Source organism: Pleurodeles waltl, chromosome 1_2 (genome assembly GCF_031143425.1).
Source record: "Pleurodeles waltl isolate 20211129_DDA chromosome 1_2, aPleWal1.hap1.20221129, whole genome shotgun sequence".
NCBI classification, from domain to species: Eukaryota; Metazoa; Chordata; class Amphibia; order Caudata; family Salamandridae; genus Pleurodeles; species Pleurodeles waltl.
The window spans coordinates 636,285,603-636,357,691 of NC_090437.1; positions in this window are offsets into that span (position 1 = coordinate 636,285,603).

The window sequence follows — 72,089 nt, forward strand, 5'->3', positions numbered from 1 at the left end:
TGGAGGCAAGGACACAGGTCACATGACAAAGGCCAGAGGGGGCCGTCACAAGAAAGAACCCAATGAGCCCCCTCCACCACCTGAGGACAAGGAACCCTCTCTACCACCTGAAAGCAAGGAGCCCCCTCCATCATCTGAAAGCAAGGACCCTCCTCTAGCACAGAGGACAAGGAGCCCCTTTCACCACCTGTGGGCAACAAGCCCCCATACCACCTGAGGGCAAGGAGCCCCCTCCACCACCTGAAAGCAAGGAGCCCACCACCACCTAAAAGGAAGGAGCCACCTCAGGGTATGTAGTCCACCCACCAGAGACTGTGGCCTAACACTACCCTCCAGAGACTATTGGGCAAGGAGCCCCCTCCAGAACCCGTGGGCATGATACCCACTTCAGAGACTTTGGCCTAAGACTCCCCTCCAGAAACTATTGGGCAAGTCCCCTTCCAGAGCCAGTGGGCAGGATACCCACTCCAGAGATTGTGGCCTTACATTCCCCTCTAGAGACTACTGGGCAAGGAGCCCTCTCCAGAACCAGTGAGCATGATACCCACTCTACCTGAGGTGCCCCCCTTATCCCCATTCCCCTGAGGTGCCTGCCAATTTCCAACATGATGCCCCTGAACAGTGGAGTCTGGAGGATCTCAGGAGTCAAGTTGGGGCTTGGACGATGCCCTGTGGCCATGTGGCCCTTTGGTACTTTGGACTGGCCATTGACCCAATCTGTACATTGACGTCTATATTTTATATTTAATTATTCATTATGGTGGCTGTTGGCAGCAAATTACAGCGTTCGTACTTCAGATTTTTGTCCTTTCATTATCTGATCGTGGGTCCTGTAACAGTTGATTTACTCTGCAGCTGGTTATGTGATGTGTGTATGGTGTGTGCTGTGTGTGTGTGTGTGTCACTCTCTTTTTCCTCCCTCCCTCCCTTGTGTGCTAGGCAGCTGTACTCACCGTTGTCGTCTTCATTGGCGTGGGTGCTCCAGGACGGCCATGGAGTGGATGAGCATTGGGAAGACTTGGAGTTCCGGTTCCATGGCTGCTGTGGAGTCCTCTGTGTCCCTGACGGTGGGTCTTTCGTTTTCTGTGATGTATTTCTGCCAGGCTTTTGATGTTGTTCCTACCACCCCGGAAATCCTGGCGGTTTGCTATATCATAACATGGTGGGCGGTACCTTTACCTCCGCCTGGCTGTAGGTGGCGGTTGGTGTGGTAAATTGGCTGTCTATGGGAGGTCTAATCACCATGGTCATAATATGCGCGTCATTACCGCCAGCCTGTTGGTGGTATTACCGCCACCTTAACAGTGTCAGTCAGTACACCACCTATGTCGTAATGACCACCTATATTTTTAAATGACAGCATGCAACAGACACCTTGCCTTCGGTCAGCAAAAATAAAAGAATTGAATACGCCCAGTGTTCCCTCTTTTGCTAAATTTAACCATTCCCTAAAATTTTTGAATGTCACTAAAAAACAGCTCATTGGTCGGCTTCAGAATGGTACCTTTAATTAATCTCTTTCAGGTCTGAGTGTATGGCTATTGTGGCCAGTGGACACAAATGGTTGTCATGCATGTTTCTTTAACTCCACACAAGATTTTAGAGCTATCAGACCTGACCCTTATTATGTCATCTCAAAACACATCACCACATATAGCGTGGGCAAGCTTTGTCAGCAATGGTTACTACTTTCTACATTAACTGCTGTAAAACAACACCTTAGCCTCCTTTCAGAATATGTAGACTTACAACATTTCTTGCTATGTCCCAGAGAACACCAATTAAAATGTCTCTCACATGCAATATATAATGAAATATGGTAGTTTTCACAAAAGGAAGCTGCTGTTCATTTAAGCAAAAAGATGAGGACAATTTTGAGAAAGCTGTTGCTGATAATGGTATGAACAAATTGTCTAACCATACTTTCTGTAAAAAATATTGGGGCAGATGTATTAAAGTGTTTTGCGATCGCATATGGCCCTCGCAAAAACTGCATTTGGGGATGCGCCTAGAGGCCCCAGGAGGTGGCCATCTTTGCATCACCTGCTCCCACTATCAATCCAACGAGATCTATAAAGCGCAGGGGGCAAAACCGCAGCGCTGGACGCGCTCACCGGAATCGAAGGGGACTACATATCCCAGACTGCCTAGAGGCCCCAGGAGGCGGGCATCTTTGCATCACCTGCTCCCACTATCAATCCAACGAGCGATATAAAGCGCAGGGGGCCAAACCGCAGCGCGGGACGCGCTCACCGGAATTGTAAGGGGACTACATATCCCAGACTGCCTAGAGGCCCCAGGAGGCGGCCATCTTTGCATAACCTGCTCCCATTATCAATCCAACGAGCGCTATAAAGCGCAGGGGGCCAAACCGTAGCGCGGGATGCGCTCACCGGAATCGAAGGGGACTACATATCCCAGACTACCTAGAGGCCCCAGGAGGCGGCCATCTTTGCATCATCTGCTCCCACTATCAATCCAACGAGCGCTATAAAGCGCAGGGGGCCAAACCTCACCACGGGATGCGCTCACCGGAATTGAAGGGGACTACATATCCCAGACTGCCCATAGGCCCCAGGAGGCGGCCAACTTTGCATCACCTGCTCCCACTATCAATCCAACGAGCGCTATAAAGCGCATGGGGCCAAACCGCAGCATGGGACGCGCTCACCGGAATCGAAGGGGACTACATATCCCAGACTGCCTAGAGGCCCCACGAGGCGGCCATCTTTGCATCACCTGCTCCCACTATCAATCCAACGAGCGGTATAAAGCGCAGAGGGCCAAACCGCAGCGCAGGATGCCATCACCGGTATTGAAAGGGACTAAATATCCCAGACTGCCTAGAGGCCACAGGAGGCGGCCATCTTTGCATCATCTGCTCCCACTATCAATCCAATGAGCGCTATAAAGCGCAGGGGGCCAAACCGCAGCACGGGACGCGCTCACCGGAATCGAAGGGGACTACATATCCAAGACTGCCTAGAGGCCCCAGGAGGCGGCCATCTTTGCATCACCTGCTCCCACTATCAATCCAACGAGCGCTATAAAGCGTAGGGGGCCAAACCGCAGCGCGGGACATGCTCACCGGAATCGAAGGGGACTACATATCTCAGACTGCCTAGAGGCCCCAGGAGGCGGCCATCTTTGCATCACCTGCTCCCACTATCAATCCAATGAGCGCTATAAAGCGCAGGGGGCCAAACCGCAGCGCGGGATGCCATCACCGGTATTGAAAGTGACTAAATATCCCAGACTGCCTAGAGGCCACAGGAGGCGGCCATCTTTGCATCACCTGCTCCCACTATCAATCCAACGAGTGCTATAAAGCGCAGGGGGCCAAACCGCAGCACGGGACGCGCTCACCGGAATCGAAGGGGACTACATATCCCAGACTACCTAGAGGCCCCAGGAGGCGGCCATCTCTGCATCACCTTCTCCCACTATCAATCCAACGAGCGCTATAAAGCGCAGGGGGCCAAACCGCAGTGCGGGACGCGCTCACCGGAATCGAAGGGGCCTACATATCCCAGACTGCCTAGAGGCCACAGGAGGCGGCCATCTTTGCATCACCTGCTCCCACTATCAATCCAACGAGCGCTATAAAGCGCAGGGGCTCAAACCGCAGCGCGGGGCACGCTCACCGGAATCGAAGGGGACTACATATCTCAGACTGCCTAGAGGCCCCAGGAGGCAGCCATCTTTGCATCACCTGCTCCCACTATCAATCCAAAGAGTGCTATAAAGCGCAAGGGGCCAAACCTCAGTGCGGGATGCCATCACCCGTATCGAAAGGGACTACATATCCCAGACTGCCTAGAGGCCACAGGAGGCGGCCATCTTTGCATCACCTGCTCCCACTATCAATCCAACAAGCGCTATAAAGCGCAGGGGGCCAAACCGCAGTGCGGGATGAGCTCACCGGAATCGAAGGGGCCTACATATCCAAGACTGCCTAGAGGCCCCAGGAGGCAGCCATCTTTGCATCACCTGCTCCCACTATCAATCCAACGAGCGCTAAAAAGCGCAGGGGGCCAAACCGCAGCGCGCGACACGCTCACCGGAATCGAAGGGGACTACATATCTCAGACTGCCTAGAGACCCCAGGAGGCGGCCATCTTTTCATCACCTGCTCCTACTATCAATACAAAGAGCGCTATAAAGCGCAGGGGGCCAAACCGCAGCGCGGGACGCGCTCACCGGAATCGAAGGGGACTACATATCCCAGACTGCCTAGAGGCCCCAGGAGGCGGCCATCTTTGCATCACCTGCTCCCACTATCAATCCAACGAGAGCTATAAAGCACAGGGGGCCAAACCGCAGGGCGGGACGCGCTTACCGGAATCGAAGGGGACTACATATCCCAGACTGCCTAGAGACCCCAGGAGGCGGCCATCTTTGCATCACCTGCTCCCACTATCAATCCAAAGAGCGCTAGAAAGCGCAGGGGGCCAAACCGCAGCGCGGGACGTGCTCACCGGAAATGAAGGGGACTACATATCCCAGACTGCCTAGAGGCCCCAGGAGGCAGCCATCTTTTCATCACCTGCTCCCACTATCAATCCAATGAGCGCTATAAAGCGCAGGGGGCCAAACCGCAGCGCGGGTTGCACTCACCGGAATCGAAGGGGACTACATATCCCAGACTGCCTAGAGACCCCAGGAGGCGGCCATCTTTGCATCATCTGCTCTCACTATCAATCCAACGAGCGCTATAAAGCGCAGGGGGCCAAACCGCAGCGCGGGACGCGCTCACCGGAATCGAAGGGGACTACCTATCCCAGACTGCCTAGAGGCCCCAGGAGGTGGCCATCTTTGCATCACCTGCTCCCACTATCAATCCAATGAGCGCTATAAAGCGCAGGGAGCCAAACTGCAGCGCGGGACGCGCTCACCGGAATCGAAGGGGACTACATATCCCAGACTGCCTAGAGGCCCCAGGAGGTGGCCATCTTTGCATCACCTGCTCCCACTATCAATCCAACGAGCGCTATAAAGTGCAGGGGGCCAAACCGCAGCGCGGGACGCGCTCACCGGAATCGAAGGGGACTACATATCCCAGACTGCCTAGAGGCCTCAGGAGGCGGTCATCTTTGCATCACCTGCTCCCACTATCAATCCAAAGAGCGCTATAAAGCGCAGGGGGCCAAACCGCAGCGCGGGATGCCATCACCGGTATCGAAAGGGACTACATATCCCAGACTGCCTAGAGGCCCCAGGAGACGGCCATCTTTGCATCACCTGCTCCCACTATCAATCCAACGAGCGAGATAAAGCGCAGGGGGCCAAACCGCAGCGTGGGACGCGCTCACCAGAATCGAAAGGGACTACATATCCCAGACTGCCTAGAGGCCCCAGGAGGCGGCCATCTTTGCATCACCTGCTCCTACTATCAATCCAAAGAGCGCTATAAAGCGCAGGGGGCCAAACCACAGCGTGGGACGCACTCACCGGAATCAAGGGGGACTACATATCCCAGACTGCCTAGAGGCCCCAGGAGGCGGCCATCTTTGCATCACCTGCTCCCACTATTAATCCAACGAGTGCTATAAAGCGCAGGGGGACAAACCGCAGCGCGGGACGCGTGCGGACTGCCCGCGGGCGAAGCCCCGGCCAAGGGCGGGCCCGTCCGCCCCCGTCAGAGCCTGGAAGAGGCTGGGCTGGGCCATGTCTCTTTAATCTTTGATCTGGCACTCCAGATCGACCTAGATAGTACCATCAGATAAGAGCCCAGGGCGTTAGGCTCTAAGAGCAATCCTGAGCAGGAAAGAAAGCCCTTGTATTAGACCTAGTGGAGGAGAAGGATTAAGCAGTTAGATAAATAGGTATGGGGAAACGAAAGGCATCAGAACCCCAACGGGGAAAGGAGAAAATCACAAAGAAACTTAGGAATGCAGGTGAAAACTGTACAATATCTGTAATTGACGACCTAATAGAGGAGCTAGAATCCTTACTAAGTAATAGAACCAACTGTCGGGTGGGTTCTGATAAAAAGTTAACTTCCTATTATGCAAAGAAACCAGATTTAGGGAAAGGGAAATCAATTGATAGGAAAGAGAGCGACGGCCAGCAAGAGGAAAACCCACGCCCTGATACTAGTTTAGTCAGGCACAAAGATGACACAATACGGACCTTATGCCATCCCCCAACTCCAGCAGAAAGTACTAGGAGGAAGGGCTATGTGCAGAGGAGCGATATTGTGTGCTCCAATAAATATGCTGCCCTGGTAGATCCTGCTATGAATAAAGTGCAGAAGGACGGGGAGGGGAAACCCATGGGCAAGCACGACCAAACCACTCCTTTAGTACAGACAGTCATAGAGAAGATACTATCGGCTAACCAAGACCCAGATGACTGCATAAAATGCAAAACTAGGAGTTTAACAGATCTCTAAGATTTAATGGTTAGACTGGCATGAAGTCAGGGAGCTAAAACTTGAAGTGGGAACTTTATCAGCTCTTGTAGAAAAGAGGGTGGTATGGGAACCCGTAGAGACCAGCATGCAGAGGAGGTTCCACCTGTATCACTACACTTACAAGGAAGACCCATATCCCCCCAGAGGCCGAACGCCCAGCCCAACCCTACTTTAAATAAAGCCAGTGTTCCCTGTGCACCGCAACAATGCGCGAAAGGGGACAATGATTGCAACATTGGGTCAAATAATCACCTAGTAGTTAAGGTAGGAGAGTTACGACAAGAATCTGAGAATTCTCTATGGGAGACCCGTCCGAAACCATGGTCACAAGGAGGAAAGGTGGGACGTACACTTAAACCTTATACCCTATCATATAATGACAGCGCGCCCACTATTTTAAGGGGTAGACACCTCGAAGAAAATCTAAGGTCTTCTAGGACCGATACTATTTATTTGTTAATTGTCCCGAAATTGGCCCATAATAATATTGAGGATGAGGACTCCCTAAAGAATAAACTTATATACTGGATCAGATACAAACGTCATTGCCTGTCCCTAATCCGCTCAGATATCATGAGCGTGGAAAGATTTCCGGAAGAGGCTGGGAAAGAAGATGTTGTTGCTGTGACACTAAGAGATGAAAGACTAATTGAAGGCTTGATTACTATAGAGCAGAGAGCCACTGCTCCCCAAAATATTGCCATGAGATTTAGTCTGGATCTGTTTACCTGTAAGTTTATAGCTCAGAGGAGCAACCATAGAAATGAGGGAGTGCAAACGAGAAAGGGAGATTCAGACCTTGAAGCAGTTGATTGACTAACTCAACCAGACCAAGTATACTTGGGACTGATTAGAGATCCAATAGTAGTAGAGATCCAGGAAGAAATTAATCACCAAGTTGCAGGGGTAGGGAGTGTTGAGGGGCATTTGCCTAGTAGAAAGGAGCTGATTATATCTCAGAGTCCTACTATTAATGCTATGACCTCAACGGGAAGGGGACCAGTCACTATGGTCTCCTGGAATGTAGCAGGCCTAAAATGTAAGCTTATAGACCCTGACTGGCATGATTACATTGAACTGTTCCACGTCTGTCTTTTCCAAGATGACTTGGTTAAAGGACCCACCACATAAACTGGGTTACAAAACCTTTTTTATTAGTGCCACCTCAGTAGCAAGAGGGAGGCCGTCTGGGGGGTTGATTGCATGGGTAAAAATTCCCCTTAACATTGAGATAAGCAAGCATAATTCAGGATCTGCTGACATTCTGTGGCTGGAACTAGGGGGCAAAAACAAGGCGTTATTTCATTTATTCAATGTGTATATAAGGCCCAGAAAACCAAATCAGGAGTCACATGAAATAGAAATGTTAGATGGTATGCTTAAGAAAATCCTGATAGGAGAAACAATCTTGATAGGGGGAGATTTTAATTGCAACTACGAACCCATAATTGGTCTTGAACATCTAGTAGAAGATGAAGATTTAGCAAGAACAGTCCCCCTCCTATCTACTGAAGAGGCAGTCCCCGGTATGGTTGCTGCCCTGCAACTTATGGGCCTTACACTAAAGTAGGGATTGAGGGCCTGTAATGGCAGAGAGGGTCAAAGTGGCCTTAATATGGACACTTTCCAGAGAGGCAACGCAGGTTCAAAATTGATGGAACCCCATGCCCATAAAAATCGTATTGACATTACCATTATAGATATTCATCAATCATTGAGCACTGCTTTGAGACCCTATCTTACTAAACAGATACAACAAAAGCACATACAGGGCAAGAATCAAATTATTTCATCTAATCCCTGGTACACCACTGAATGTAGAGAGGGAAAAACATTACTGGTAGAGGCTCTAACAGAGAAAAATCCAATAGCTGTGCAACAGGCAAGGGCCGGTTATAGGAAAACCCTGGCTACAGCAGAGAAAAACTGGGAAGTCCAAAAATGGCATGACCTCTTAGAGGCAGCCAAATGCAATGATGTAGTAGCCTTTTAGAAGATAGTTACCCACGGTAGAAAAAGAGGGGATATATTACACCGAACATCATATTGATCCCAGTGCGTGCGTTAATCATTTTACGTATCTCTATTCAGATTCCTTTGAGCATGATTTACATCTTTCCCTGAATATAGAATTACCCTCTTGGGGCACTTTACCCGACATACAATTTAGCCTGGAAGAAACGGTGACTGCCATAAAAGCGATCAAAATAGGCAAAGCCCGGGTCTGGATAAAATCCCTGGGGCTCTGTTTAAACATAATATAGAAGTTTGGGCACCCTACATAAATCTACTTAGCAATTCTATAGCACGGGGAGAGCTAGTTGCTGAGACATGGAAAGGAGCGGAAATAATTCAGTCTATAAAAAAGGATCTAGGGAGGACCCTGGGAATTACAGGCCAATTAGCCTTATTGATGTTCTGCAAAAAATATAGGCTAGGCAGCTGCTGAATAGATTATTTAGCTGGATAGAGGAAAATAATACTTTGACAATATACCAGGCAGGTTTCAGGCAGCAGACAAGTACAATTGACCAGGCCTTCAGGCTACTATCCATAATGTGGAAATACTCAAAACTAATGAAGGGTCATCTCTACATTGCGTTTGTGGATTTTCGTGCGGCCTTCGATTTGGTCCCAAGAGATACTCTATGGGCTGCGTTAGGAAATCAGGGTATGCTGGGGAATCTCTGGTACCAGATAAAGAGGCTGCACAAAAATACTTACGCAAAGGTACGGTGGGCCCAAATGGAGAGCTGACAGACCTGATACCCATTAAGAGGGGAGTAAGGCAGGGTTGTGTGCTCGCCCCAACCCTTTTTTCACTATACATCAATGATTTGGTTGAGTACCTTAAACGGAGCAATCATGACTCACCAAGATTGAATGGAGATCCAGTTCCTGCTCTCCTTTTCACAGATGAAACAATCTTACTATCTCAAACTCCCATGGGCCTACAGACTCTTTTGGGAATGTTTAGTAAATATTGCATACCGAAGGGGCTAGAAATAAACACAAACAAGACAAAATATTTGATTGTTAAACCTCACAGAGCACTTAAAAGAAGCATCCTGATCAATGGGCATGAATTGGAATGAGTTAAAAGCTTTAATTACCTAGGGATGTTGCTGGATGCCAAGTTGCCTTGGATGCCGCATGTTAACAAAGCTGTAACATCCTTGGTTCACAGCTCCACGGCGATAAGTAATAATTATAAAAGCTCAAGAACCGAAATTGTCTCACCGGTGTTCGAGGTCTATAGATATAAAGCGCAGGCCGCTGCTTTATATGGCGCCGAACTCTGGGGAATTGCAAATCTAACCTCATTAGCATTCCAAGAAAACAGTTTTATCAGGGGGGTACTGGGACTGCCACCATCTACTCCATTGGTCCCTCTTTCTTATGACTTAAATATGAAGCAAATAGGTAACTTGGCAGTTTTGAGGCCATTGCTTTATTGGTGTAGGCTCTGGTCAACTACAGAACTGACCCACTACAGGCTTGCACTAATTGAGATAATGGACCTTGATAAATCAGTTTCCCTTCCTTGGCTTCATCATATAAGGTCCTGGTTTTATAACCTAGGGCTTAAATCCTTTTGGGACGAACCCCATACCCTTACCATACAATCCAAGACTCGGTTAAAGCAAGTTTACTGGGATTATCTTTCGATTAGTCTTTTCCATAGTAAGGATCTGGGTAGACTGACTTCGAAATTTTTGGATATCAAACCAACACCAAGATCTGAGGAATGGCTACATATAATTCAGCCTAGGCGTGCAGAAGCACTATTCATGAAATTTCGATATGGAATCCTTCAGATCAAGGCATTCACCACAAAATGGGGCCCCCAGAGCGAGAATATTCATGATTCGAAGTGCGGATTATGTAAAATGGAGACTATTGAAACGGTGGAACAATGTTCTATTAATTTGTAAAGCCTATGATAAGCCAAGGAGAAAATGGAACCGACCTATTTGTAGGAATTTAGGAATTAGAAATTACAATGAAGCGGCTAGACTATTAAGGTCTAGTATTATTCCTTTTATTATTTTTGGAATAAGCTGCTTTCTCCTAGCAACATCATACATTAGGGACAAGGAGGGCTTGAGGTTCTAGTAAATTTAGATTTATTAAACACCCATAGACAAACTTAATGGTGTTATAAATGGCTAATGGGCTTTCCATCCTGTAAGATAATAAATCCCTGGTAGTTAATTTGCTTAAGATGTAATTTTTGAACTTTTTAAATATAAGGGAAGAATATAGTTATTTCCCAATTTTAGGAATATTATTCCACACCATGTAATTGATTTTATCAAATGGTCAAATGTCTTTCCATTTGAAAGCTAATAGAACAGTGGCATTCCATTGGGTTTGGACTTAATTTTAGAAATGTTTAACTTTTCTAGTATAAGAAATGATTACAATTGATTACTGCTTACTGATTTTAGGAGTATTACCTGTTATTTATGTAACTGATTTTAGTATTTGTATGATTATTTGATATTTTATGATGCCTTGATTGTATTAGCCTTTTATGGCTAATAGCCGAATAAAGGTTTGTTTGATGATGTAACAAATCCAATTTGCGATTCAGTAACTTGTTACTGAATCGCAAATTGGATTTGCGACTACGTAACGATTCGGTATTAGGAAGGGACGTGTCAAGGGCGTCCCTTCCTCATACCGAATCACAGAGGTATGGATGATTGTTTTGTGACCGTGAATGCGGTCGCAAAACAATTGCAAATGGGTTACCACCAATTCAAATTGGTGGTAACCCATTCGCAGACCCCTTCCCCTTTGTGAATGCATGAGAAAACATTTTTTAACAGTAGGCAGTGGTCCCACTACCTACTCTTAAAAAATTAAAAGAAAACTTCTCATTTTTCATTTTTAAAGGAATCCCATTTTCCTTTATGGAAAACTGGCTGCATTAAAAAAAATAAAGATTGCTTTATTGAAAAGCAATCACAGACATGGTGGTCTGCTGAGTCAAGCAGGCCATCATCCATGTGATTGTAACCATTCGCAATGGCTCGCAAATTGCAACCTACCTGATGAATATTAATGAGGTAGATCCATTTGCGAGCCCTTGCAAATCACAGTATGAAACACCTAGAGTTTCATACATTCTAATAGCGATTACTTAATTGCGATTTGCTAAACATCGCAATTAGGTAATCGCTATTGGATATAATGATACATCCGGCCCATTATGTCTTCTGTAACTGATATTATTCAACATGTCATGTCACTTCTACACCATAGACAGAGTCAGCTCAGGTCCCTTATGCAGTTAAGTTTGACAGTACAAGTTCTTGAAAATGGCTGCTTGCCTTGGAAGCATGCTAACTCTAACAGCTGATTATGGCTAAGAAGGAAGCTAGTTAGATCATGCTTAGTACTGAAAAGTTAGAAAAGTTGCCTTTTACTATGGATGAAATGCCATTGTCAGTGTAGTTAATACATAGAGTGATCAGTGTGCTGATATAAACATTTCAGTTCACTTCTTGTTGAAAACATTTTCCCATAGGCAGATTCGAGCATTAAGGAGACAGTTGCATCCATGAGCTCTTTGATTACAAATATTTTAAGGGCAAGAAAGAGGTCTTTCTAAGTGGGAGCGAATGAGAGACTTCTGTTAGCCATTCTCTGATTTGTAAACAGGTGAACTTGCACGGCACATGCAAAGCATCCTTCGTGAACTTGACTTGCTCTCTGAAGGGTATTGCCATCCCTTTAATTCAGCCAATGTTTCAGTTGCTTTAGAACAGGAGTTGCTTAATGCTGAGTGATCAAAGTTACTTTGAGATAAGACCAGGTGTCGCTTATGTGATTTCAGTCCCCCAAATTGTAACTTGTTGCTGTAATGTGTTATTTCCTCCCATGCATGAGATAAAAGTTGCAGAATTATGTCCTCACATCTATACTTATAATGTTAATTTTGACAAGCTGAGCAGACTGAAGGAGTTTTCTTTCAAAAACATGGTTCTCACATCAGCCTGTGAAATCTATGACCTGCAAGTAGCAAGATCATCCGCAGAGATACAGTCCCTTCTAAATACCAACTTCCCAAAACATTTTGGTGAATTGCTCAGTCCCATTTTTAATGCATCCAACACCGCTGGGATTGTTCACTTTATCAACGCTGTTGATTCTAGATTTGTCAGCACCTTCCAAACTGTGTTTGGAGTAATACCTTCAGCCATCCATTCACTTGTGTTTTTGGAGGACCTCCAATAACATTGTCATTAATTGATAGTATCCTGCGGTTGCTACTTTTGATTCGCAATGGCTGCCCCATCTCAACAAAGAAACATGATGGCACTCCCATCAGCCCAACTGTGTTGTGACTGCATGAGAAAGTATTTCAGAGCTTCGCTGTTAAGGGAACTAGAAAAGAAGTGGTCATTGTCATTAGACTGGTTCTCATCTGCTGCAGCTAGTGGACAAGAGGCCCTGCTACAGGACCCACAGGCCACCAGCACTCCTCCTCTGCAGAAGGTGAACCACTCCGCAAGCATTCCCTGTGACCCAGATAGACACCAGAGACACTTGCCAAGACCAAGACCACCACCAGGAAATGAGCCCCTCTTGAATGTCCCCTTTGTGTTCCACTCTGTCACCTTGTCCACTTTGAACTGCAATTGTTCTCCTACCTATGAACCCTTAGACACTGGACCTGTGCTACAGACTTGACCACTACCCTTGACTTTCCTCTAACATCACCCCATTCCCTTGCACTATTCCTTAATAATTTACACTTCAAAAAATACCCTTGAACACAACTTGAGTAATAGTGCTTTATCTGACAGAAATGTGCAATGTTTTGAACTGTATCATCATGTGCAATTGTCTAGAACTTTGTGATTCCATCGAAAAACTGGCTTGTAGCAGTTTGTAGTCAGCATATCAGTACACAGTTGTAACCACACCAACATCTGCAAAATGGGAAGGCATAGGTGACAGTCAGTTGGGATGCTAAGGAAGTAACTGCCATCACAGAAAAATAATTTATTAGAGGAATGGTCAGTTCTCCTGTCTTATCTGTGTGCCATTGGAAGTATTGCTGTATAAATGATGTTCTGTTGGCCACATCCTCATCTTCTTCCTCCTCATCCTCATCCTCACTGTCCTCAGGGTCCACTGCTGCCACAGGAGCATTTTCACCCTCCTCCTCCTGCAGATAAGGCACAGGTCGTCTGATGGCCAGGTTGTGCAAAAGCAGCATACAACAACTATCTGGCAGACCTCCTCAGGGGAGTAGCAGAGGGATCCACCTGTCAGATGGAGTCATCTGAACCTGGCCTTCAGGAGACCAAAGGTCCTTTCAATAATTCTCCTGGTACACCCATGGGTATCATTATACCTATTCTCAGCACCTGTCCTCGGTTTCTTTACAGGGGTCAAGAGCCAGGACAGGTTTGGGTAGCCAGAGTCACCTGCAAGAAGTGAGGGACAAACATTAGCATTGCACAATGGCATGGGGATGACTCCTGAAGGCATACACTGACATGCATTGAGTGGGGACTCAGGCTCACCTATAAGCCACACCCTGTGCCTCTGTAGTTCTGCCATCACATGTGGGATGCTGTTATTCCTCAAGACGAAGGCGTCAGGCACGGACCCAGGATACTTGGCAGTGATGTGGGAGATGTACTGGTCAGCCAGGCACAACATTTGGACATTAAGGCCCTCATTACGACCCTGGCGGTTTGTAACCGCCAGGGCCGCGGGACGCGGTGGCACCGCCGACAGGCCGGCGGTGCCCCGCGGGGCATTCTGACCGCGGCGGCTTAGCCGCGGTCAGAGAAGGGAAACCGGCGGTCTCCCGCCGGTTTCCCGCTGCCCCCAAGGAATTCTCCAAGCCGGCGCAGCTTGCTGCGCCGGCTTGGGGATTCCGACTCCCCCTCCCGCCATCCAGTTCCTGGCGGTTCTCCCGCCGGGAACCGGATGGCGGGAGGGGGAGTCGCGGGGCCCCTGGGGGCCCCTGCAGTGCCCATGCCAATGGCATGGGCACTGCAGGGGCCCCCGTAAGAGGGCCCGCTTGTATTTCACTGTCTGCATAGCAGACAGTGAAATACGCGACGGGTGCAGTAGCACCCGTCGCACCTTCCCACTCCGCCGGCTCGATTACGAGCCGGCTTCATAGTGGGAAGGTCGTTTTCCCCTGGGCTGGCGGGCGGCCTTTCGGCGGCCGCCCGCCAGCCCAGGGGAAAACTTGGAATGCCGGCCGCGGTCTTCAGACCGCGGTGCGGTATTCCTGCGGCGCAACTTTGGCGGGCGGCCTCCGCCTCCCGTCAAAGTTGTAATGAGGGCCTAAGTGAGTTGTAACTCTTCTAATTCCTGAACACCAGTACATAGGCCCTGGGGGAGGGACAAATGCTATATGTTTTCCATCAATGACCCCAATAACATTAGGAATATGTCCCATTGCAAAAAATCCTGCCTTCACAGTGGCTAAATCCTCCACCGGGGGGAAAGCGATGTAGCTGCACATGTGTTTGAGCATAGCAGACAAAACCCTTGCCAGCACTATTGAGAACATTGGCTGTGACATTCCTGCAGCCAAGCCCACTGTCACTTGGAAAAAGCCAGTTGCCAGGAAATGGAGCACTGATAGGACCTCCACAAGAGGGAGGATCCCAGTCGGATGACGGATAGCAGATATCAGATCAGGCTCCAATTGAGCACACAGCTCTGTGATTGTGGTCCTGTTCAGTCTATAGGTGAGTATTATGTGCCTGTCCTCCAGTTTAGCCAAGTCCACAAGGGGTCTGAACACAGGGGATTGCCTCCTCCTCCTATTCCTCCACAGAGGCAGCTTCCTAGGGCACACAAGAGTGAGAAGGGAGTAACAAACTGAACAATGGAACCACCACTTCAGTGTACATTGAGCATGTATGTAACTGGACTATGTAAATGACAATATATGTACAATTGACAGTAATGACGCAGTTTTCAATTTAAGTGTACAAGCACTATAATATGGTGACCACCTGTCCTGTATGTAGGGACAAGTGGAAGTGATGTAACTCCGCCATCATTGGACGTCATGGCGGAAGGTGGTCTTAAACCACCGTGCTATTCCTCATTGGCTAAAATTGGGCTCTATGGAATACAGTATCCAATGAGGATCACCGGCGGTGGTGATGGTGTACACCGCTGTGGACATGACTGCCATTTTCTGACTATAACCTCACTTGATTCCTGACTTTCCACAGGACAACACCTCCACTGCGTGTGCTGCTGTGACCTGTGTCTGGAACCTTCCATGGTCCGTGTGACAGGGGAAAGGGCCCCTGCCTTCACTTCTGAAGAGTTAGAGCGCCTGGTGGATGAGGTCCTACCCTTGTATGGACAGCTGTATGGGCCTCCAGACCAACAGGTGAGAACACCATGGGCACGTTGCATGTGACAAGGCTGCATGGAGATGTGTCTGTGTGTGGTGGCAGTGTGTTTTTTGGGTGGGGGGTATGGCTGGTGGTAGTGTACATGCAGGGCTCCGGGTGATGTGTGTGCCTAATGAGGGGAAATGGTTTTTGTGGGCCATATGTGTGACAGGCTGGATAGTATGGTAATGGTGTCCTCCTGTCTGTGTTTCCTCTGCAGGTCAGCTGCCATCAGAAGAAGGGATTGTGGCGTGCCATTGTCAAGGATGTGCAGACCGTGGGGGTCTTTAGCAGGCAGAGCACCCACTACAGGAAACAGTGGGAGGACCTGAGACGCTGGGCCCAGAAGATCATAGAGGCCAAGCTGGAGATGACCTCCCAACGAGGGAGGGGTATCTGTCGGAACCTGACCCCCATGATTGCCCACATACTGATGGTGGCCTACCCAGAGCTTGATGGGTGCTTGAGGCAGCACAGCAGCCACAACGGGGTAAGTCTAGTGTTTGTGACATCCATCTTAGTTGTCTTGCATGGGATCCTGGTGGTGGGTTTAAGTCAGTGGGTGCCCCATAATGCCAGCTCATACATTGCTGTGTGGTCCAGCTCAGGGTAAATGGGTGAATAGCAAAGTCTAGATAGCTAGCCAGGTGGCATTCCAGGTCAGACAGGGCTTAGTAGGTCCCAGGAGGGGTGCAGATTGCAGTGTTTGGCACTCATCCTCCTGTGCTACCTAGCCAATGGTATGCCAGTGCAGTGCATACCGCTCAATCTTGGTCCCTGTATGTGATGGTGATGTGTATTCCATCTGTGATGTTGGTGCTGTAATTGACCCAGTGCTCTCTTTCTTTCTCCCCCTATTCTCCCGTCATCCTGTCCATGTGTGCATTAGCACAATTTGGCGGAGGAGCCGGGGCCCCGGCGAGTGAGGGAGCTGCAGCCCACAGGACCCAGGAAGCAGAGTCCACAGACGCTGAGGGGACCAGTGGGACGGAGGGCGAGCGAAGCACCATGGCGGAGACAGGAGGTGACAACACTGTTTCTGAAACCTCCTCTGATGTGAGCTCCATGGTAGTGGCGGACACCTCTAGACCCACCCCAGCTATAGGTACAGCTACAACTCCTGTACCAGCACTGGCCCCCTAGTAGCCTTCCACTGAGTTGCCTGTGCCCGCTCACCCAGGTGGGTGGGCATCTATTTTGCCCTATGCACCTCAGGCCCTGCCACAGGGAGCCCTCAGTGAGGAGGCTATTGACCTCCTGAGAGCCATCTCTGTGGGGCAGTCAACCATAGTGAATTCCATCCATGGGCTGGAATCCCAAATGCAGCAATGCAATGCCTTCCTGGAGGGCATTCACTGTGGCCTGGGGCCCTACAGAGATCGTTTTAGGCTCTGGCCTTCTCTCTGATGGCAACAAGTATCCCTGGTCTTACCATCTCTCCTCCAACTACTACTTCCCAGTCCCAGTCTCCTTAACCACAACCCATCCCATGCACACATACAGACAAGCATGCACACAAAACATTACACAAGAGTGGCACAGACATACACAGGCACCAAACTTCAATCCACAAGCTCTTACACAAACAACAGATAGTTGCACACACAACAACACCCACTGCCTCCACTGTCTCCTTCTCCTCCTACTCCTCCCTCACAGTCAAATCCGCACTCACACCTGCATGCACTGCATCAACAGGCCCCACCACCCTCACCACCTCATGAAGTGCACCCACCACACTTGCAGACACCTCCACAACATCCATCCACATGTCCTGTTTGTCCTCTTCCACCCTGCCTGTCACCCATAAGACACCCAACAGCTATCTACCTCACACACACACACACACACATAGGTGGTCATTACAACCCTGGCGGTCGGTGTTAAAGCGGCAGTAAGGCCGCCAACAGGCTGGCGGTAAAAAAATTGCAATTACGACCGTGGCAGAAACCACCAACAAAGACAGCCACTTTAAACCTCCGACCTCCACGGTGGTACAAACAAACAGCGCAGTGGTCACCGCCAACAGAAAGGCGGAGGACAAAGTACCGCCCACAGTATCACAACCTACCAATCCGCCACCTTTTCCGGGGAGGATACACTGTGGATAAAGACACAGCAGAAACAGGATTCTGAAGGGAAAACGCTCACCTCTAGACACCCAACGAGGAACTAGGACACCATGGACCAAGAACTCAAAATTCTCAGTGCGATAGTCTTCCTGCTACTCTACCAGGACCACGGTGAGTACTGCACCTACGACACAGGGGAGGGGGGAGGGAAAAACAGGGACACACAAACGCAACACGCAACACCCCACCCTCACCCACGACAACACACACACTAATCCATATTGATACATCACAGTTACACCCTCTAACCCCCCCGGAAGAATGCAAAGACAATAGAAAGTGAGTGTAACCATTGTAATATATGAAAATCAAGTAGGCAAAAATATATATATATATATACACCATTTACAAAATATATACCAAGCATAGTAGTCCAGGTAGTGCTCCAATTCAGTCTGTGGAACACTGGGCCCACACAGTATGTGCGAGGCCCACACAAGATCCCTGAACATGACGGAGAGAACACTGCAGGGGCATCAGAGAGCAAGAAAACAGGCACCTCAGGGGGAAGGAAAGGGGGGCACCTCAGCCGGTTGAGTGCACGATGCCAAATGCACGAGAGGGCCACATGCCCACTGTTCAATCCTGGGGAGTGCAAAGCCACAGTCTCTCAAGTCTCTACAGTGGGTGGGTTGCCCTCAGCCATATCCTGGGGAGTGCAAAGCCACCATCTCTCAAGTCTTTCCAGTGGGTGGGTTGCCCTCTGCCATATCCTGGGGAGTGCAAAGCCACAGTCTCCCAAGTCTTTCCAGTGGGTGGGTTGCCCACTGCCATATCCTAGGGAGTGCAAAGCCACAGTCTCTCAAGTCTTTCCAGTGGGTGGGTTGCCCACTACCGTATCCTGGGGAGTGCAAAGCCACAGTCTCTCAAGTCTTTCCAGTGGGTGGGTTGCTCACTGCCATATCCTGGGGAGTACAAAGCCACAGTCTCTCAAGTATCTACAGTGGGTGGGTTGCCCACTGTTCCATCCTGGGGAGTGTAAAGCCACAGTCTCTCAAGTCTCTACATTGGGTTGGTTGCCCACTGCCATATCCTGGGGAGTGCAAAGCCAAAGTCTCTCAAGTGGATAACAGTCTCCACTGGTTCTAGAGGGGGCATGGTGCCCAGAGTGCTTCATCATGCTAAGGACAGAGGTAGTGGATGGATCTCTCCACTGGTTCTGGAGGGGGCATGGTGCCCAGAGTGCTTCATCCTGCTAAGGACAGAGGTATTGGATGGATCTCTCCACTGGTTCTGGAGGGGGCTTTGTGCCCAGAGTGCTTCATCCTGCTAAGGACATAGGTAGTGGATGGATCTCTCCACTGGTTCTGGAGGGGGCATGGTGCCCAGAGTGCTTCATCCTGCTAAGGACAGAGGTAGTGGATGGATCTCTCCACTGGTTCTGGAGGGGGCATGGTGCCCAGAGTGCATAATCCTGCTAAGGACAGAGGTAGTGGATGGATCTCTCCACTAGTTCTGGAGGGGGCTTTGTGCCCAGAGTGCTTCGTCCTGCTAAGGACAGAGGTAGTGGATGGATCTCTCCACTGGTTCTGGAGGGGGCATGGTGTCCAGAGTGCTTCATTCTGCCCGTGACGGACTCAGTAGCGTCAGTGCCCTTGGCGCTCATGGGCAAGCGTTGCTTTAGACGGCGGTGCCCTGTTCAGCGGTGCTTGAGACGGCGGTGCCCTGTTCAGCGGTGCTTGAGATGGCGGTGCCCTGTTCTGCGGTGCTTGAGATGGCAGTGCCCTGTTCAGCGGTGCTTGAGACGGCGGTGCCCTGTTCAGCGGTGCTTGAGACGGCGGTGCCCTGTTCAGCGGTGCTTGGAGCGGCGGGCTCCTTTGCAGTGACTCAGCTGCTGGCGGTCCTCTGTATCCCAGCGGGGCTTGTGCTGGCGGTCCTCTCTGTCCCAGCGGGGCTTGTGCTGACGGTCCTTCATGGCCCAGCAGGGCTTGTGCTGGCGGTCCTTCATGGCCCAGCGGGGCTTGTGCTGGCGGTCCTTCATGGCCCAGTGGGGCTTGTGCTGGCGGTCCTCTCTGTCCCAGCGGGGATGATGGCTGTGGCCTCCTAGGCAGCAGGGCTGGTGGCGGTGGCCTCCTGGGCAGCCAGGCTGGTGGCAGTGGCCTCCTTGGCAGCAGGGCTGGTGGCGGTGGCCTCCTGGGCAGCTGGGCTGGTGCTGGCGGTGGCCTCCTGGGCTGATGCTGGTGGTGGCCTCCTGGGCAGCTGGGCTGGTGGTGCTGGCCTCCTGGGCAGCTGGGCTGGTGCTGGCGGTGGCCTCCTGGGCAGCTGGGCTGGTGGCGGTGGCCTCCTGGGCAGCTGGGCTGGGGCAGGCGGTGGGCTCCTGGGCAGCAGGGCTGGTGGCGGTGGCCTCCTGGGCACCTGGGCTGGTGGCGGTGGCCTCCTGGGCAGCTGGGCCGGTGCTGGCGGTGGCCTCCTGGGCAGCTGGGCTGGTGGTGCTGGCCTCCTGGGCAGCTGGGCTGGTGCTGGCCTCCTGGGCAGCTGGGCTGGTGGCGGTGGCCTCCTGGGCAGCTGGGCTGGGGCTGGCGGTGGCCTCCTGGGCAGCAGGGCTGGTGGCCTCCTGGGCAGCTGGGCTGGTTCTGGCGGTGGCCTCCTGGGCAGCTGGGATGGTGGTGGTGGCCTCCTGGGCAGCTGGGCTGGTGCTGGTGGTGGCCTCCTGGGCAGCAGGGCTGGTGGCGGTGGCCTCCTGGGCAGCTGGGCTGGTGCTGGCGGTGGCCTCCTGGGCAGCTGGGCTTGTGGCTGTGGCCTCCTGGGCAGCTGGACTGGTTCTGGCCTCCTGGGTAGCTGGGCTGGTGGCCTCCTGGACAGCGGGGATGATGGTGGTCTTCTACGCTGTGGTGCTCTTCCCAGACTTGCTGAGTTTCTTGTGCTCCTTCCCCACCTTGGAAGGTGTCGTAGCTGACTCCACACTCCCACCTGTACCCCTGGGAGCGGCTTTGGTGGCTGGAGTCTTCCCCCTATCCCGCCAGGCACTGGCCAACTTCTGATGCTTGACAGGTGGAGGACTGTCTGTGCTGTGGCTCCTTGCCACACTGGCTGCCCTGGTGGCCGGTGCACTCCAGATTCTGGTGACTACAGGCACCACTGGTCCCGGAGATGTTGTGGCTGAGGTGCTAGTTCAGTACCTAGGAGACGGACGGGGTGGGGGAGGTGTGGGAAAAAGGTCAAGGTTGGACATGAAAAGTTTTTGGGAGACACTGGGACGGGTAGCTGGAGGGGGTTTGGGAGTGGAGGAAAGGGTTGTGGTTGTAGGAGGTGTTCGTTTGCTGACTTTGGGTGAAGGTGCATGCGCTGGAGGCTGTCGTGAGGTGGATGGCTGTTGGGTGGGTGTGTGCCTGCATTTGTGTATCTTGGGAGGGGGCGTCACAGACACACTGGGAGAGGACACAGGGGACGTGTGAATGGTAGTGGGTTAGTGACTGCACGTGAACGGGATGTGGTGCTGGGTGTGCTGGTGATGGGAGTAGTGGCTGTAAAGGTAGTGCATGCAGGTATGAGTGTAGACGAGACTGGGAGGGAGGAGGTAGACGAGGAGGAGGGGGATACAGTGGAGGCAGTGGATTTTGGTGTGTCTGCATGTGTGTGATGTTTGCGTGAGTGCCTCTGGGAAGTGTGGTGCTTATGTTTGCCTGAGCTTCCCTTGTGTGTTGACGTGTGTGCATGCTGGTCTAGGGGTGTGCTTGGAATAGGCTGGGGTACAGGGGATTGGGTCTGGGTGGGGGAAGTTGGAGGGGAAAGGCTAGAGACAGGGACAATGGCTGCCATCAGTGCTGAGGCCAGAGTATGAAAAGCTCGCTCAAGGGCTGCCTGACCAGAACAAATGCCCTCCAGGAATCCATGTGTTTGTTGCAACTGCATTTCACACCCTGGATGGCATTCAAAATGGTAGACTGCCCAACAGTGAAGGACCTGAGGAGGTCAATGGCCTCCTCACTGAGGGCAGCAGGGGTGACTGGGGCAGGGCCTGAGGTGCCTGGGGCGAAGGTGATGCCCACCCTCCCAGGTGAGCGGGCACGGGGCAAAGGCTGAGGGGCTGCTGGGAGGGCGGTGCTGGAAAGGGGGTGGCGGCTGGACCTGTAGATGGGGGGGCACAGATGTTGCCACCATCACAAGGGAGCTCCCATCAGAGGACGAGTCCGTATTACTGGTCTCAGCTCCTGTCCCCGCCGTGGAGCTCCCCTCGCCCTCCGTGCCACTGGTGAAGTCCGATTCCATAGTGTGGCCCTCCATGGCCATGTGGGATGCAGCCCCTCGTGCTCCGGTGCCGCTGCTCCTCCGCCTGATGATGCTAATGCACACAAGAACAGGGAGATCACAAAAAGGGGGGGATGACAGAAGAAAGACCTGTTGAGTGCATGCATTACCGCTACCGTTGGCGGACACAACAGACACAGAAGCCCCCTGCACTATGCTGCGCTCTTGGGCTCTACTGTTCAATACCTGGGAAATGGCCTACTAGGCTATGGACGACATCTGCACACATGGATGACACAGGGGCATGACTATGTGTATTTGGCACTCTACAGAGGTGCGGTGGGGTGCCACATGGCCTGCCCTATGGAGGGACCTTGCCTACGGAACTCGCCCTGGCCTAGGGAAACCCACAGCCCACCTCCCCCACCCAGACACCTCCACTTCGCGCAAAATCAGCAGAATGAGAGTGTACTCACCACCTTGTGGCTGCTGTGATGCCCTCAAGTGCCCATCGAACTCAGGGTACGCCACTGCCAGGATCCTGAACATCAGGGGGGTCATGGAGCGACGGGCACCCTCCCACGTTGGGAGGCCATCCCCAGCTGAGCCTCTGCCGTCTTCTTGCTCCAGCGGCGAATGTCCTCCCATCTTTTCCGGCAGTAGGTGCTCCATCTGTGGTAGACCCCCAGGGTCTGGACGTCCTTGGCGATGGCACGCCAAATATATTTTTTCTGGTAGGCGCTGACTTACATGATTTGTACAGGGGGAAGCAAAACTTATTAGCAACTGCACCGTCAAAGTGATTGGCCCCCATCCCTACCCTTGCCATGTGGCACAGGCACTCACTGTTGTTTCATGCACGCTGCACTCTCCCCCCTTCCTTCTTACATCCACCCCTCTCCTCACAGGCATAGGCCATACAGCATGCTCCCAGTGTACTTACCTGTTTGTCTGGAGGACCGTAGAGTAGCGTGTACTGGGGGAGGATCCCATCCACTAGTTTCTCCAACTCCTCCGATGTGAAGGCAGAGGCCCTTTCCCCAGACACTCGAGCCATTGTCTCTTCCAGACCGAGGTCACAGCAGCACTTGCAGTGCATGTCCTCTCCTGTCGAAGATCAGATATCGAGTGACGGAAGTGATAGAAAATGGCGGTCACGTCCGCAGCGGTGCGTACTGTCACCGCCGGCGTACATCGTCATTGGATCCTGGGACCCATAGGGTCCAATTTTAAGTAATGCAGCATTGTGCCACAGTCTTCGACCGCCTACCGCGACGGTGTACAACGCCAGCGTAGTTACCTCACGTCCCATTATCCCCCTTTACAGGTCAGGCAGCCGCCATTTCAGGGGTCCACATGGCTTGATTTTCAACTGTGTCACACATACCTAGGCCTAGACTAAACACACATACAGGCCACTTTTTAGATTATGATTGGCGTTCTGTGTAAGGTGTGGGTCCATACCTCTGAGTTGTTTGACTCTGTGCTCGCTGTTGTCCTTCATAGGCACCGTCCGCTGGGACATGTGAGGAGATGGCGGCCGGTGTACCGACCGTTGGTGGACCTGTCGACAATGGAGGAAAGACATGTGATAATCACATATAGGCTTGACCGTGCCATAATCCAGGAACAGTGTACCCAGTTTGAGCCAGACCTGATGTCAGCTATCTGCCATCCCACAGAAATCCCCCCTCAAGTGCAGGTGCTGTCAGTGCTCCATTTCCTTGCAAGTGGGTCATTTCAAACAACAGTGGCCATAGCATCAGGGATGTCCCAGCCCATGTTTTCCAACGTGTTGTCCAGAGTGTTGTTTGCCCTGCTGAAACACATGCGGAGCTACATTGTTTTCCCTCAGGTGGAGGATTTGCCTACAGTGAAAGGTGATTTCTATGCCCTGGGACATATCCCCAACATCATAGGTGCCATTGATGGGACCCATGTGGCTTTGGTACCCTCCCACAGGAGTGAACAGGTGTACAGAAACGGGAAGAGTTATCATTCGATGAATGTACAGATGGTATGTTTGGCCAACCAGTACATCTCCCATATGAATGCCAAGTTCCCTGGCTCAGTGCATGATGCTTAAATCCTGCAGAATAGCAGCATCCCTTATGTGATGGGTCAACTCCAGAGGCACCGTGTGTGGCTATTAGGTGAGCACCTTGAAGCTAGTCAGTGGGAATGGTTGTCTGGGTATATCCCTCTAGGTTAGTGTGTGTCTAACAGTTGTCCCTCGCCATTTGCAGGTGACTCTGGTTACCCCAACCTGTCATGGCTACTGACCCCAGTGAGGAATCCCAGGACAAGGGCAGAGGAAAGCTACCATGAGGCCCATGGGCGAACTAGGAGGGTGATCAAGCGGACCTTCGGCCTCCTGAAGGCCAGGTTCAGGTGCCTCCATATGACAGGTGGATCCCTATTCTACTCACCAAAGAAGGTGTGCCAGATCATCGTGGCCTGCTGTATGCTTCACAACTTGGCTTTGCGACAACAGGTGCCTTTTCTGCAGGCGGATGGTCCAAATAGCGGTGTTGTTGCAGCTGTGGAGCCTGTGGACAGTGAAGACGAGGAAGCAGAGGAAGAAGACATGGACAACAGGGACTCAGTGATCCAGCAATATTTCCAGTGAAACACAGGTAAGAATACAAACCTGCCTACGAAATGTACTTAAACACTACTACCTCTCTACTGTCTGTCGTTTTCACCCAGTGTATGGTCACTGAGTTGTCACTTTCCCTTACGATTTCACAGATCTGGGTCCCACAGTGTGACATCTGCTTTTTTTCCTCATGGACTAGAGCTGTGTGACATAGGTATGTTGACATTACAAATGAAAGAGCTTTTTGCCACAGTAATTGCTAATACAGTATTCCGAAATCACAGACTGACTCCAGATTGTTTTGTGTTTTAAGGGTGTTTATTTTAGTGCTCAAAATTGGAGGGGGTAGCAAAATGGTGAGGGGTGATGGCGGAGGAATGTCCATGGCAGAGTCCAGTCTATTAGTCTCACGGGTGCATTGCCCAAATGGGCATAGGAAGTGGAGCTGGGGCAGTTTAAGGATGGACAGGGTGACAAAGTGGGACAGTAGGATGACAATCAGGGTGGTCTCATTTTTTGGCGGGAGTCTTGGCATCGTTCTCTGTCTTTGTCCTGGATCTCAGGGACCATTTGCGAGGTGGTTCTCCCTCTGCAGGGGGTGGGGTGGTGGTGTGGTGGTCCTGTGGCGGTGCCTCCTGTCCACTAGCTCCGGCGGAGGTGGTGGGAGGTTCATCATCAGGCTAGTGTCAGGGGCCCCTTGTAGTGCCACAGTGTCCCTCCTGGTGTTGAGTACTTCCTTCAGCAGCCCTACGATGGTGCCCAGGGTGGAATTGATGGTTCTGAGTTCCTTCCTTAAGCCCATATACTGTTCCTCCTGCAGGCGCTGGGTCTCCTGCAACTTGGCCAGTACCGTTGCCATTGTTTCCTGGGAGTGGTGGTAGGCTCCCATGATGGAGGAGAGGGCCTCGTGGAGAGTGGGTCCCTGGGCCTGTCCGCCCCGTGTCACACAGCAGCCCTCCCGGTTCCCCTGTGTTCCTGGGTCTCCGTCCCCTGGACCGTGTGCCCACTACCACTGCCCCCATGTCCCTGTTGCTGTTGGGGTGGTGGGTTAGCCTGGGTTCCCTGTAGTGGTGGACACACTGCTGATTGACGTGTCCTGGGGACGGAGGTATGGGCCTGCTGGGTGGGTGCTGTGCTGGTGTTTCCAGAGGGGGGAAGCTCTGTGGTGGCCTGTGACTGGGTGTGGGGAACCGACTGTCCTGAGGTCCTCGATGGACCGGGCTGGTCATCTAGATTCAGTTGGACAGAGGTGCTGTCATCACTGTGGGCCTCTTCGGTTGGTGGTGTGGACATGTGTGGACCCTCCTGTCTGGTGACGTTGGGTAGGGGTCCTGCAGGGGTATAAAAGGATGTTTATTACATCTGTGTGTGCCATGGTGTACAATGGGTGGGTGACCGTGTACCCCAGTGCTTGCATTCCTGTGTGGGACCTTGTGTGATGATGGTTTAGGGGGGTGTATGGGTATGTGCAGTGGGCATGCTTTAGTGATGGTGTCCATGCTTTGTTGCTGCATGCAGGGCTTGGGGTTAGGATGTTTGGTTTATGATGTTGGAACATTTGTGAGAAGTAGGAGTGATGGGGGTGAGTGTGAGGGTGAGGGTATGTGCTGGCATGCAGGCAGGGTGGAGGATGTAATAGTTAAGATTTGACTTACCAGAGTCCATTCCTCCACCTACTCCTGCTTGGCCCTCAGGATGCAGAATCGCCAAGATCTGCTCCTCCCATGTTGTTAGTTGTGGGGGAGGAGGTGGAGGTCCGCCGCCAGTCCGCTGAACCGCCAGGTGGTGTCTTGAGACCACGGAATGCACCTTCCACCATAGGTCGTTCCACCTCTTCCTAATGTCCTCCCGATTTCTTGGGTGCCGTCCCACTGCGTTTACCCTGTCCACTATTCTTCGCCATAGCTCCATCTTCCTTGCAATTGAGGTGTGCTGCACCTGTGATCCGAATAGCTGTGGCTCTACCTGGATGATTTCCTCCACCATGACCCTGAGCTCCTCCTCTGAGAACCTAGGGTGTCTTTGCCGTGCCATGGGGTGGTGTAGGTGATGAGTGGGGTGGTGTGTGGGGTGATAAGTGTGCTGATATGTAGTGGTGTGTAGTGTGAGGTGCGTGGAAGTTATGTGGGTGATGGTGTTGTGTGCCTGTGGATGCTAATATTGTTGATGGTAGTGTCTCTCTCTGGCATTCGTTCGTGATTTTTGGTCGTAGGGGTTTGTGGGTGATGTGGGTGTGTGTTTTATATTGTATTGGGGGTGTGGGAGTGGTGTGTGTATGTGTATCAGGTGTGTGTATTTCGAAATGTCCAATGTGGTAGTGTTTTGTCTGTGTGTGTGTATTTTGAGCGCGGCGGTGTGTACCGCCAATGGATAACGCAGTTGAAAGACCGCCGCGTGGATTCGTGTTTCATGATAGTGTGGGCGTCTTTCTGTTGGCGTGACGGTGGAGGTTTTGGTATCGCCAGTTTATCACTGACCTTTGGTGTGTCGGACTTGTGTGGGTTTCTGAATTTTGGCGGATTCCGTCCTCTGGGTCATAATGGCTGTGGTGGTTTTCCGCGGCCCCGGCGGTGTGTTGGTGGTCTTCTGCACGGCGGTATGCAGCTTTTACCGCCAATGTTGTAATGAGGGCCATACTGTCCATGCACCTGCACCCAAGTCCAGTAGACATACACCCCCTACACCCACTCCCTCTACCTCCACTCCCATCCATCCTCCCACATCCCACCCCAAGAAGCTTTTCCTTGCCCATCTTGACCTCTTCCGTCCCCCCATCCTGCCTGTAAGTGCAGGGTCCCAACTACCCAGCCCTGTACCTCAGCCAACCAGTATGCCACTGCTCCCACCAAGAATTCTGCTGCTGGCACTAAAGGGCCCCTGAGTGGGACAGCAGCCACTCCCATTAAGACAACACCTCTGCCTCAAAATGGAGGGCTAGTGTAGCAAAACCTAAGGGACACAGGATGGGGTCAGTGGAAGTACCTCCTAAACCTGGAGGCAAGGACACAAGTCATATGGCAAAGGCCAAGGTGAGCCGTCACAAGAAAAAAACCTAAGGATCCCCCTTCCACCACCTGAGGTCAAGGAGCATCCTTCACCACCTGAAGGCAAAGAGCCCTCTCCACCACCTGAGGGCAAGAAGACCCCTACACCACTTGAGGACAAGGGGCCCTCTCCACCACTTGAAAGAGAAGAGCCCCCTACACCACCTGAGGGCATGTAGTCCACCTTCCAGAGAATGTGGCCTAACACTCCCCTCCAGAGACTATTGGGAAAGGAGCCCCCTCCAGAACCTGAGGCATGATACCCACTCCAAAGACTGTGGCCTAGCACTTCCCTCCAGAGACTATTGGGAAAGGAGCCCCCTCAGAACTAGTGGGCAGGATACCCACTCCAGAGAATGTGGCCTAGCACTCCTCTCCAGAAACCATTGGGCAAGGAGCCTCCTCCAGAACCAGTGGGCATGATACCCACTTTGGCTGATGTGCTCCTCCAATCCCCCTTCCCCTGAGGTGCCTGCCCATTTCTAACATGATGCCCCTGAATAGTGGATTCTGGATGATGTCAGGAGTCAAGTTGGGTCTTGGACGATGCTGTGTGTCCATGTGGCCCTTTGGTACTTTGGACTGGCCATTGGCCCAATCTGTACATTGACGTCTACATTTTGATTTCATTATTCATTATGGTGGTTGTTGGTAGCAAATTACGGCGTTTGTACTTCAGATTTTTGGCCTTGCATTATTTGCTTGTGGGTCCTGTAACAGTTGATTTACTCTGCAGCTGGTTATGTGTGTGGTGTGTGTTTATGGTGTGTGTTGTGCGTGTGCGTGTGTCACTCTCGTTTTCCTCCCTCCCTCCCTTGTGTGCTAGGCAGCTATACTTACCGTTGTCGTTTCTGTCGGCATTGGTGCTCCAGGATGGCCATGGCATGGACGAGCATTGGGAAGGCTTGGAGTTCCAGTTCCATAGCTGCTGTGGAGTCTTCTGTGTCCCTGAAGTTGGGTCTTTTGTTTTCTGTGATGTATTTCTGACAGGCTTTTGATGTCGTTGCTACCACCCCGGAAATCCTGGTGGTTTGCTATGTCATAATATGGTGGGCGGTACCTTGACTTCCGCCTGGCTGTAGGTGGTGGATGGTGTGGTACATTGGCTGTCTATGAGAGGTCTCACCACCATGGTCATAATTTGGTAGTCATTACGGCCAGCCAGTTAATGGTATTTCCGCCACTTTAACAGTGGCTGTCAGTACAATGCCAATGTCATAATGACCACCTATATTTTTAAATGACAGCATGCAACAGGCAACTTGCCTTCGGTTACCAAATAAAAGAATTGAATGCTTCCAGTATTCCCTCTTTTGCAAAATGTGTCAATTCGCAAACAATGTTAAATGTCACTGAAGAAGATCTCCGTAGTTGACTTCAGTACCTTTAATTCATCTCTTTCAGGTCTCAGTGGGTGGTTATTGTGGCCAGTGGACACAAATGGTTGTCGTGCATGTTTCTTTAACTCCACAAAAGGTTTTAGAGCAAGCAGACCTGACCCTCGTTATGTCATCTCACAACACATCACCACATAGCATGGGCAAACTTTGTCAACAATGGTTACTATTTTCAACATTAACAGCTGTAAAACAACAGCTTAGTCTCCTTTCAGAATATGAAGACTTACAACATTTCTTGCTAGGTCCCAGAAAACAACAATCAAAATCTCTCTTATATCCAATATATAATGAAATATGGAAGTTTTCACAAATGGAAGCTGCTGCTCATTTAAGGCAAATAGATGAGGACAATTTTAAGAAAGCTGTAGCAGTTATTGATAATGGTATGAACATATTGTCCAACCGGACTTACTGTAAAGAATATTAGGCCAAATGTATCAAAGTATTTTGCGAGCGCAAATGGCCTAAAGGGCTGTTTGGATCGCATAAACTGCATTTTGGTATGTAACAAATCCAATTTGCGATTCGGTAACTTGTCACAGATGGAACACTTCCACCTTTTGTTTGAGGAGCTGGTGGATTTATTACCTGCTGGCGTTGGGTCCATCTTAGATTCCCTTTCCATCAACATGCTTTGAGACCTCCTGCGGGATCATGATTATTGCTAATTTGGCAGTTTGGATATTTTTCCTAACAATTCTTATATTGACTTGTTTTAATGTTGCTGCATAATTCAGACTGGTCTGCTTGTCAACTTAGACATTTTAATCTTGTTTCTGTATATTTTAGTCAACTTTTAAGCAGTAGTATTAGTGTAGTCCTCCTTAGGTCTGAGACCCTGCGTCAATTGAAAAGGTGTTGTGGGTTCCGTTTAGCTCCTAGATTGGGCACCCATATTTTAACCTTTAGAACCCTAGCCTGTTCCTTTAAGACACTCACTCATTATATTTGTTTTCTATTCAATACATTATATTTTAGCACAGCTTGGTTTTATGACTTTTATTTTATCAGTTGCCTTTCTAAAAAAAAACACTTTTTTCATGCTTTACATTTATCTGTCCTTTGCATGCATTTCATTCTGTGTCCTGATTAAGGCTGTTGTGTTCATACACACTAGTCTACCCAGTATTGCTGCTCCAGGAGTTACTGAATCAGCCATCTAGGTATAAAAATACCATCTCACACAGGCCTTTTCCCAGAACACAACATGTTTTCTTATGTAAACACCACATAGGTCTAAAAAAGGGTAGAGGGGATAATCCAGCCAACGATCTTATGCTGTGTGCCACTTCGTCAACAGCTTTGCTGATCTTGTCCTTATCTTTCCAGCCAACCATGAGGACTGCCAGCAGAGCAACAGGCAGACCCTTGCCTTTTTTCAGGTATGGGAGCGGGGCGCATTCCATAAACCGGGACGGGAAGAAGGGTTAACACTGCTATGCTCGAATGTAGGCATTGGGGTGTAAGAACGACTAGATCTCATGATTATGTCAGGATGTTGGGACGGTTTGTATGTTTCACTCTAATGGTCACAATCATCACTGTGTTATGTATCATCCTCCTAATAATTGCAGCTCATGTCTTTTAATAAATACATTGAATCTTTTCCTGTATTTCTTTTTTCTTCCTTCGCATGTTTGAGACTTTGTGTAAATGAGAGAAAAGGGTGTGATCTTTCGACCACGACTTCCCTGAGGAATCAGAGTGTCATGTTTCTAGGCTGCCACAAATCACCTTTACTGTCTAGGTTTGGGTGAGATGCTGCTAGCTAGCCGACAAGGTCAGGCTGACAGGTCCAGTTGGTTTGGGGCTGACGCAGTCACCGACATGTATTGGTTCTGCCGCCCGAAACCAAGCAGTCTTACCCCCATGGTAAGAGTCCTTTGACAAGAGAGTAGGACTCCCAGAGGAAGAGTATGACTTTATTTCCCCAGAGGAGAGAAAACGTGAATTGAAGAAGTGGAGACTAGGCTTTGAGGAAAGAAGGGCTAAATTATGCCTTAGGCCCAAGGATGGTGGCAGCACTTATAACAACAGGGAAACTGAAGAATCCTTTGACCAAAAAAATCCCCAAGAGGATTATTCCTAGGTATAGTGATAGAGATAACATTGATAAATGGTTTGCAGCCTTTGAGGGAGCTTACAGAATGATGAAGGTACCATTTAATCACTGGAGCTCTCTACTTTGGGAGTTATTCCCAGTGAAATGCAGAGATAGGTTTCTGACCTTCACTGAGGAGGTGGCTGAGTCTTATACATATATGAAGGATACACTCATAGAAGGGTTTGGACTCACCACAGCAAAGTATAGTCTGAAGTTTAGAGACACCGAGAAAAGTCAGAACCAGACCTGGGTGGACTTTGTGGACTGTTCAGTCAAAGCACTAGAGGGCTGGATGAAAGACAATAAGGTGGACACTTAAGATGTACTGTACAATTTATATATGAAAGAGCATATCCTAATTAACATTACCTCAAAGAAATCGTGCCAGCATCTGGTGAATTCTCAGTTGTCTTCTCCCAGAGAGCTGGGAAAGATAGCTGACAATTGGGTCAGATCCAGGGTGTCCAAAAAGGCCAAGAGTAGAGGTGACCAGAAAAGGGGTTCACAGGCTTCCAAGCAGGGAAAAGAGGTGAGCAAGGTTAAAGTTAAAAATAATGAGCTCTGAAAAGGCCCCCAAAAGACTTCTCAGGGGGGTTGGCCCGAGACTTCTCTCAGGCTGAAGGGAAGGAGTACCAGGGTAAGAACTGGAATCCAACAAAGGCTGCTCGGTTATATCATGACTGTCATCTACAGGCAATAGGAAAGGTGATGCTGCATGTTCCAAAAATTACCCCAATGGTGGACAGTCAAAGGGACTGGCTAACATAGGAGAAGGGGTAGCGGTGTACTCTACAGAGGCCAGACAACTGAGGCTATTTTAGTTTTCCTGGGTAGAGCGATAGACCTGACTATCTTGCCTCCAAGCTTTGAGGAATATAGACAAGGGCAAAAATCAATGGGACAGAAGTAGAGGCTCTGAGGGATACATGTGCCAGTGTCACTATGATGGCAGCCAGGCTGGTTTCCCCAGACCAAATGTTGCCTGATGTCAGCCAGGTTAGCAATGCTGATAATGAGACTAAGGTTCATCCTATAGCCTTGGTGAGTATAGAGTGGGAAGGGATTACTGGCCAAAGGAGGTGGTTGTATCCCTGCCATCCCAGTATAGTGTTAGTTGTGAAATGATTTAGAGACTTCTGCATGGGCAGAAGTAGAAAAGAAGGCTCATGCTGAAATTGTGGGTCTCCTTGAGTGGGTGCACGTTTCAACTAGAACACCTGCAGCACTACAGGGAAACAAGGGGAACTTGAATCCTGGAACAATTGACCAAGTAACCCCCAACAAGAGAAAGAGCAAGAAGGTGGCCAAGGCAGCTTCTTAGAGGTAACAGGACCAGGGGGAGAGTTCTTCTGAGGGCGGTACCCAGGTGCCCGAGGAGGCAACTGCAACTGAGGGAGCCTGGCCTGACCTGGTAGAGCTTCTTAGTGCCAGGGGACCCTCCATGGAGGACCTATGCCAAGGGCAAGGATAGTGATCTTCTCTTGAAGTCCTTACACAGCAGGCTGGAAGGCAAGAAGAGGGGGGTGACAGTGGTACCCACAGGATCTACTGGGAGGATGGCTTTCTGTAAACTGAGACCAGGGCCAATAAACCATGGGTAGCCAGGAGAGTGGTAGTCACCCAAACATACAGAGAGTTCATCGCCACTTTTGCCCAGGCCAACCCCCTTGTTGGACATCTGAGACAAACCAAAACCTGGGACATGTTGGTTGCCCACTTTAATGGTCCCAGATGTCTGAAAAAGTAAATGGGTTTTGTCACTCTTTTGTGACCTGCCAGGCCAGTGGTAAGACAGGCACATGCCCAAAGGCCCCCTTATGTCCACTACCTGTGGTTGGGACTCCCATTGAGAGAGTGGGGATTTACATTGTTGGCCCCATTGACCCCAAGACTGCATCTGGGAATAGATTTATCCTAGTGGTAGTGAGCCATGCCACTAGATACATAGAGGCAATCTATCAAAGGACTGCAACTGTTCCTGTGGTAGCAAAGGCCCTCCTTGGCATCTTCTCCAGGGTTGGGTTTCCTAAAGAGGTGGCATCAGATAGAGAGACTAGTTGTAGGTCTTCCCATCTGAAAGCTATGTTGGATGAATGTGGGATGAGTTACAAGTTCATCAACCCATCGCCGTCATACTTGGCTTAGTTGAGAGATTCAATAAAAGCATGAAAGACATAATAATGGGCCTTCCTGACAAACTCAGAATGAGGTGGGACACCCTGGTGGGATGGGAGGTGGGATGTCCTGTTACCATGCCTGCTGTTTGCCTACCGGGAGGTGCCACAAAAGGGGGTTGGGTTCAGCCCTTTTGAACTTTTGTTTGGTTGTCCTGTAAAGGGGGCATTGAGTATTGTAATGGAAGGATGGGAGAGGCCTCTCAAAAAGCCCATGCAGGACATGACAAACTATGTACCAGGCCTGCACTCACGCATGGCAGAGTATATGAAAAAAGCAAACAGGAACCTTGATGCCAGTCAGGAGCTTATCAAGCACATGTATGACCAAATGTCAGCCCTTGTGGAGTACTAACCAGGAAAGCTGGTGTGGGTGTTAGAGCCTGTGGCTCCCAGAGCCCTCCAGGACAAGTGCACTGGCCATATCCACTTGTGGAAAAGAAGGGGGAAGTCACCTACTTGGTAGACTTGGGCACCACACTAATCCTCACAGGGTTCTGCATGTTAACTACTTAAAACCCCAGCAGGACAGGGCTGACATGACCATGCCAAGTGGTCACTGATGAGGGCCAGAAGGAGGAAAGTGACCTCCGCCCTGACCTTCTGTCAAACAACTTCCAAGGTGAGTCAGTAGAGGATCTACTCTTGTCTAAGTCTATCTCTGCCAAACAGCAAACTGACTGCAGCCAAGTCCTAGGACAGTTTGCAGAGCCTTTTTCCTTAAGCCCTGGTAGGACAACATGGTGTACACATGATGTGGATACTCGTGACATCCTCCCTGACAAAAGTAAAATCTACAGGTTTTCAGACCAAGTTAAGGCTTGCATTAAGGTTAGCAAGATGTTAGAGCTTGGGGTCATTGAGCCTTCTGACAGCCCCTGGGCTGGCCCAGTAGTGCTGGTCCCAAATCTAACTCAAAAAGTGGAAAACCAGAGATGAGGTTCTGTGTGGATTACAGAGGCCTTAATGCAGTTACCAAACCTGATGCTCATTCTCTCCCTAGGGCAGATGAGCTGATTGACAAGTTGGGTGCAGCAAACTTTCTAAGTATCTTTGACATAATCTCAGGGTACTGGCAGATTGGACTCACCCAGGGACCCAGGGTTGCATTTTCAACCATAAAGGGCCACTACCAGTTCACTGTGATGTCCTTTGGATTAAAACATGCACCTGCCACCTTCCAATGGTTGGTGATTTCAATTCTCTCAGGCCTGGAAGACTTTAGTGCAGCAAATCTGGATGACATTGCTCTTTAGCTCCACCTGGGAGGATCACTTGGTCCACCTGAAGGAAGTGTTACAGGCCCGGCAGCTGGCAGGCCTATGTATCAAGGCCAATAAGTGGCAGATAAGGCAGAGATGTGCTGTGTTCCTGGGCCATCAGGTAGGTGGAGGCCAAGTACAACCTCTTCAGCCCAAGATCCAGACCATTCTAGTCTGGGAGCCTCCCAAAACCGAGAATCAGGTCAGGGTCTTCCTTGGCTTGACTGGGTATTAAAGAACATTTGTAAAGAATTATGAGAACATTGTGGCTCCCCTAACTGAACATACCACTAAGAAACAACCTAAAAAGGTCATTTGGACCACAGGATATCAAAAGGCATATGACTCTCTGAAAAAAAGCTATGTGCTCAGCACCTGTACTCAAGGCACCAGATTATACCAAGGAGTTAATAGTCAAAACAGACACTTCGGAAAATGGTATTGTGGCAGTGTTAGCACAAACAAATGATGAGGGCCAGGATAAACCAGTTGCCTATATCCACAGGTGACTCCTCCGTAGAAAGCAGCATTGGAGTGCCATTGAGAGGAAAGCCTTTACTGTGGTTTGTTTCCTGAAGAAGCTGAGGTCCTACCTGTTTGGGAGTCATTCAAAGTTCAGACTGCCCCCAGACCTCTCATATGGCTAATGCAGATGAGAGGGAAGTACCCTAAACTGCTGAGGTGGTCCATTTCTCTACAGTGTATGGACTTTACAGTGCAACACAGATCAGGGACTGACCATGCCAATGCAGATGGCCTTTCCAGGTTTTTCCACTTATACAATGAGAACTACCAGGGTTTAGGTTAGTTGCTCATCCCCTCTTGTCTGGGGTGCCTTGTAGGAAAGTTCCCCTTTATGTATGGTCACTCCCCACTTTTTGCCCCAATGCTGATGTGTATGACTCTGTGAGTGCACTGGAAGCCTGCTAACTAGGCCCCAGTGCACTCTCCCTAAATTGATTTGTCAACTTTGTAATTCGCTGATTGGCAGGAGCGTTACCCCCTTATACGACCCTAGTAAATGGTACCCAGGACATGGGTGGTAAAGAGGTGGTAAAGGGGTCCCTAAGGCTGCAGCACAGTTTGTGCCGCCCTAACTGATCCATTGCATTGCCATTGCAGGCTGCAGGCTGCATGAACAGTGTAAATTGCTTGAGTTAAACTGTGTCCTCACCTTGAGAGACACAGCACCATGCACTGCCTTACATATATGTCAGGCACCCCTAAGGAAGGCCTCTGCAGCCCAGGAGGCAGGGTGCATTATATTGAAGGTGCAAGCATGTAAACACAAGCTTCTATGTCTCTACAGTGTCCTTTCCATTAAAGTACACTATAGGGGTCATTACAACACTGGTGATAAATGCAAAAGACCGACAACACACCGCCGCGGCCGTGGAATTCCGCCACAGCTATTACGACCCACAGTTCGGAATACGCCAAAATCCAGGTACCCACCCAAGTCCGCCACACGGAAGGTCAGTGATAAACTGGCGAAAACAAAACCAACACCATCACGCCAACAGGAATACGCCCACACTATCACGACCCACGAGTCCACGCGTCGGTCTTTCAGCCGCGGTAAACCATTGGCGGTACACACCGCCACGCTCAAAATACACACACATTTACAAAACACTACCTCATTGGACAATTCAAAATACACACACCTGATACACATACACACACCACTCCCACACACCCAATACAATATAAAACACCCACCCACATCACCCACAAACCCTTTCACCCAGAAATTTAGACAAAGGCCAGAGAGACAGCACAGCAAAGACAACACCAGCATACAGAGGCACACAACACCATCACAATTACACATCCATGCACAAAACAACACACACCCCTAAACATCACCCCACACATCACAACACACACCACCTCACACATCACCCACACCGCCCCATGGCACCGCAAAGACACCCCAGGTTTTCTGAGGAGGAGCTCAGGGTCATGGTGGAGGAAATCATCCGGTTAGAACCACAGCTATTCGGATCACAGATGCACACACCACCATAGCTAGGAAGATGGAGCTATGGCGCAGAATCATGGACAGGGTCAGAGCAGTGGGACAACACCCAAGAACACAGGATGACATCAGGAAGAGGTGGAACGACCTACAGGGGAAGGTATGTTCTGTTGTCTCAAGACACCACATCGCGGTTCAGAGGACTGGTGTCAGACCCCCACCTCCTCCCCCACAACTAACAACATGGGAGGAGCAGGTCTTGGCTATACTGCATCCTGGGGCCTCGCTGGAGTAGCTGGAGGAATGGACTCTGGTAAGTCAAAGCTTTCACTACTTCGTCCCCCACCCTACCTGCATGCTATCACATACCCCCAAGCTCACCCTCATTCCAACTCCACACATATGTCCCACTATCACAAACCACATATCCCAACACCGAGCACTGCATGCAACAACAAAGCATGGACACCCATCACCAATGCATGCCCGCTGCACATACCCACACACACCCCTAAACAATTATCACACAAGGTTCCACACAAGAATGAAAGCACTGGGATACAGGCTCACCCACCCATTGCACACCATGGCACACACAGATGCAATAATCATGCCTTTACACCCCTGCAGGACCCCTACCCAACATCACCGGACAGGAGGTTCCAGACATGTCCACTCCACCAGCAGAAGAGGCCCACAGTGATGACAGCAGCTCTGTCCCAACTGGATCTAGATGACCAGCCCAGCCCATCTGGGACCTCGGGACAGTCGGTTCCCCTCACACTGGCACAAGCCACAACAGAGCCTCCTCCCTCTGGAAACACCAGCACAGCACCCACCCAGCGGGCCCATACCTCTGTCCCCAGGACACGTCAAGCAGCATTGTGTCCACCACTACAGGGAACCCAGGCTAACCCACCATCCCAACAACAACAGGGACCTGGGGGCAGTGGCAGTGGGCACACGGTTCAGGGGACAGAGGCCCAGGAACACAGGGGAACTGGGAGGGCTGCTGTGCGACAGGGGGAGGACAGGCCCAGGGAACCCACTCTCCACGAGGCCCTCTCCAACATCATGGGAGCCTACCACCAATCCCAGGAGACGATGACAACGGTACTGGCCAAGTTTCAGGAGACCCAGCGGCTGCAGGAGGAACAGTATTTGGGGTTCAGGGAGGAACTCAAATCCATCAATACCACCCTGGGCACCATTGTAGGGGTGCTGAAGGAACTCATGAACACCAGGAGGGACACTGTGGCACAACAAGGGGCCCCTGACTCTAGCCTGGACGATGAACTGCCCACCACCTCCGCCGGCGCTAGTGGACAGGAGGCACTGCCACAGGACCACAACACCAGCACCCCACCCTCTGCAGATGGAGAACCACCCCGCAAGCGGTCCCTGAGATCCAGGACAAAGACAGAGAACAATGCCAAGACCCCCGCCAAAAAATGAGACCACCCTGATTGTCATCCCTTTGTCCCACTTTGTCACCCTGTCCATCCATCAAATCCCCCAACTCCAGCTCCTATGCCCCTTTGGACAATGCACCTTTGAGACTAATAGACTGGACTCTGCCATGGACATTCCTCCACCATCAACCCTGACCATTATACAACCCCCTCCAATATTGAGCACTTACATAAACACCCTTAAATCACAAAACTATCTGGAGTCAGTCTGTGCTTTTGAAAATGTGTATTTGCAATAACTGCGAACAATGCAATATCCATTGTATTGTCAACATACCTATGTCACACAGTTCTAGTCCATGAGGAAACAAAGTAGATGACACACAGTGGGACCCACATCTGTGAAATTGAAAGGGAAAGTGACAACTCAGGGTCCATACACTGGGTGAAAGTGACAGACATATGAGAGGTAGAACAAGTGTATCAGATGCAGCAGGCAGTGATGTCTTCTTACCTGTGTCTCACTGGAAGTATTGATGAATCACTGTGTTTCTGTTGTCAATATCCTCTTCTTCTGCTTCCTCGTCTTCACTGTCCACAGGCTTCACAGATGCCACAAGACCTCCATCTGGACCATCCTCCTGCAGAAAAGGCACCTGTCGTCGCAAAGACAAGTTGTGAAGCATACATCAGGCCACGATGATCTGGCACACCTTCTTTGGTGAGTAGAATAGGGAACCACCTGTCATATGGAGGCACCTGAACCTGGCCTTCAGGAGGCCGAAGGTCCTCTCTATAACCCTCCTAGTTTACCCATGGGCCTCATTGTAGCGTTCCTCTGCCCTTGTCCTGTGATTTCTCACTGGGGTCAGTAGCCATGACAGGTTGGGGTAGCCAGAGTCACCTGCAAATGTCGAGGGACAACTGTTAGACACACACTAACTCTTAGGGACAGCCCCAGACCCAGACACCTAGTCACACTGTATAGGGTCCATGTCCTCACCTAATAGCCACCCAAGGTGCCTCTGGAGTTGCCCCATCACATAAGGGATGCTGATATTCCTCAGAATGTAAGCGTCATGCACTGAGCCAGGAAACTTGGCATTCACATGGAGATGTACTGGTCGGCCAAACACACCATCTGCACATTCATTAATGGTAACTCTTCCTGTTTCTGTACACCTGTTCACTCCTGCGGGGGGTACCAAGGCCACATGTGTCCCATCAATGGCACCAATGATGTTGGGGATATGTCCCAGGGCATAGAAGTCACCCGTCACTCTAGGCAAATCCTCCACCTGAGGGAAAATGATGTAGCTGTGCATGTGTTTCAGCAAGGCAGACAACACTCTGGACAACATGTTGGAGAACATAGGCTGGGACATCCCTGATGCTATAGCCACTGTCGTCTGAAAAGACCCACTTGCCAGGAAATGGAGTACTGACAGCAGCTGCACTAGAGGGGGGATACCTGTGGGATGGCGGATAGCTGACATCAGGTCCGGCTCCAACTGGGCACACAGTTCCTGGATTGTGACACGGTCCAGTCTGTAGGTGACAATTACATGTCGCTCTTCCGTTATCGACAAGACCACCAGCGGTCTGTACACCGGAGGATCCCGCCATCCCCCTACCTGCCCCAGCGGACGTGCTCTATGGAGGAGAACAGCGAGCAGAGGGTCAGTCAACACTGAGGTACGAAAACACAACTTTATTTCACACATTTTTCAGTCCGCTATGTCCCTGTCTTAATGGTATGCAAGGCCTAGATATGTGTGACACATTTAAAATTAATGCCATGTGGCCCCCTGAAATGGCGGCTGCCTGACCTGTAAGGTGGGACACGGGGATATGAGGTAACTGCGCTGGCGTTCTACGCTGTCGCAGTAGGCGGTCAAAGACCGCAGCGCAATCCTGCATTGTTTAACATTGGACCCTATGGGTCCCAGGAGCCAATGGCGATGTATGCCGGCGGTGACAGTACGCACCGCCGCGGACGTCACCACCATTTTCTGTTTATTCACTCACTTGATACCTGATCTCCGACAGGAGAGGACCTACACTGCAAGTGCTGCTGTGACCTCAGTCTGGAAGAGACAATGGTTCATGCATCGTCAAGGAGTTCTCCAACGCCAACGCCGTCACGCCCTCACAAGATCTGTGCGACTCCCTCGCCACCTTCTTCCATCGCAAGATCAGCGACCTCCACGACAGCTTCGGACACCAGACCCAACCAAGCATCACCGAACCCGCACCCCCGGCCATCACCCTCAACGACTGGACCCACATCAACACTGAAGAAACCAAATCCATCATGAACTCTATCCACTCTGGCGCTCCTTCGGACCCCTGCCCTCACTTCCTCTTTAATAAAGCCGACGACATCATCGCCCCGCACCTCCAGGCCATCATCAACTCTTCATTTTCTTCTGCTACCTTCCCCGAATGCTGGAAACACGCCGAAGTCAACGCCCTACTAAAGAAACCTACGGCTGACCCGAGCGACCTGAAAAACGTCCGCCCCATCTCTCTCCTGCCCTTCCCAGCCAAGGTAATAGAGAAGACAGTCAACAAACAGCTGACCACCTTCCTGGAAAACAACAACCTGCTCGACCCTTCACAAACCGGATTCCGAACCAACCACAGCACGGAAACCGCCCTCATCTCAGTCACAGACGACATCAGAACCCTGATGGACAACGGTGAAACAGTCGCCCTCATCCTCCTCGACCTCTCGGCTGCCTTCGACACCGTCTGTCACCGCACCCTAATCACCCTCCGCATGCTCGGCAAGATCTTCCGCTGGATCCCCGCCAACACTAGAAAAACCGTGACCCACGCCCTCGTCACGAGCCGCCTGGACTACGGCAACACCCTCTACGCTGGGACCACCCCCAAACTCCAAAAGCGCCTGCAACGTATTCAAAATGCCTCGGCCCGCCTCATCCTCGACGTACCCCGCAACAGCCACATCTCCGCACACCTGAGACACCTGCATTGGCTCCCAGTCAGCAAAAGGATCACCTTTCGACTTCTCACCCATGCACACAAAGCCCTCCACAACAAGGGACCGGAATACCTCAACCGATGCCTCAGCTTCTACGTCCCCACCCGCCTCTGCCGTTCCTCTGGCCACGCGCTCGCTGCCATCCCTCGCATCCGCTGCTCCACGGCGGGTGGGAGGTCCTTCTCCTTCCTGGCAGCCAAGACCTGGAACTCCCTCCCCACCAGCCTCAGGACCACCCAGGACCACTCCGCATTCCGGAGACTCCTAAAAACCTGGCTTTTCGAGCAGCAGTAACCCCCCCTTTCCCCTAACGCCTTGAGACCCGCACGGGTGAGTAGCGCGCTTTATAAATGTTAGTGATTTGATTTGATTTGGGGAAAGGGCCCCTGCCGTCACCACAGAGGAATTGGAGAAACTAGTGGATGGGGTCCTCCCCTAGTACACGCTACTCTACGGTCCTCCAGACAAACAGGTAAGTACACTGTGAACATGATGGATGGGCAATGCCTGTGTGGAGTAGTGTGGATGGAAGATAGGGGGGGAGAATGACGTGTGCATGAAACGACGGTGAGTGGATGTGCGTCAGGGCAAGGTTGGGAATGCGTGCCATCGCCAAGGGCGTCCGGACCCTGGGGGTCCACCACAGACGGAGCACCCACTGCCCGAAAAGATGGGAGGACATTCGCCGCTGGAGCAAGAAGACGGCGGAGGCCCAGCTGGGGATGGCCTCCCAATGTGGGAGGGGTGCCCATCGCACCATGACCCCCATGATAATCCGTATCCAGGCGGTGGCATATCCGGAGTTCGATGGGTGCTTGAGGGAATCACAGCAGCCACAAGGGGTTGAGTACAATCACATCCATCTGACTCTGCGCGCATTGGAGGTGTTTAGTATGCAAGGTCCCTTCGTAAGGCAGGCCATGTTGCGCCCCACCCTACCAGTGTTCAGAGCAAACTACACCCGTCATCTACCCATCCCAGTGTGTCTAAAAAACTTTTCCTGTCCAACCTTGACCTTTTCCCCTCACCTCCCACACCCCTTCAGTCCCCTAGGGCACGCCTTTCCAGGTCCCAACACAGCACCTCAGCCACCACATCAGCAGGAACAGTGGTGCCATCAGTAACCGGCTTCTGGAGTGCGCCAAGCAGCAGGGCAGCCAGTGTGCCAAGGAGCCAGACCACGGACAGTCCCCCACCTCAGAAGCATAAGAAGTTGGCCACTGGCCGGAGGGAGAAGGGCAAAACACCTGCCACCAAGGGCTCTTCGAGGACTAAAGTTGTGAGTGGGAAGACAGCAGCACCAACATCCAAAGTGAAGAAGGAGCACAGAAAGAAAGGCAAGTTGCCGCCAACCTGCACGGCGAACAATACCGCCACCAGCACCGCTGGTAAGGACACTGCCGCCAGCAGCACTGCTACCCAGGACACCGCCGCCACCAGCACCGCTTCCCAGGACACCGCCGCCACCAGCCCCGCTGCCAAGGACACCGCCGCCACAAGCACCACTGCCAAGGACACCGCCGCCACCAGTGCCGCTTCCCAGGACAACGCCGCCACCAGCACCGCTGCCAAGGACACCGCCGCCAGCAGCACCACTGCCTAGGACACCGCCGCCACCAGCACTGCTGCCAAGGACACCGCCGCCAGCAGCACTGCTGCCCAGGACACCGCTGCCAGCAGCACGCTCACTGAGCCACCCACCAGCACCGCAGGCCAATGAGCGCCGCATGCACCGCTGCTACTGAGGCCACCCCGAGCAGGATGAAGCACTCTGGGCACAAAGCCCCCTCCAGAACCAGTGGAGAAAGGCATCTCCTACCTCAGTCCTTGGCAGGATGAAGCACTCTGGGCATAAAGCCCCCTCCAGAACCAGTGGAGATTCACATCCACTACCTCAGTCCTTGTCATGATGAAGCACTCTGAGCACAAAGCCCCCTCCAGAACCAGTGGAGAAAGGCATCCACTACCTCGGTCCTTGGCAGGATGAGGCAGGATGAAGCACTCTGGGCACAAAGCCCCCTCCAGAACCAGTGGAGATTCACATCCACCACCTCAGTCCTTGGCAGGATGAAACACTCTGGGCATAAAGCCCCCTCCAGAATCAGTGGAGAAAGGCATCCACTACCTCATTCCTTACCAGGATGAAGCACTGTGGGCACCAAGCCCCCTCCAGAACCAGTGGAGACTGTTATCCACTTGAGAGACTGTGGCTTTGCACTCCCCAGGATGCAGCAGTGGGCACCCCACCGGAGAGGCTTGAGAGACTGTGGCTTTGACCTCCCCAGGATGCAGCAGTGGCCAACCCACCCACTGGAGAGACTTGAGAGACTGTGGCTTTGCACTCCCCAGGAAAAAGCAGTGGGCAAACCACCCACTGAAAAGACTTGAGAGACTGTGGCTTTGCACTCCCCAGGAGAAAGCAGTGGGCAAACCACCCACTGAAAAGACTTGAGAGACTGTGGCTTTGCACTCCCCAGGATACAGCAGTGGGCATGTGGCCCCCTCGTGGATCTGGCATTGTGCACTCATCCGGCTGAGGTGCCCCCCCTTCCATTCCCTCTGAGGTGCCTGTTGTATTTCTATCTGATGCCCCTGCAGTGTTCTCTCCGTTTTGATCGGGTATCTTGTGTGTGCTTCGCCCATGCATTTTGGGCCCAGTGGTCCACGGACTATAAATGGTGCAGTACCTGGACTTGTATTCTTGGTGTATATATTTGTGAATAGTGTATATATATATATTTTTGAGTACTGGATTTTAATTGATTACAATCGTTACAATCATTTCCTTTTGTCTTTGCGTTCTTCTGGGGGGGTTGGGGGTTGTAACCGTAATGTATCAACATGTATTTGTGTGTGTGTTGTAGTAGGTGAGGGTGGGGATGGGTGGTTTGTGTGTTGCATGTGTGTGTCACTCTCTTTTCCCTCCCCCCTCCCCTGTGTCGTAGGTGCAGTACTCACCGTGGTCTTCGCTGCCGCCGTTCGTGCTCCTGGTAGAGGAGCAGGAAGACAAAGGCAGGTAGTATATGGAGTTCTGGGTCCATGGCGTCCTGGTTCCTCGTGGGGTGTGTAGAGGTGAGCGTTTTCCCTTCCAAGTCCTGTTTCTGACGTGTTTTTGTTCGCGGTGAATCCGCTCCGGAAAAGGTGGCGGATTGGCCTGTTGTAATAGAGTGGGTGGTACATTGTCTTCTGTCTGTCTGTTGGCGGTTACCACTGCGGTGTTTGTTGGTACCGCCGTGGCAGTCGGAGTGTTAAAGTGGGTGTCTATGTTGGTGGTTTCCGCCATGGTCCTGATTCCATTTTTTTTCCGCCAGCCTGTTGGCGGTTTTACCGCCGCTTTACCACCGACCGCCAGAGTTGTAATGAGGGCCTATATGTACAGGTTGGTCCATAGGATAACATAGGACGTAAGCCCGGGCAGACCTGGGTTGCTGGCTCCATTATGGTACAGCCTAGATATGTTGAGCTTGGTGTCAAACAAAATGCTTTCTCTCCCTCAACATGAATCTGGTGGCGAGGGACAGCTGGCATGAACACAGGTGGCACACTAGAGGTTGCCCAACTGTTTGTCCACCTGCTTTGTGCTCTGGATGGTTAGACCACACTTTTCCCCACATCTGCAGCCTCCAAGACAGTTTTCTAACCTCCTGCCAGATAGTGTGGACACTCCCAGGAGCCCGGTAAAAAGGCTGAGGCACGAAGGAGATCACACCTCTCACCTCCCCCAGCCAGGCTAGTGAATAGAGCCATCAGGGTGAAGTAGGAAAGTACCATCTTGCCTGGCATGTTACCCCCATATTTCACTGTATATATGTTGTTTTAGTTGTATGTGTCACTGGGACCCTGCCAGCCAAGGCCCCGTGCTCATAAGTGTGCCCTGTATGTGTTACCTGTGTTATGACTAACTGTCTCACTGAGGCTCTGCTATCCAGAACCTCAGTGGTTATGCTCTCTCATTTCTTTCCAAATTGTCACTAACAGGCTAGTGACCAATTTCACCAATTTACATTGGCATACTGGAACACCCTTATAATTCCCTAGTATATGGTACTGAGGTACCCAGGGTATTGGGGTTCCAGGAGATCCCTATGGGCTGCAGCATTTCTTGTGCCACCCATAGGGAGATCTGACAATTCTTACACAGGCCTGCCAGTGCAGCCTGAGTGAAATAACGTCCACATTATTTCACAGCCATTTACCACTGCACTTAAGTAACTTATAAGTCACCTATATGTCTAACCTTTACCTGGTAAAGGTTGGGTGCTAAGTTACTTAGAGTGTGGGCACTCTGGCACTAGCCAAGGTGCTCCCACATTGTTCAGGGAAAATTCCCCGGACTTTGTGAGTGCGGGGACACCATTACACGCGTGCACTATACATATGTCACGACATATGTATAGCGTCACAATGGTAACTCTGAACATGGCCATGTAACATGTCTAGGATCATGGAATTGTCACCCCAATGCCATTCTGGTATTGGGGAGACAATTCCATGATCCCCCGAGTCTCTAGCTCAGACCCGGGTACTGCCAAACTACCTTTCCTGGGGTTTCACTGCAGCTGCTGCTGCTGCCAACCCCTCAGACAGGTTTCTGCCCTCCTGGGGTCCAGCCAGGCCTGGCCCAGGAAGGCAGAACAAAGGACTTCCTCAGAGAGAGGGTGTTACACCCTCTCCCTTTGGAAAAAGGTGTCAGGGCTGGGGAGGAGTAGCCTCCCCCAGCCTCTGGAAATGCTTTGATGGGCGCAGATGGTGCCCATCTCTGCATAAGCCAGTCTGCACCGGTTCAGGGATGCCTCAGCCCTGCTCTGGCGCGAAACTGGACAAAGGAAAGGGGAGTGACCACTCCCCTGACCTGCACCTCCCCTGGGAGGTGCCCAGAGCTCCTCCAGTGTGCTCCAGACCTCTGCCATCTTGGAAATAGAGGTGCTGCTGGCACACTGGACTGCTCTGAGTGGCCAGTGCCAGCAGGTGACGTCAGAGACTCCTTCTGATAGGCTCCTTCAGGGGTTGCTAGCCTATCCTCTCTCCTAAGTAGCCAAACCTCCTTTTCTGGCTATTTAGGGTCTCTGCTTTGGGGAATTCCTTAGATAACGAATGCAAGAGCTCATCAGAGTTCCTCTGCATCTCTCTCTTCACCTTCTGCCAAGGAATCGACTGCTGACCGTGCTGGAAGCCTGCAAAACTGCTACAAAGTAGCAAAGACGACTACTGCGGCTTGTAACGCTGATCCTGCCGCCTTCTCAACTGTTTTCCTGGTGGTGCATGATGGTGGGGTAGTCTGCCTCCTCTCTGCACTAGAAGCTCCGAAGAAATCTCCCGTGGGTCGACGGAATCTTCCCCCTGCAACCGCAGGCACCAAAGAACTGCATCACCGGTCCTCTGGGTCTCCTCTCAGCATGACGAGCGAGGTCCCTTGAACTCAGCAACTCTGTCCAAGTGACTCACACAGTCCAGTGACTCTTCAGTCCAAGTTTGGTGGAGGTAAGTCCTTGCCTCCCCATGCTAGACTGCATTGCTGGGAACCGCGTGTTTTGCAGCTGCTCCAGCTCCTGTGCACTCTTCCAGGATTTCCTTTACCACTGCACTTAAGTAACTTATAAGTCACCTATATGTCTAACCTTTACCTGGTAAAGGTTGGGTGCTAAGTTACTTAGAAGCCTGGGTCCCCGGCACTCTAACCTGCAGTGCACAACCTCCTGAGTTGTCCTCCGGCATTGTGGGACCTTCTTTTGTGACTTCGGGTGGGCTCCGGTTCACTCTTCTTTGTAGTGCCTGTTCCAGCACTTCTGCAGGTGCTGCTTGCTTCTGAGTGGGCTCTTTGTCCTGCCGGATGCCCCCTCTGTCTCCTCACGAAATTGGCGACATCCTGGTCCCTCCTGGGCCACAGCAGCATCCAAAAACCCTAACTGTGACCCTTGCAGCTAGCAAGGCTTGTTTGCAGTCTTTCTGCACAGAAACACCTCTGCACGACTCTTCACGACGTGGGACATCCATCCTCCAAAGGGGAAGTTTCTAGCCCTTGTCGTTCTTGCAGAATCCACAGCTTCTACCACCCAGTGGCAGCTTCTTTGCACCCACAGCTGGCATTTCCTGGGCATCTGCCCACTCCCGACTTGATCGTGACTTTTGGACTTGGTCCCCTTGTTCCACAGGTACTCTCGTCAGGAAATCCATCGTTGTTGCATTGCTGGTGTTGGTCTTCCTTGCAGAATTCCCCTATCACGACTTCTGTGCTCTCTGGGGAACTTAGGTGCACTTTGCACCCACTTTTCAGGGTCTTGGGGTGGGCTTTTTTTCTAACCCTCACTGTTTTCTTACAGTCCCAGCGACCCTCTACAAGGTCACATAGGTTTGGGGTCCATTCGTGGTTCGCATTCCACTTCTAGAGTATATGGTTTGTGTTGCCCCTATCCCTATGTGCCCCCATTGCATTCTATTGTGACTATACATTGTTTGCACTGTTTTCTATTGCTATTACTGCATATTTTGGTATTGTGTACATATATCTTGTGTATATTTGCTATCCTCATACTGAGGGTACTCACTGAGATACTTTTGGCATATTGTCATAAAAATAAAATACCTTTATTTTTAGTATATCTGTGTAGTGTGTTTTCTTATGATATTGTGCATATGACACTAGTGGTACTGTAGGAGCTTCACTCGTCTCCTAGTTCAGCCTAAGCTGCTTTGCTAAGCTACCTTTTCTATCAGCCTAAGCTGCTAGACACCCCTCTACACTAATAAGGGATACCTGGACCTGGTGCAAGGTGTAAGTACCCCTTGGTACCCACTACAAGCCAGGCCAGCCTCCTACAGGTGGTGAGCTTCAAAGGCTTCACCGGTCCCTGATTGCCATCTGTGCTGTCACCCAGCAGAGGAAGCAGCCCTCCCTTTGTCCCCAGGCACATTTGCTTGTCGTCAGAAGATAAATTGAGTGGAATACGGTGAACAGCCCAGTCTGAGCACTACATTTTGGTTTCTGTATTCTTACAAGTGGCAGAATAACGGCTTCTGAGTAGCAAAAGGTGACTTACTCTACTGAATGTGATCGCCTCAGGGGCAGATTCACAGTAGGAGCTATCTGCCCATTGGCTACAAGTGTCCACATCCCTAGCTCCCCCACATCCAGTATGTAAGGGACACCCCAGACACTAGAACCTCAGATCTAATCAACCAACTTTGAAGGAGCAAGAGGAGCCCTGCATCACTGACAACCAGATTTTGCCCACCTGCAACAAAGTAATAGAGGGATACTTTGTCCCTGAGGAAACAGACTGGGAACTGCATGAACGACCTACCTTGGATGAAACTCCATACTCACAATCAGAGGGACCCCTGTGAAAGCCAGAAAGACCCTCAGTCTTCCTTGGAATAGTAGCACCAGTCCCCTGGAAACTGCAAGTACAAATACTCAAAAGATCTGAAGATTCATCAGTCATCGAGTCTGCTCTGGGATCAGCGAAAGCCAGGTCTGTGCAGTGTCTTCTGGGAGTTGTAGTCTTGCCTGGCCCAAAGTTTCAGGCTGCTGCATCACTCCCCTGGACAATGAGAGGTTCCAAAAACTTTTCTGCACCTTTACCTATGCCAAGACTTGTCGGTTGCCAGTCTGTTAACTAACCCCCACACTCGACACTCAACTGTAAGGCACATCGCATCTGACATCTGCAACCCAGTACTAGCTGAGATTTTGCATCCCTTTGTCAGCAGTGTTGTGTAAGCTGTAAAGTCAGCACCACCCTGAGTCCCGATCAGCACCACAGACATCCAGGACAACACTGCTCTGTGATGCCATGGGCCAGGTAAAAGTTAACTGGCTATTGTGATCTGGTCCTAGGGACTGCACAACCTTAACCCTGAAAGGGTTCCCTGTAGCTCGTCCCTTTAAGTACTGTTTTGCAATCAGTAGTATTTCTCTATGGATTTTTATGCAGCGTTCCAATGACATTTTTACTGTGTTTTAATTTTGCTTCTAAAATTCATACCTCTGGGTATACTTATGCAATTATTTTCATTTTGGTGTCCAAATTAAGATAAAAGTAAGCTCTATTTTGATAAATTGGCTTTGGATTTCTTTTGAGTCGTGCCAATTACTTATTGTTCATGTTGGTGCTCGGAAATGCTTAACACATGCTCCTCTAAGTAATGCCTGACTGCTCTTTGCCACACTACCGGGATTGTACTAGGGATCGACTACTGTGAATCCAATGACCATCTTTGCAGTATTGTGAGGGTAGTACATGGTGAGAACTAACCCCCACACCACATAATACTCCACTTTCCCACAGCATCCTTGACACCAGACTTCATATCACAAGCCCCTCATCGATGATGCAGGACTCTGCATTTCATCCCCACAGTTCCTCGAAACTGCGGGCTGCTGTGCAACTAATCTTTGTTGCAGGATTGCACAATGCTGTGGAACCAGGATTTAAGGTACTTTATTCAGTGGGCATAACTCGATCTCTGAATCTGACCAGCTCTCCATTGCGGTTGGCCTGAACTTGTGACTTCATCCTGGTTTGGCAGCGACCAGATTACCACTGTTAACACTTTGTTATTATAAGCATTCATTTATTAATTTTTCTTGTGTTGTGTTTTCACGTTATTACTGTTTGTGTATTGCATAAATACTTCAAAATGTCCCCCAAAGTTTAGCCTAACTGCTTTTCTGCCAAGCTACAAGAGGTTTAAGCACATGTTAATTGGGGGGTTGCTTGTGTTTTACCCTGACAGGGATTCTGGTTGTTGCTTGAGTAGGGTTTCACCCCCTTCAACCACAACAGCTACGCATTTGACCTTGTGGGGTTTTGGATGTCAATCCTAGTGTGCCCCCTCAAGAAGAGGGGTGCATGGCAACGGGTTTTGAATTGCATGTTTTATATTGGGTAATCAACCATGGCAGATTTATCTATTGACACTATGTTCTAATAACAAAAACGGTGATACTTTTCTTCAACGCACTCATAATACCCAGGTTTAATAATTACATTATTCGTATTACTATTTTAGTCCATGGTTTATTTGAAGCTTCTGCATCCAACACTGATACAGTTGACTCACTGGTGTGGATAGAGGAAATCAAGGCCATAAAAATGAAACACCTAAATATTTTACGATTTTTTTAAACTTGCAATTTAAGTTCGAGGAAAAATGTAAATTAGCTGTTTAAATAATTATTAGCAGAGCAAGAGGGTCTGGCTTTCATATGGCAAAGCATACAAATACAGACATGCACGAATGCTGAGGAAATGATGGAGGAGGTAATAACAATACTGGTCTTGGTAACATGGTGATGGCAATGGTGGTAGTAATGTTGATGGTGATAACCGTGGTAGTAATGGGGGTAGTTGTAGGGGTGGTGGTGTTAATGGTGGTGGTGATTCTGTTAGTAAATGTGATTGTGTGATCGAGCTCACAACTGAATCCTAACAAAAACAATAACATAAATACCACCTCAAAACAATTATAAACAATGATTTCTGTTTGTATACAACACATGCATGAAATGGAGAATTGAATTTGTGACGATGCACAGGCCTTTGTAAATTAACCATTACATTCTGCCATGTTTTGACAAAGTATAATGTTTACATATGTGCCATTTGTCACTTCTTTCTGAATATACCTACCAGGAATTCGGACCATCCACTTACCCAGCAGCACCAGGATATTTAATATAATTTCCCCCACCACACCCTGGCAATGCTGAATACGCCCTTCTCAATGGAGTGGCTTCAGCACTGATGATGTGTACTGGTGTCCTGAATGTCCTAAAATCATTCGTGCTGCTGCGTTTTGAGCTATCTGTAGACGATTAACCTGCTTAGCTGAAGATTCATGAGTTTGCATAGTCTAATCTTGCGTGGATTTAGGCGCTTGCCAACAGGCTGTGGAGCTGGAGATCAATAGAGAAAATACGTTTTTTAGAACACTGAGCTTTGGAAAGCAAGACTTTGCTGCTTTAAACCTGTGTATTCTGTAAAAGAGAAGACTCTATGGAGATGCTCAGGTTTTTGATAGCTTTTGCTGGGATGGGATGACGAACAATAATATCTGGCCATGAGGTATTGTACCTTTAGTCAGGCACAAAGGATGTTAGCAGGATTTCCATTTTTGTCAGAGTGGCTTTAATAACTTGCTGGATATCCACCAATGGATAATCTAAAGGCATTTCTTCAGAAGGTCTGGACATTGGCAGGTTTCTGGATATTTTTAGATGGTGAGAGGCCAAAAAAGAGCTGTTTGTGATCTGTGTCCATTTAGATGTGTGTCCCATACGGATGGAGCAGCTGAGTGATGAATCGCATATCCAGGGAGAAGACCAGAGGTGAAAGTGTTGATCGTTGTGGGACAAAACAGATCAGCGTCTAGAGTTTGATGTAAATTTGGGGAATTATATTGATTGTTCTTTTGTAACCATCAAAGATTTGGGGCCTGATCATGAGTGTGGTGGTCAGACTGGCAGACAGCCTTGTTGGCAGTCCTAAAAAGATCATTGCACCAGTGGTCCCTAGCCTGCCGTATTATGATAGAAACAGACATAACCGCTACCCACCAAGCAAAAAAGCAGACTGCCAAAAGTGCAGCGGTTTGCTATCTAGTCGGTCTGACCTTCAGCGCCATCAATGCTGCTGCCAACCACCGAGCCTAATTACAAACACATAGTGGAGGTGAGACAATGGTGGTCAACCACCGCAGTCCACAATCAACAAAGTGCACATTGGATGAATTGAAAAACAACACAGCTGACACATATTGGTCCAGTGGACACACCTGCAAATCACACTATAAAGCACACCCCTTCCAAGAACACAATTCTTTGCATCTCTACTGAAAGACAAAGAACACTGTCTACCATTTTTTGAATTTATCATAGATTAGGCACCCCTTTGTTTCACCATCCCATTTAACACCTTGCACACACTTTTGTCCATTCACTCCATATTGTACTTCCTCTGTTAACTAAGTCCCCATCACCCACTTTAGTTGTCCACGATGTCATGTCCCAAAAATCCCCGTTTTTCTAAAGATGAGTTGAGCATCATGGTGGATGAAATCAGAAGAGAAGAGCCTCAATTATTTGGAACTCAAGACCAGCATACTTCTCTCAGAAGGAAAATTTAACTGTGGCAAAGGATCGTTGACAATAGGCATGGTATGTACTCACCAGGGAGGATTCCATTTATTTTACGAGTGTGGGAAGTAGAGGCAGTGACCTGACTGCAACACACAGGAGGCCCAGTTTCAGTACTCCAACCATCATGCCAGTGTTCACTTGACCATATACCCCTGTTCCTTAACTCTCAATTGAAGTGTACTCACTTGGGAGGATACTATTAGTCAAGTGTGTGAAGTAGAAGAAGTGACCTGACTGCAACTCCAAGGAGACCCTGTACCTGTAATTTCAACCACCAGCCCAGTGGTTACTTGACCATCTACCCCTGTTTGTTAACTCTCAATTTAAGTGTACTCACCTGTGAGAGAGCAATATACAGATCATGCTTAACTCAGAGATGTGCCTGTCCACTTAGCTCCATCTCGACCTGCTACCCCCAGATTAAACTATTGAGGACAGGAATGACACCTTACCAAGTGTGTACTTTAAGTATTCCTTATGCTTTAAGCTGCATTACCAGATTGGTAGCGGCAGCAGACACATTGATACTGCACTACACACATGATGTCTGCAGTTAAATATACAATAAAGTTCTGGGTTTGCTTCTATCTCACTCAACAAGGCCTCCAAATGGTCAAAGGCATATGTTGCCTCTCCACTGTGCTGGCTTCACTGTTGGTAAAATGTAATTTTTATTCCATCATCCAAACTGCAACTGACCTGCACATCTGTCATATCAAATAGTCCAATATTATGGTAACATGGCAATAAAGGCTAACCTACAACTTAAGAATGTCCAATGCCTCTGCTTACTGTAGCACAAAACCTTTGGAGGTAGATGTCACACTTCAACCAGTAACAATGTACTTCCCTCATCAAGGGATTTCACCCCACCATCTACCCCTTCCTGTGTGGCAATGACATCACATTCAAGCACATGTGTGGCAGCCACAGGAAGAGAGGCCCTGCCAGAGGCACCATCCACAGACACCCCTGCCTCTGCAGCAAGTGACCCCCCTCGAGCGGGGTTATCCAGCAAAGAATCCAGGAGGTGGGGATGGCGAGACACCCACCACTGCCAGCAAGAAACCTCTTCCTTAATGCCCTCCTTTGTGTGTCACACATAAAGGGGGTCATTCTGACCCTGGCGGTAAAATCCGCCAGGGCCAACGACCGCAGGAGCACCGCCAACAGGCTGGCGGTGCTCCCTTGGGCATTCTGACTGCAGCGGTACAGCCGCGGTCAGAAACGGAAAACCGGCGGTGTACCGCCGGTTTTCCGCTGCCCTGGGGAATCCTCCATGGGGATTCCGACCCCCATACCGCCATCCTGTTCCTGGCGGTTTTGGCCGCCAGGAACAGGATGGCGGTATGGGGTGTCATGGGGCCCCTGGGGGCCCCTGCAGTGCCCATGTTAATGGCATGGGCACTGCAGGGGCCCCCGTAACAGGGCCTCACCAAGATTTTCAGTGTCTGCCATGCAGACACTGAAAATCGCGACGGGTGCAACTGCACCCGTCGCACCCCTTCCACTCCGCCGGCTCCATTCGGAGCCGGCATCCTCATGGAAGGGTGTTTCCCGCTGGGCTGGCGGGCGGCCTTCTGGCGGTCGCCCACCAGCCCAGCGGGAAACCCAGAATACCCGCGGCGGTCTTTTGACCGCGCAGCGGTATTCTGGCGGTCCTAGCCAGGCCGGCGGCTTCCGCCGCCGGCCGGGGTCAGAATGACCCCCAAAATCTGTGGACTGATCCTGAACCACATTCCATTTCCAATGGGAGGAGTACTCTGGACTTTGGACTTCTAGTGGTATGGCATCTACTTCAATGATTTAATTCACCACGACTGACCCCTTCTTTACATTTGTGTTTCTTTCTGTTACAAATATTTTTGTATGCAATAGCATTGCAATATATTCACCTGTCACAAACTCATTGGCTGCTGCCTTAAATGTCACATTTAGCCATGTAGATATGTCATGAACCAAAGTACTTGTGCAAGCAGGGATATGCTGCATGCACACAGTGTCTAGTTTAGGATTACAAACATTACTTATAAACACATACATACAAGTGTCTTGCGAAAGAAAACATTTTGTTACATTGTTCATCTCATAGGCTGTCATTTTGTCTGAAACATAGCAAATCATACATGATTGAATCATACTGGCTAAATGTTAGAAATGGGGACTTTTGCTGGGTGTTAGGTTACCCCCTATCCAAGTAAGGACCCTCACTCTTGGCAGGGCAAAGGAGAAACACACCTCGCTAACCCCCGCTCAACCCCTTATTAGCTTGGCACAAGCAGAAAGGCTTAACCCAGAGACAATGTGTAAAGTATTTGCACTAACACACACAATAATAGTGTGAAAACACTACAAAATGACTGAACAACAGGTTAGGAAAATAGTCAACATTTACTTGAGCAAAACAAGACCGAAACAACAAAAATCCAACATACACAAGGAAAGTAATTTATAAGATAAAACTTAAATGTAGCGCTTAGAAACACAAATGCTTCGATTAGGTGATATCACAGCATTGTGACGGAGTTGTTCTCCACAAACCGACTCTAAGGGCGCCGGTCACTGAGTCACATGGACCCCCAGGTACAGTACCTTGTAAACAATGAGGAAACAATCAGGTGCACGGAGTCAAGAATTGTGGCGTCACAAATCCGAGGTGGCATCAGTGCCAGTGCTGCGGAGAGTAGGAGCGAAGGCAACAGAAGGAGGCGTTGGGTCCTTACTGCTGAATATCTGCGTTCTTCCAGCGGAGACAATGTCAGGCAGTCACGACATGGTGCGGCTACTTCCACAGAGTTGTGGACTTCAGCAAGGCTGCAGCAGCATTGGGCCTGAGGGGTTGTTGCACTCCAGAGAGGTCCAGGGCTTCGGTTGCAAGTGGCGTCATGGGATTCGGCAGCGGCATTGGTCCGGAGTCGTTGAAAGTCAGTTTACATGTTTTTTCTTGTTTATCTACCAGCTTCTCATTTCAAGAGCCTAGGGATTGGATTAGGCACCACTTGGCATGGCAGGAGGGAGTCTCAGCCGAGACTCCAGGTACTGGCAGAGGAAGTCTTTGATGGCCCTGAGACTTCAGAACAGGGGGCAAGTCTGCCAAAGCCCTTGGAGATTCTTCTCAAGTAGAAATATAACACAAAGTCCAGTCTTTGTCCCCTTTCACAGACAGAAATAGCAACTGCAGGATAGCCCAACAAATCTCAGGCACAGGCAGGGGCAGCACCTCTCATCAGTTCTTCAGCTCTTCTCCTTGGCAGAGGTTCCTCTTGGTTCCAGAAGCAAATTTTAAATAAATCTAAAGTCTGGGGTTGTGGGTCTACTACTTATACCCCTTTCTGTCTTTGAAGTTGCCCAACTTCAAAGAAGAGTTTCTGTTGTTTGCAGGATCTTGCCTTGCTCAGGCCAGGCCCCAGGCATAGCCCATTCAGGTGTAAGTGACCACTCCTCCCTACTGTCAGGAATCCCCAAGGTGCCTCCTGCGTTACCTGTCAGCATACCCAGGGATTAGGGTTTAATCATATCTCTGTTCTTGGTTAAAACCTTCATGTTTCTAAGTAAACATAATGTGATGTGTTACACAATTGGTTTTATCAATGCTTGTTTTACCAATGCTTGTTTGCTAATGTGAGCAGGTGTAGACATGTGCTTCTAATTGGGTGTGGTGACTCATCCACATGTGGAAACTCAACTGTTTTCCTGATTGGCAATAAATAGCAGAGTGAAGCATGCCTCCCTGCTTGGCTTTGTTTTTCTTCCTGATCTCAGCATCTGACTTGGGAGTCCAGCCCCTGCTGTCATCCTCGTCTTCGTTCCTGTACCAGCTGACACCAGGTATTCCTCCAGCTCTCCGGAAAAGACTGCAGCTAAGTGACTAGTATTCTCCAGGAAGTTTGTTCTTTGAGCGCTGTACTTTCCTAGAACAGCTGGTGTATTTCAGACCCGTATTTTGGCAGAGTGCTTCTCTTGAAGAGACAAATGCATTTCTGAACATTCTACATTATTATTGTAGTTACTTGCCTAAATGTGCTTCAGGAAATCTGCTTGAGCTCAAGTACTACAAAACGAGACAGTGCAATTTTAAAAGAGCTTTTGTGTGACTTCTCAAATAGCATAACTCTTGGATTTTAAATTGTGTCATTCATGCCTGTGTTTCAGTTTTGAGGAATTTGCTTTTTGAAGGGTTTTTCACACACACAGTGAAACCAAACCAAACTGTGCCACCCTAACTGTTTGAACCCAGAGTGGACATTTGTATTTCTTGGATTGTTTTTGTTCCTTTTAGTTTAACCCTATGCATGTAGGAAAGTTATATGTGATATCATTAATCCCCTTGTTTGTCTTTCTTGTGCATGATAAGTACAACCACATTTCTAATTGTAGTGTGCAGCAGTGAATCTCTTTGAAGCCAGCCCTAGTGTCGCAGTACTTATTGTTATGGTACTGAGTTTGGGTTTTTGGTAATGCAGTGTTAGTAATTGTGCCAACAGTTATTATTATTCAAGAAAAGTGCTGGAGCATCCAGGTGTTCTTCTACCGCTCCTGTGCCCATATCAGAAAGAGAGATTCGGTTTCAAGGACGTTGAGTGCACTAACTCTACTATCACTCTGTCAATAACGACCTGCCCCCGAAGATACAGGGTGCCATGCTGGACCGGCAAGACGTGGCAGTGTTTTGTCTCTTTCTCTTCCACTCCCTCTTTTCTTTTGGGACATCTGCTGTGGTTTCTGTGTCCACCAGGAAGTGCTGAGAGGCGTTCCAGGAGGTCAGGGGACATACCATTGCCCCTGCAGACATCCTGCTTTTCAGGTGAGTGGCCACATCACGACACCAACACTCTAGCCCAGATGGCTCATCAGGATATGCGAGCTACACCCCAGCTCCCTTTGTGCACTTTCTAGAGAAGGTTAACAAACATCCCAACTGTCAGTCTGTCCCAGACAAGGAATCCACAACAGGCAGAGTCACTGAATGGTTAACGCAAGAAAATGGCTGCTTTCTAAAAGTGGCATTTTGAAACTAACTATCTTAAAAACAACTTCACTAGCTCTCAAAAGGAAACTACACTTTAAGGATATTTAAAGGCACCATCCATGTTAACCTATGAGAGAGATAGGCCTTGTAACAGCGAAAAAACTGAATTTGGTAGTATTTCACTGTTAGGACATGTAAAACACCATCAGTACATGTCCCACCTTTAACATACACTGCACCCTGCCGATGGGGCTCCCTAGGGCCTACCTCAGGGGTACCCTACATATGTAAAAAGGTATGGTTTGGGCCTGGCAAGTGGGTACACTTGCCAAGTCGAATTGGTAGTTTAAAAGTGGAAGGTCTGAGCCATGTTTACAGGGCTACTCATGTGGGTCGCACAATCAGTGCTGCAGACCCACTAGTAGCATTTGATTTACAGGCCCTAGGCACATATAGTGCAATTTACTAGGGACTTACTAGTAAATAAAATATGCAAATCATGGAAAAGCCAATTACACATACAATTTCACATAGGGAACATTTCAACTTTAGCACTGGTCAGCAGTGGTAAAGTGCCCGGAGTAACAAAAACAGCAACAACCTGGGAAGCAGAGGCAAAAAGTTAGGGGAGAGAACACCAAGGATGCCAGGTCTAACACTAAATGATCAAATTTACAGGTACAGACCTCCAGACCATGGAAGGAAGAGATGTAGCAAACATTGCCTGTAGAATAGGCAAATGTTTAAGTGGATGATGTCGTCAGATGGAGCCATATTGCCTAGCACACAAGAGTAATCAAACATCATATACTGCAAGACTCCGACAGATGGCAGTACAACAGTTTCTGATCGCAGGGTCAATCCAGTACTTCTGCATCTGACAGTATGGCAAGGACAAATTTCATTGATGTGCCACAGGCACTTTGGCCTACAAGGATGAAACACATCAACAGTTACATATAGTTCACACAAAAAGAGTGTTCAGCCAATGTGAAGGAGCAGTAACATGAATTTGGGCTAGGACAACATATTGTCTGACCACATGATGGCACACGTGATGCATAAGAGCCACCACACAACTAGGAACAAGTCCATTTGAGTCTTCTGCTCTTCTACCCTATCACTGTGCAAGCTTTCTTGGCACAGGGCTTCTACACCCAATGTCTGTGACTTACATTCCCAGGAACAATCCATGTCCACTTTATATGTCGAAACAGCATCACATACCTGCCAATGTCACAACTCTGAAATGCCCACATGAAGAAGTCATGGTGAAAGTACCTTGGCAAAGAACAAAACAAGGAGTATAGATATGAAACCATATATATGACACACGTCACATAGCAAGCATCTGGAGAACACAGTACCTAACAGTAAATCTGACACAAACAAAGCAACATCATCAAGATGTGGATGTGTCAAAAGCCACCACATCAAACTCCCTTTGGCAGATTTCGCCTGAGCATCAGTTCCCGCCTGAGCATCAGTTCCCTAACTATTACCAAGTATTAACTCCACACATTATCATAACTACAGTTCATTGTACAGTCAAAGTCATGACATCTCATGGCCTACACTAATGAGAAAAAGCTGTTGATGAGATCTTGTCGCATGTCACCTACTACCTCTTCACCACTATCATCTTCATTTGGCATTAAAGGTTTTCACCTGGTGGCACCGCAGGCTCCACCTCATCTGGCATGTAAGCCAGAGACATTTTATGGAGCATGCATCATGCCACAGTGGTCTGGCACACTTTCCTGGGTGAGTAGAGAAGGACTCCCCCAGTTCTGTCCAGACAGTGAAATCTGGCCTACAGGAGCCCAAAAGCCTTCTCCACTGCCCGCCGTGATCTTCCATGGGCCTCATTGAAGCAGACTTCCCCTGGCATAGTTGTATTCCTCAGCTGTGTCAATAACCAAGGACAGTTTGGATATGCTGAGTCTCCTTTCTAGGAAAAATGAACCACTCACTTCATGATTGTAGCACCTGACATTGCACACACAAAATCAGGACAAATGTCACTTACCAACCAGCCAGGCCCTCTCTGGTTGCAGTTGTGACATCAGCTGGAGTATGGTGCTGTTCTGCATTACAAAGGAATCATGGGCTGAACCTGGGAACCGGGCACAGACGTTTGAGACAAGCGGACAATGTGTATGTTGAAAGAATGGAGGTGTTTCCCGTTGCAATAAGACATGTTCACTGGCCTGCAGTGGCACCAAGGCTACATGTGTGCCATCAATGGCTCCCATCACATGTGGGAGGTGAGCAAAACCATAGAAGTTAGCCTTCACATTGGCTAAATCCTCACATTGTTGTCAGAACCTGAAATAGCTGTCAATGTTTTTCAACATTGCTGATATATACGACATCTCTTATTATACCACTGAACATAGTGTGGGGCATATCACCAGATAGGGTGACTGTATATTGGAAGGACCTTGTGCCCAGGAAGTGTAATACTGCCATGAGTTAAACAATGGGTGGTATGCATGTTGGACTAGTGTTTTCAGATGTCAGATCTGGCTCTAACTGACAACATCAATCCACAATTGTTCAACTATTCAGATGGCACTGTTCAATGATGTGAGATTCTTCCATGGTTTGAAGGTCTAACAATGGACGGTACACTGGAGGTTGTCACCTCCTTCCTCTCCCAGGATACCTATTTGTGATATCAAATGAGTTGGAGCATTAGTAAATGTGTACACACCAACAGACATGATGTATAGGATAAAAGACCATGTGAGAAAGGAAGAATGACTGGAATAACATAGCACCCGTTACACATCAAAGCTGTCCACTATGCAAGGGCCAAATGTGACTCATGGCTGTCTACACATATGTCACAAACATGGATTTGGGCATCACGCAACTATATGTTGCTCGTATGCCCCTCGAAATGTAGGGTCTGTTCCAACCGCAAAAAATACTGTCAATGGTGGTGAACCAGGAACACCCATTTTATGCCATCTGCTACCAGCAACACACTACACTGTTGATTGTGTATTATAAACCAACTCAAGGCTGCTTTAGGATGTGGGTGATGATCATACACATATATTTGTGTTGTGATGCATTTATCGGGGCCCAAAACTGTATTTCCAACCACTAAAATGGCAGATGCCTAACCTTCTCCACTGGACATTGGCAACTGTCAGCAGCCGCTGGTGGAAGTCGTTGGGTTTAACTGCGGCAGACACAGCCATAGGCTAACGTTGTTGCCTGGCAGTCGCAGGCCAATGGCTGTGCCCGTTGGTGAAACGTTTCACAAATTGACTCACTTGACTCCTGACTCTGCTGCCATCAACACCTCCACCAATACAGCTGCTGTGTACCGCCACTGGGAGCAATCATGCCACACCAAGCAGTTGAAAGGGTCTCTGCCTTCTCTCCAGGTGAGCTGGAGAAGCGTGTGGAAGAAGCCCTTCCCCTGTATGATCAGCTCTATGGCTCACCAGAAGAGCACGTAAGAACCTGTTCAGCACCATCCTTTCACTCCTCACAGGCTACAGTGTGCCTCTGTGTTCCAGGTAGACTTTGTGGGTGCCTGTTGTCACATTTTTTGTGGCATAAATGGGATATACACGGTGCAGGTAGTGGAGAAAAGTACTCTATGTATTGCACATTAACATTGTGTTGTGTGATGTGTTTTAAGGTCTAGATCATACTTGTGCTATATTTAGATATGTAGGCAAGGAGACTTTACAGCCATCAAAAGACACATCTTTGGATATGATGTTTGTAAATGTCAAGCAACATATATGTGAATGATAGCATGAGCTCTGTATGTATACTGATCTTGTAAGCAATGTGTATAGTGCCACAGATCTTTCAGCCCACATCTGGCCTTGCCAAACTGTTCTATGAGAAGCATATAACTCACTGTGCCCGTCAAAAGTGCCACAGAAGCAACAAGCCGCATTCATGATGGCCACCTGATGTACTGTCATAAATGGAAGTGGTAGAAATGTGAGTGTCATGTAGGTTCTATATGCTCAGCCTGCAGAGACTATGGGCTGTCAAATGTATCTCCCAGTATGATACATAGTCCAGGCTGGGTAGAGTTACTGTGGCTATGCAACTGTGGCACCATGCCAACTTTCTGTAGATATTGGCTTGTGACTAAAATGAGGCTCTAGTGGTAAGACTTGGCTTGGGAGCCTTATTCCATTGACAAGATTAGGAATGGGTACTGAGGTAAATCCCTGAATTAGTATATATGTGCATTTTGCATCATTGTCAATGAGTGTCATTGACTTATGACAGGTCCCTTTCTCCCACAGCTCTATTGACACCTTTACATAAGCAATATTTGTCCTGTACAGGCGTATTGCACAAGTGACAAGCCTACAGTGTAGATAGTTAGTAGCTTCAGGGGAGTCCATGACATGTGACTCAGTAGCTTGGTTACATGGAAAAAAGCAGACAAACCATACCTTTTTGTAAAAGATGCCATCTCTGTAGGTTTGCCACAAATGGTCAAAAGTGTGTTCTGTGCTACAAGTACATACCACACAAACTCACTCTGAAGTGGCATAACTCCACATTGTGTATGCCACATGTCCACACATGCACAGGGAAGAAACTTTTTGTGCCTACCATGGCAGCCCTTTTATTGCCACCCAAGTCTTAGGGGGGAACCGCCTTAACTATGCTAGCTCGTCTACGCATGCCATTTGTCCACAAGCTGAACAATGCTTGCCCGAACTGGGCATATGCCTTAACCATGCATATGTGTAGTTAAGGCAGGGTGCATATGCATGGTTCAAGCAGCGGTCCAGCTTTGCGGATGGACAGGCAAGCAGAAAGGAGCAGGAAGAAGGATTGGTGGAGGCAAGTGGGGCTGGGGTTGTTTTTACCAGTGGGGTGGTGATTTTGATTTAGGACTGAGGATGGGCTAGTTTGGTGGGGGAGGTTTTTTGTAGGGCTGTGTGGGGGGGTTTAGGGCTCAGGGTGTGGAGGTCAGGGTTGTTTTTGCAATTTGGGGCTCAAGGCCGGGATCAGAGTAGATTTAAGGGTAGAGAGCCAGGTTAGTTTTGTGGATTTAGGTCTGAGAGCAAGGGGGGGAGTAGGGCTAGTTTGGGGAGGATAGGTTGTTTTCAGGGATGTCTGGGGATTTTTAGGGCTCAGGGCGGGGGGTCAGGTTAGTTTTTGGAATTTAGGGTTCAGGCCAGGGGATTCAGGATAGAGTTAAGGGCAGGGGCTGGATGATCACAGTAGATTTGTGGATTTAGGTCTTAGGGCAGGAGACAGGGTAGTGTGAAGGGCAGGGGTGGGGTGGATGGCGGGGTGCTGATTTAGGGCTTGGGGGGTCAGGGTAGTTTGGGGAGGGGAGGTTGTTTTAAGGGTAAGTGGACAGTTTTAGGGCTCAGGGTGGGGGTTGGGGTAGTTTTAGGAATTTAGGCCTCAGGGCTGAGGGATGGTGTAGTTTTAAGGGCAGAGGGCTGAGGGAGTCAGGCAGTTTTTTACGTTTAGGGCTCAGGGTGGGGGGTCAGGGTAGGTTTATGAGCAGGGAGTGGGGGTCAGGGTACTTTTAAGGCCAGGGATGGGGTGAATTGCAGGGGTGTCTGGTGTTAGGGCACAGGGCGGAGGGGAATTTTCCACACATGTTTCTTTACCACTTATGCTTTTACAACAACATTTTTTGTAAAGACTTGCATGGTAAAGACACAGTCATACAACCATCTTAAGGTGAAGTCTGTACTCTGGTACGTGTAGGGACTGTATGTAGTGAGTCAATGTTGCAGAATGTAAATGTGGCTGTCCAGTCAGGCCCAAGGAGTTTACCCTTCAGAAGGACACAGTGGTATATTGTGTTTCATTTTGACTCATGTCACAGTACATGTTGCTTTCTCCTGGGCTACCTGTTTTCAATAGGCTTTCTTAATCAGTGTAGGCCATGAGCTGGGTTGTGGGTTAGCCAGAAGATGAATCCAAAAGTGTGTAGTCATGTCCCTGGACTTATCAGCACTTGTGCTCTACACTTGTGGTGTCCAGACAAGTTCACATTTTTATGCTTGGTGTTTCTGAAATATGTGTGTTAGAAATGGGGTCTTTGGTTGGCAGTCAGGTTACCCCCTCTCCAAGCAAGGACCCTCACTCTAGTCAGGTAAAGGAGAATCACCCTTAGCTAACCCCTGCTCACCCCCTTGGTAGCTTGCCACGAGCAGGCTTAACTTCCGAGTCTAGTTGTAAAGTATTTGTACCAACACACACAGTAACTCGGTGAACACTACAAAATGACACAAATCAGGTTTGGAAAAATAGGAAATATTTATCTAAACAAAACATGACTGAAACGACAAAAATCCAACATACACAAGTCAATTTATTAATTTTAAAAGCAAAAGAGTCTTAAATCTTTTTGTAAACAGTAAGAACACTGTTAGTGTTGAAATGTACCCGGGTAGCATCAAAATAACATGCACGGGTGATTGTGCGTCGAAAAAGTTTAGCAATGCGTTGATTTCTCAAGCAAGACCGTGCATCGTTTCTTCTTCTCTGGTCGGGTCGGGCAGGCACTCGGGTCCGGGTAGGTGTTGCATCCTTTTTCCACACCTAGCAAGGTATGCGTCGGAAATCCTGACGCACAGTATCAGCAAAACTGTGATGTGTGGGTTGCGATGTTACCAGCCTCCGTTAACGGTGTGGCACATTGTTTCTCAAGCCGGGTGCATCGATCTTCCAGTTGCGCTGCAGGCAGAGCTTCGATTTCAGCCATGAAGCCAGCGGCATGCCGTTTCTTCAGCTGCGTCTCGGAGGTTGCGCAGAAATTTCCCCGCACTGCGGTCTGTGCCTGGATTTTCAATCTTGTTCTGCCAGTTTCACCTGTCAATGCCCCAGGAACTGGATAGGGCACCACTTGGCTGGGCACAAGTCTCAGCGGAGAGTCCAGGTGCTGGCAGGGGAAGTCTCTGATGGCCATGAGACTTCAACAACAGAAGGCAAGCTCAGGATAAGCCCTTGGAGATTTCTTCACAAGCAGGAATGCACAACAAAGTCAAGTCTTTGTCCACTTTCACCAGGCAGAAGCAGCACCTGCCAGGATAGCTCCACGAAGCATAGTCACAGGCAGGGCACTACTACTCTTCACCTCTTCTCCAGGCAGAGGTTCCTCTTGATTTCCAGAAGTGATCTAAAGTCTGTGGTTTTGGGTGCCCTTCTTAAGCTCACGTCAAAGGAATGTCTCTTTTGTTTGTGAAATCCTGTCTTGCCCAGGTCAGGCCCCAGACACACACCAGGGGGTTGGAGACAGCATTGTGTGAGGGCAGGCACAGCCCTTTCAGGTGTGAGTGACCACTCCTCCTCTCCCTCCCACGACAGATGGCTCATCCGGCTATGCACGCTACACCCCAGCTCCCTTTGTGTCACTGTCTAGAGAGAGATGCAAACAGCCCAACTGTCAAACTGACCCAGACAGGGAATCCACAAACAGGCAGAGTCACAGATTGGTTTAATCAAGAAAATGCTCACTTTCTAAAAGTGGAGTTTTCAAACACACAATTTTAAAATCAACTTTACTAAAAGATGTATTTTTAAATTGTGAGCTCAGAGACCCCAACCTCCATATGTCTATCTGCTCCCAAAGGGAATCTAACCTTTAATCATATTTAAAGGCAGCCCCCATGTTAACCTATGAGAGGGACAGGCCTTGCAACAGCGAAAACCGAATTTGGCAGAGTTTTACTGTTAGGACACATAAAACACATTAGTATATCTTCCACCTTAAACAAACATTGCACACTGCCCATGGGGCTACCTAGGGCCTACCTTAGAGATATCTCACATGTAAGAAATGGGAAGGTTTAGGCCTGGCAAGTGGGTACGCTTGCCAAGTCGGATTGGCAGTTTAAAATTGCACACACAGACACTGCAGTGTCAGGTCTGAGACACGTATACAGAGCTACTAATATGGGTGGCACAACCAGTGCTGCAGGCCCACTAGTAGCATTTGATTTACAGGCCATGTGTACCTATAGTGTACTGTACTAGGGACTTACCAGTGAATCAAATATGCCAGTCATGGAAATCCAATTACATACACATTTTATATAGGAGCACTTGCAGTTTAGCACTGGATAGCAGTGGTAAAGTGCCCAGAGTAACAAAAACAGCAAAAACAGAGTCCAGCACACATCAACAACCTGGGAAGCAGAGGCAAAACGTTATGGGAGACCACACCAAGGATGTCAATTCTATCAGTGTGTAACCCAACCATTTGGGCAAATTTTTTTATCGGTAACCTTTTGATTTGTTTGTTGCATCCATACAGGTCAATGCTCATCAGAAGAAGGGGATTTGGAGAACCATCATCCAGAAGGTGCGGACCTTGGGGCCCATAGCCAGTGGAGCACCCACTGTTGGAAGAGGTGGGAGTACCTGACATGTTGGGCCCGGAAGATCGTAGAAGTCCAGCTGAGGCATGTTTGTTACCTAAGTGTTGACATGCATCAGAGAGTGACTTACAGGCATGTGGGAATCATATGTGGTTGTGTACAACCATCCATCCAAGGGCATCTGTGTTTGCAAGACAAAAAGAGACAGTGATATGGCTCCACATTGAGCACCATTTTAAGGAACTTCTACAAGTACTTCAGAACCCCTGGGCCTTTACAACATTCAAAGGACTATTGGCTGCTACTAATGCAATCAGAGTATGGTATTGTCAGGAGTACCATTCAAGAGAGGTGTCATCCCTGGGGCTAGCTGATTCATTGTGGTGTGCATTTTGTACAAAAATATTCCTGATATTTTGGCCAACTTGTCTCCAGTGTACATTTCCATGCAAGATGTGTTATCTATCTGAGCAGCATTAGTACAAACTCCTTGAGTCCATTTAGACAATGCACACATAGTGAAGTGACCATTGTTGGTTTGTTTCCAGTGTGACATGGGTGTTTCCATGCCACCTTCTTCATGCTACTGTATTTCTGTCAGGAACATGACTGGATTATTTGGCCATCATTTCTTCATGATGTGGCATTGGGTATATGAAGACTGCCTGGATTATTGACCATTATTGATCGGTGTAAATCAACTTAGCAGTGCCCTGCTATTGTGTCAACAGGTAACTGAGGGATGCTACATGAGGCAAACCATTGAATTTAATAAGATCTCCTACTTGTTTAATAGGTACTGTGATTGCACAACTTCACCAATACAATAGGTCTGTGATTCAGAATTTCTTGTTGGCAGCTGTTGACAGTACATGTAGCATGCATGGATATGGTGTTGCGAATGTTGGAGACCCTTTGCTGGAGCTTGTGGCTGGGGGCAACTGTGCAGAATGGTAATATTTGCTAATCACAGCCGTTGTTCAAGTGTGATCGGGAACATGTAGTGACCCTGTTATTCTTTATAATTTCAGCATCATCCCAGGCAAGAAAAGACAACAGGGTGGAACCAAGTGGGGAAGCATCTAGCCACGGTACATCCAGTCATCAGACACTGACACGGAGGGGTCCAGTGGTCCGGAGGGTGAAGAGAGTGTCACAGAGAACCCAGGATAGATTTCATCATCTTCATATTCTTCCTCCAGTGGCTACTCACTAGTTGTGGCGGACCCATCAGGACTTGCCCCGTCCATCCTTGTCCATCACCCCCAGTTCCATCTCCATGCTCTGTCATTCATAGTGACATGTCTGGTCTACAGAGATCTTTTCAGGCTCTGGCCTCGTAACTGATGCCAGCCATCCACCCCCCACAACCCTTCCCCTACCACCTACCTCTTCCCCATCCAATTTCCCTGTTTCCCTCCCTGTCCCAAGCATATCTTCATGCACCTATCTCAACACACACAACAACACACATAAACACAAGCACCACAGGACACACTGGCAGGCAAGCACTCAACAGTCACTCACACACACCACAACACCCACCATTCCCACAAAGAGCACCACCACCCCACCAACCCACACAACACAACCACCATACCCACACACACCATCCCAACATGCACTGACACAACCACCACACCCATCATACCCCCAGACACCACCTTAACACCCATAGACCCACACACCCCAGACACCATACACCCAGATACCAACCCAACACCCAGAAATACAGCCACTGCTCACGCTATACACCCAGATACCACCCGAACACTCACATACACAGCCACCACATCCACCATACCCCAGACACCATCTCAACACACACAAGCATAGCCATCACATCCACCATAAAGCCAGACATTACCCCAACAAACACAAGCACAGCCACCACATCCACCATACCCCCAGACAGCACCCCAAAACCTACACACATGGCCACCACTCCCACATCACCCAGCACCTCCACCTCACAGCCCCCCAAGAAACACAAATGCCTGCACTCATAGATGCAAAAGACACCACCCAAACCCAAGCATACCACATGTACTCACACACCAGCAGCATCAACAACCACAGGCAAGACAAGCACACTCTTAACCTCCCAAACCCCAATCCTTTCTGCAGACCTTAGCCATTTTCCCAAGGAAAGTTTCCTTTTTGACCTTGCCCTTACCCCTGTGATCACCACCCCCTCCCAAACCCAAGAGAGCCCCACCCACATCCCAACCCATCCTTTCCACATGCAAGTCCTCCCCTGTCACACCTGCTCCCCTGGACGCCCCCATAACCTGGATGGATATGTGGGTGGTAATCCAAATGGGGTGTCATTGCATTGTGTTTTGTTTGATATGGTAAGAGTTACATCAACTTGGTCAATGTCAGCATATATTCTGTTGGATTTGTCCCACTGATGTAGATTGGACATTTGTCACATGTGTGCAAGCTAGAGTTTTGTTTATCCACACATAGAGGGTATTCAATTGTGCTACCTTCCTTTACATTTGACTGACCATGTGTCCAAATTCATGTGTGTACCATTCCAGCTACTTCATCCACATGTGTGACCTATGCTGTTGCTGTTGTAGTAGCTTTCTTGACTTGCACTTACACATTTTGCAGATTGGCATGTCACTTGGCTCTACTATTGGTTGGCTCTGAGATATATGAAGGCCCAGTTCCTGTGCAAATGGCATTTTAGGGGCATGTGCAAAGTGAAATGTGTCCCAGGGCAGCATCATTCCTGGAGTGCCCTTGATGCCCCCATCTCTACTCTACAGGTATTGTTTACATTGTGAGCTTTGGATATTTGTCTCATAAAATATTGTGCATCCCATTGACCTTCCATTGTTTTGTAATGTGGGTGATATGTGTGGGTCCATTACAGGGATGTTTCATGGAAGTTGTGTTTGGGTTAAATGACACATACAAACATATGTTTCTTCAATATCATGACAGTTCATGCCATGTGAGCAATGTGGGGGTATCAGTTTATTATGTGTAATGTTGGTGTGGTGTTGCTGTTGTGTGACACATTGTTCTGTACACTTCACTGTCCCTGAAACTGGCCTGAGCATAAGTGTTTTTGTGTAGTGTGGTGGTGCAGTTTCAGTGACCTTCCCAAAGGGGGTGTTGTGGCTGTCTATGGGTCATTTGTTGTGAAGGACTTAAACCCAGGACAAAATGACTTGGTCCACATAGCGTAACCTACATACCAGGTGAATGGTGGCATTTCGATTTGTTGTTGAGTTTCGGAACACGGGTTGGTGTATGATCTTATCATGAGTTGAATCCATGGCAACGTGGAGTTTCGACTTCATCTATGAGCAGCAGCAGCAGGAGGTGTGTGATTGGCTCCTTTGCAGCACAGCACGTAGGTAAGTGACTTCTTTTAATATCTTTGTTTCGGACAGCTGAGGCGTGGTGGTTGGACCGCCACAGTCACGATGGTGGAAGTCAAAGTCATAATTTGCTTGGCGGAAAACACTGGCTTTGACGGCCTCATTAGCCTATTTTGCTATCCTGGCAGTCTGCGCTGCCTGGAGGTGCCAGTGGGACCGTGGCGGTCTTAAATCTATGAACTCCATGCATCGTAATATGGTAGTCTGACTGCCAACCTGACAGTGATCGAACTGCCACCACCAACATGGCAGTCATTGGACCTCCAAACTCATAATCAGAGCCTTGATCTATTCTACGACTAGGCCAGAGATCAACCTACCTTCCAATGTAGACAATGTGTTAGGGGCTGTACTGCAAGAAAGGAATGTGCCCCTGACTGCTGTTGAATTTTAAAATACAGCAATAGTCAGGGTTTAGTGCCCCCCCCCCAGGCCTCTGAGGCCCGATACTCCAGTGCGACTACACCTGCTGCACTAGTGGAATATACACCCCTGTTCCAGTGTCTTGGTGAGTATGTTATGGTCAGTGGTGTTGAATGCCACTGAAATATCTACTAAAGTGAGGGACAATCTGTGCAGTTCATCTAGTACAGAATATTCAGCCAGCTCATTACTGTGAACTGTCCTAAAGCCTGTTTGAAATTTCTTGAATTACTTTTTTTTCTTCTATGATTTTTTGCAATTGGTAGAAAAATAGCTTTCAAAACGATTTGCCCAAGGTGACAGAGAATAGAAATGACTTGGATCCTCTGTGATACGTGAGCGTTTCTTCAAAAAAGATTTAACCATTGCCTATTTCCAAGCGGCTGGGATAATACACAGGCTAAGAGTGTGGTTGAAAAGTAGTAATAAGTCATCTTTAACGTATTCTCAAATACTTTCATGCAACCTGCAGAAACATGGGTCGTTTGGAGAACTGGGTAGATGGTTTGCGTGTCGCGTTTAGTAATTGTCTTTCTGTTATTGGATAAAAAATCATCAGGATCGGCATAAGTGCACTTACCGTACAGTTTTTGAACAGAAACATTTTTTTGTTGGAGATGCCTTTCCAGATTTTAATGTTTTTTTGTTTTTTTTACTGATATAGCGAGATCCTCCTGTGTTGATGATACAACAGCGGAATGCATTGTTCGGGGAACATGTTCTATGATAATGTGGAAACGCATGTCTTCAACTGTGAAGCAATTATAAAATATAACCTAAAAGAATGAAGGTGGAAAAGGTGATGCTAAAGGTTAGTCCTGCCTGATTTGAAGGTCGGGCAAGTTTTCCGTTCTCCATTCTGATATAATGATATGCGACCCATAATTGTCTTTCTGTTTCTTCTCTACCCCTTTGCTCCCCATCCTTTATTTATAATTCACATGACCAAAACAAATAAAACTACTCAGCAAAGTGGTTAGGGACTGCAAGAGAGATTAAGAAGTCATATGCTCAAATGAAAAGCAGTTACACATTATATGAACTACATCAAAGAAAAATGAGATGCAAATCAAACGTTGTTTTCAACCAATGTCATTGGCTGTGATAAAGCTCTTAACATGGCACTCTGTTTCCCTGCTGTCTTATTTACAATTCCATGACAAAATCCAACTCATAAATTTAAACCGTTGCTCTAAACTCAGCCAATGTGACCTTAACACTTGTACGGTTGCTTGTATACAGCCGAGGGACTTGATAAAAATGTCTGCGGGGGCCACATGTGGCCTGCGGGCCTGACAGTTGTCAGTGCTTTAAAAGCATACGTGGTGCCACGTTCTTATTCTGCGCTGATTGATACTATAGGCTTTACCTGGAATTCGTTTTTTCTGATCTGGAGCACATGAAAGCAATTCAAGGTTCAGAAAGATATCTGCTCTATTGTCTCTCAATAACTTGACTTCTAAGGCAATCAACAGAACCAGTTTAGAAAGCTAATCCTTGCCCCCCAGGATATGCTCCCTAATAAGAGATTCGCATGCTCAGACGTCTCTTAACCAGTATATGGTCTTAGTTACCGATTAATCATGATATCTCCATCTTTTTTTTTTAATATGAAAGTGCGCCAGACTCCCCACAAAGGACCATCAATCGTTCATCCTCCTCTAGTACTTGTTTTGATGCACGTTTGGTACCTGTTGCTCGACAAAGGTCTATTTCATTTTACCCAGCACCCCACTTGCATAGCTAGTGTTGTGCATGATATGGTTGTGCACGCCTTCTCGCCATCTTTCAAGTGTCTGTTTGAGGTTTTTCACTCTTTCCCTTTCTATCTGGTACAACTGCTCTAGTGTAGTCCACCAATACTTTAGGGTGCCCCGATATTAAGTAATACTGGTGCAACAAACAAATGATCTGCACTTTTTGCACTGTAGCAGTTACAACCTATTGCGATTCTTTTTACCTGTAGAATACTGCTTCTATATGTGTTTATTCAACAAACACTGTAATACGGTGAATGATTGTGTTAGAGAGTACAACAAATTGAATTGCTTTTTTTTAAATCAGTTACGAATTATTAGAGAGATTTGGGGGCATATTTACAAGAAAGTGGTGCATCGGTCCTGATGCGTGACTTTTCTCGAGTACCTTACTGGCACCTAATGACACCATGGTTGCTCCATATTTACAATATGGCGCACCATGGCGGTCATTAGCACAATAACGTCAACATTGTTTATGCTATTGTGGCACTTTGCTACACTAGCAAAGTGATGCTAGTGCAGCAAAGCACAGGGAGGCCCATTGATTTCCATGGGTGCGTCATTTAACTCCTGCTCTGAGCAGGTGTTAAAAATGACAGAAAATATGGTGATGTGAACTGCTGTGCCATTTTTTCAGGCCTTCTAGTGGGGGAACACCCCCTTGCATACATTATGCCTGGTTCAGGCATAATGCGGCGCAAGAGGTTACAAAGTGGGGCAATGCTTGCATTGCACAAATTTGTAAATATGGCGTGAGGAAAAGGCCACCTTAGCGCTGCTTTAAAGTTTAAAAAATGATGCTAAGGTGGTGCTAAGGCATTGCAAGGGGCTTGTAAAGATGCCCCTTGATTTTGTATGTTTGGTTAAAAGCCTTAAAGAGAAATAGTGGTGAAACCTGATTTTAACTAAATATAGTAAAATAAACCTTTCTATACAGTTCA